Source organism: Gouania willdenowi, unplaced genomic scaffold (assembly GCF_900634775.1).
Source record: "Gouania willdenowi unplaced genomic scaffold, fGouWil2.1 scaffold_402_arrow_ctg1, whole genome shotgun sequence".
In the NCBI taxonomy this organism is placed as follows: Eukaryota; Metazoa; Chordata; class Actinopteri; order Blenniiformes; family Gobiesocidae; genus Gouania; species Gouania willdenowi.
The window spans coordinates 1-55,920 of record NW_021145164.1 but is presented as its reverse complement, the minus strand read 5'-3'; the positions used below and the strand labels follow the sequence as shown (position 1 = coordinate 55,920).

General features: G+C 36.3%; 1 long non-coding RNA gene and 1 other non-coding gene across 2 annotated transcripts; one reads left to right on the top strand and one right to left on the bottom strand.

The window, feature by feature from the left end:
* The first annotated feature begins 7,636 nt into the window (after window positions 1–7,636).
* Window positions 7,637–7,709, top strand: trnat-ugu (transfer RNA threonine (anticodon UGU)). The gene has a single exon. It is a non-coding gene; the product is annotated as a tRNA-Thr (tRNA).
* A 31,055-nt stretch (window positions 7,710–38,764) lies between these two features.
* Window positions 38,765–52,659, bottom strand: LOC114460133 (uncharacterized). Its single transcript, XR_003673547.1, has 4 exons — window positions 52,549–52,659; window positions 51,475–51,565; window positions 39,420–39,485; window positions 38,765–39,267 (listed from the first exon to the last, which is right to left on the bottom strand). It is a non-coding gene; the product is annotated as an uncharacterized LOC114460133 (long non-coding RNA).
* Window positions 52,660–55,920: the final 3,261 nt, after the last annotated feature.

The window sequence follows — 55,920 nt, the reverse complement described above, 5'->3', positions numbered from 1 at the left end:
TTTAATTGTACTCAGTAATTTATGTTTTTTGTCATTTTTATTTTCTCCTGCAGGCTGAATTAGATGCTCTAAAGGGCCGGATTTGGCCCCCAGGACTTGAGTTGGACACACATTCTATATGAAAGACAGTCTGAGATGTCCATCATGTGTTTGTATACTGTACATAATAATCATTAGTAGTTTTTATAGAATGTAGAGAATGTGACTAACATTCTAATAGATGTAATAATCAGATTCTAACTTGTAGATGAATATACATGCTGTGTTAATACAGACCATCTTCATCATGTACCTTTGAATCTGTTTCTTTTCTCTGTGTTTATAAAGGATTCATATTTGTAATGAGTTTTAAATGAGTATCTAATACATCACATAATAGTATTTTCTTGATTTTAGATGTGATGTGGTTTATATTAAGTATGTTTTTCTACAGTTGAAGTGAATGTGATGAAATGGTTCCTGACAGGGAAACCCTGCCTAAAGCCTGTGAATGGATCATGCAGTGTGCTGAATGAATATCAGGGGAAGGGGAGCCCAAAGTGTCCAAACACTCCCATTTTATCACCATATTTACATTTCTATCAACTCTGTGATTACAGCTCATAGATTTATTCTAACTCTGAAATGTTCTTTAATCTGTTCTTTAGCCTGTCCAGCCTTTCTTTAGAACTTACAATGTTCTATGTAACCATGATAAATCCTAAAGTTCTTCTTAAATCTTCCTTCTGACATAAAGTTTGAATCAATGTAAATGTAATGATATCAAATGTCCAGTGAAGCTTTGTTCCTTTAAATAAAGACGTGTTATTGTCTGTGCTGGATTTCTTTGAACAGAGAAACATGTCAGAGAGAGGGAGAGCTTTTCATTGGATAGCACATAATCCTCCATCAAACACACATGGTTCCCATGAGAAGAACATCCACTGGATGGATCTAAGAACAGGAAGTGAAGGTTCCTCTGGAAACTGAGTGTTTAGTGAAGCTGAAGGAGTTTAAAAATAGACTTTTAGAGTAACCGCTGCTTTCACATCCAGTCATGATGTCTTTCTAACAAATTCTGATAAAATGAGTCAAACAAGTGCAGACTTCTTTAGTTTTGAGATTGTTTCTACATTAATAAGGCTTTTTATTTAAATGTAGTGTTGTATCAACATCTGAGACAGTGAAAGAGTTCCTGTTTTGGTTCTAGAAGGATATGAATTATTCCCAATGAACAGCACTGATTAAAAGGGGGCGGAGTCTCCCTGTATGTGGACTCAGAGTGGAGGTGTGTCCAGGTTAATTACATGTCTAAGTGTGTAAATGAATATAATATAAAGTTGTATATACAGAACACCAGGGTGGTGCATTGACACACTGAAGAACACATTAGCTGACATGTTTCATAACTCTGATGATTCAATAAAATACAAAGTGTCTGGAGTGACTTCATTATTAATATTATGAATCCAAACAGACACATAAAGACTTGTGATGTTCTACATCAATGTACAGCTGTGGCCTGTTCTTAGTCATTCTAAAGCCAAGCAGAGTCACATTAGACACTGACACATCCATCATTAACATTTGGACACATTCAGCTGATTGGAAAGTAGATGGAGGATTATTTAGAAGTGATATCAGTGAACAGCTTCCAGTTACAAACCAGAGCTGGGCTTAGATCTATCAATGTGATCATCCAAACAATGTCTATGATGTCTTGACTTTTTTGTTGATATATTTTGTTAATACATATTTCATGAGTAATATAGTTGTCTTCGTCACATTTTATTTGGCATGAGTAAATAAACTAGTACAGTGACTATCAGAAGTATGTATTCATATAGTTGGAGCTTTAGTAGAGTCATCATTTATGTCCAAATGAGTATGTGTTTGAAGGTTGGATGTACAAAGAGGTGTACTGTACATACTCTGCACTCTGTAGTGTTATAAATGGGTTTGTTTGCAGGTGCAAATTAAAATAGCATGTGCGATTTCCCTGGTTTAATTCTATGGGACATGAACATGATAAATGTGTTTGTTTTTTTTTTTTTCTTTACTCTTACTTTTATATTTTTTTTTGTTTGGTGTATTTTTCTGTAATTATGTTTTTTTTCTGTGTATTTTTGTATCTTTCTGTTGTGTTTTTGAGCATTTTTTGTATGATTATTATTATTATTATTTTTTGCCTTTGTAGTGTGATTCTGGAGTCATTTTTGTATAAATATTTAGTTTTGTGTATTTTGAGTCATTTTCATATTTTTGTTGTCGTTTGGTGTATTTTTATGTAATGTATGTTTTTTTTAGTCATTTTGTATATTTTTGTGCATTTCTGTTATCATTTTGTGTAAATATTGTTTAGTTTTTTGTTTTACGTAGTTATGCGTATTTTTGTATTTCTAAATTTGACATAAAAAGCTACAAGCTCTTCAGGCAGATGTTGCCAAATGTGTGAAAATGACACAGATGTTTGCTGATGGCTATGGTGGAGCTTCATCTTCAGCAGCATCTGAAGCGGCCACAGCCCACAGGTGATGATGGTGGAGGTGGTCGTCAGGTGGATGAGGGGAAGGGGAAACAGGAGGAGGAGAGACCCGCGGCCTCCACAGGTGAGAGTGGAGGGAATCTGAACTACAGCTAAGAAGTGATGAACTGTCGTCTACCTGGGTCAGATATCAATCAAGATTGGGTGTCATTTATTTTTGTTGTGCTTGTTAACTTTAACACAATGAGTCGTTAGAAGTAGGCTAATTTATAATTTAGCTAGCTGTGCATGCTGGGCAAAAAAAAAAAAAAAAAGATTTATTGAATTTATATATAATTATTATTTTGCAAATTTGAGTTTAAAAAAAAAAAGATGTATTTTTTTTTTTTTCCCACCAGTTTTTTCGGACTTTTTTCGCATTTTGTCCATGTGGGTTACCATGGCGTGATGTGAGCCCGCCCCCTTTTTGTTTACATGTGTTTACTCTTTGAGTAGCTATATGTGTGCCACAGGCATGTTTATTGTTTTATTTACAGGGTTGCTGAGAAGAGTGAACTGTTGAGAAAGTTATTTTGTAGCCTGATGAGGTAAAATATAATGATCAAAAACTCATTATAATGTATCAGATAACATTAGATTAAACTTTACTGTTATTGCACAAAGTACAGTCCAGAGAAAACGTTTTGCATCTAACTTGAGAGAAAAACAAGTAAAGAATAAGAATTAGTGCATCTTAATAAGTCTTAATGTATAAGACACTAGGTGGAATAAATATAAGAATGAGGTATTGTTTTTACAAACAGCTGTTTTCTTCCAGCCTTAACCTCTCACTGTCTCTTATAGGATGATGTCACTCATTTTTGGGAGCCTGTCGTTGTTTCCTCTCAGTAAGTACTGTATAGAATACATGATTCAGCTATTTTTCTAGAGTGAACATATCAATACTGTGATCATCTGATCAAGTCCATCAAGTGTTTATTTCTCACCTTTCTCTGTTTGTCTCCTTACACTTTTTAAAGGTTGCCATGTCTGTGTTACTGCTGTGGAGGTCTAAGGTGACTGTTTATTGATGTGGTGAGTACATAGTCTGTGAAAATATCACTTAATCACAATCTGTTATTTATACATTTTATTATTCATCTCATCTCATGTTCCTCTGTGTCCTGTTTTCAGGATCCCATCATATGTTGTTCATTGTTTGTTCAGGAGGTTCCTCTAAGTAAATACTGTATAGAGTTGATGACGCAACTATTTTCCCACATTTTTCTAGATACCAGTACTGTGATCATATGTCCATCAAGTGTTATTCTTTCTCACATTTCTTTCTTTTTCTCCTTTCACTTTTTAAAGGTTGCCATGTATGAGGAAATATTCTGTGTTGATGTGGTGAATAAATAGTCTATGAAAATATCACTAAATCTGTCATTTATGAATTTTAATATTCATCAATGATCATGTCTCACTTCTATTCCTCTCTGTCCTAATTTCAGGATCCCATTATATGTTGTACATTGTTCAGGAGGTTAACTAGACCAAGCAGCTTTTAGGTTTCTGTTAAGTACTGTATAGAATAACAGGACTGGGAGGATGGTGTAGGTTTAAGTTTATTAGACATGTAGATTTACACCAACAAGACAGTTTATAAGCATTGTTACAAGAAAGTTTGTTTTCATTCATAGGCTTCATTGTCTTTCAATCAATACCTGGTGTGTCTCATCACCTAGTGTCCACCTGGGGGCGGAGCCTGCACTTCAGTCTGCCTTTGGGGGCTTTTTGACCATCATCTGTGTCTCTGAACCAGTGGGTGATGATGAACAGTATCATATCATTAGACACAGGTCCTTTGCACTATGGGAGGACAGTGTCTTTATCTGGACTCCTGCTGTTCTCCTTCCTCAGAGTCACAGCCTCCTCTGTCTGCAGGGCTCAGCTCAGGGGGCGGAGCCTCTGCTGCCTGAGCAGCTGAGATCAGTCTGTTACGTGTTCCATGTCCTCTCCTCTATGTAGCGCTGTTTATAAGAGTAGAACATTTATTTTCCTCTATAAACAAGATGGTTCATCGACTTAGTCGTCCTCCTAAGACACTCATCATGTCCCTCATCGTCTCTGTTTGCTCTGTCTGAAGCTCTGCAGCGCGTCACACACACTTTACCGCTTCCTCAGCAACCACACGTCATGAGTTGTCATCACATTTTGATTGGTTGATGTGTGTTTTTCACCAATAGGGAAGAGGTGTATTTCTTGCTTTCAAACACTTTTGCTTTGTGAGAGAAGGTAGAACGTCCCGTTTTTACTCTTCGTTTACACACTGAACGCAACAAAAATGACCAGGAAAAGTGCAGCGTTTTTAATCTATCATAACTATTGTTCTACTTGTTCTATCAAGATCATTTAAAAACTAGTTTATAGTTTTAACAGTGTAAATTAACACTGTGAGGATGCATCTGGTCACTCTGCTGTCTTAAATCAGTCATGTGATCAGGATGCGGCGACACGTCCATCGACTACAGAGGGTTAACTCACTTTTCTGCTCAGACACAGAATTGGAGGTCGGTGAAAGGAAGAAGACACACTGAACCACAAGCCCAGATCCATGTAAAGGTGGATAATAGATTTTCCTCACTGGTGAATGGGAATGAATAAGAGTTCTGTTCTAATGAGAACAACACAAGCTAACAGCATGGTGAAGACTGAGAGAGCTTCAGGAAAACAGAAGCTACATCAGAAAAAGAGGGATCCTCATACGCTGATCATTGGAGATGAATCTGTGAAAAATGTTCAGATGATTATCAACAAAAATGTAAAAGGTTCTTTGTTTACCTGATGACATGGTATCAGACCTGGAAGGAAGAGTTTCCACACGTGAAGAATGTTGTGATTGATTTTAGAATAAATGACATCAGGAAGGAGCAGTCTGAGGTGTTGAAGAAGAATTCTGTTTATTCTTGTTGGAAATTGTGAGTATTTTGCAGAAAAAAGTGTATATCAGTGGTTCCTTACCTCCAGTTCTCAAAGGAGACATGAACTTCTCTAGAATGTATTCTCTGAATAAGTTAGTGTCTGCTGCTTGTGCTGAACATTCACACATTCCTCTGTGATCAGCACCATGCTTCATTTCCTCTGATAGTTCTGGTCTGTTTGTGATATGTGAAAGCTCACTAGAACTCTGGTATGGAGCAAACAAGTGACTCTGGTCCTCTATAAAATGTGGGTCTAGGTTCACCTCAAGTGAAGCATGATGTGGTTTTTAATCATGTGAGAAAGTAAACAGGACCAAATATAGAACTTTATGTTAAAGAACAATACACACACCTCATAGAGTGTCTCTGCTGGCTGTGAATCCTTGAATTTGGTTGATCAGATGAAATAAGACCCAATAAGCTGTGTTTCTAATGGTTAGATGGTTAACAATAACATAATACATAATAACATTTTCATTTACAAACTGCTAAGATCTGGCCAGTATGGGGCTTGAACCCATGACCTTGGCGTTATTAGCACCTCGCTCTGACCAGCTGAGCTAACTGACCTATGAAGCTGTAAAAATATGGTTACAAGCAGTGCGTTACTTTTTACAGTAACTTGTACTGTAACGTAATATTTTTTTAAAGAAATAACGCCGTTTCCATTACATTATGCTGCGTTTGTCCGTTACTTTGCTAGCTGCGGTGTACTTCCTGTTTACATTGGCTCTACATATTTTTGCGGGACGCCGTGCCAACCACGGTAAAACAAGAAGAAGAAGAAGAAGAAGAAGAAGAAGAAGCATTGTCAGCATGTTTCTGTTTACATCACGTGCACCAATCATAGCGAGTCAGGAGCAGGACGAGCTTCTCAGAGTGGAAATACGCATATTATTTTACTCATTTGTCTCCAAACGATGCATCGGTGAAGCGCTAAGCTAACGCTACATTGGTGGATGTGATGGAAGCCTCTGCACTGAAACAACAGCGTATGGATTTTAATGAACTTTGATTGTTGAGAAAAATGCTGTGAATTTGTTTTTCCACATTTATAAACATTTTCAACAGCAGAATGTTCACCTGGAATACACACAGCTTACTTTACATTACTGTGCTAAGGCTGAAAAAAATACTGTTTTAATTTTGGAGCAGCTGTTTTGTGCTTTATATGCACATCAATTATGGTTGTTTTATGACAGTTTTTGTAAAGCAGAGTTGGTCAAAATGTATTCCTAATGTTAATTCAGATTGCTTTCATTTATTTATTTTAGAAGGCTTTTTGTGTTTATGTTGAACATTATTGCTAGTGTTTGTACTTAACCTGTAAGGGAACATTCTAAGGCTAAACACAACTGTTTTATGATGCTGAAGCCACTTTAATTTTTTATAATATTCAGGTTGTTTTATGTGTTATTTATTTCACAATTCCTTGTAATATTTACAGTTTCTGCTGGTCTCAGATAAATAAACTGGTATTGAAAGAATACTTAGTGTTTCAGTCAGATTGGTGCTTGTAAAGATAAATACTGAGCAGAGTTTAGTTCTGTTAATGTAAATGATTATAACCTGCAGGGTTGGATACAGTAACATTTCATTTATCAGAGGCTTTTATACAAAACAATGTTAATACAGGGGCACAGTTGATCAATAGTGGATTATTATATTATTACAGCACTAATATGAAGCTGTACGGACACAAATGACCCAAAATAAATAATACATTCTTTCATTCTAAGTAACTCAAAAGTTACTTTTTGCAGTAACACATTACTTATTTCAGTAACTCACACAACACTGGTTACGAGTTAAAGCGCTTACGGTTCAAAACACCTAGAAAGTGGTGAGTAGACAATTAAAGCATGATATAACATCTGTAGCACAACTGGCATGTGGTTAAGATACATGGGTGTTTGTTGAGAGCTGATTGAACAAAGGCTATTGATTGGTAGCCTTTCAAATTGGTAAAAAAATAAAAATAAAGATTTGATGACGGAGTTGGAATTCCCTCATAACTGAGGACCAAAATAAGACCACACACTATCATAACTGTTGACATTAAGATGGAACTGTAAGAGAAAAAAGTTACATCATGAGATGGATTTTTAGAGCCCCGCCCCCAAAACTTAAAAAAAAGTGATGCCCAGTTGTACATGTAAGTGGTGTAGTGTATATCTGCCATGTGAAAGATCGTCTATGTTATCACACACAGGGCCTCATAGCTCAGAGGTTAGAGCACTGGTCTTGTAAACCAGGGGTCGTGAGTTCAATTCTCACTGAGGTCTTTATTCCCTGCTACCTACAGGTCAAAGGGGGTGGGGCTAAGGGTTTTGTTCACACCCTTTAACCTCTCTAGGATTGGTTTGAATGGAAAGCGTTCCTGGTTTGTGAAGTCTACAGACGACCAGGGAAGTGAGCTGAAGACTCTCCAGTGTAACTCTCAGCTGTGACAGCTTCTTCATTTGTATTATTCCTTTATTTATTTCATTCAAGATTTATTTTTAGTTCAATTGCAATGTTTTGAATAGTTTATCAATGGATTCTTTTAACAATCAAAAATAAAAGGAAAATAGTACAGTATTTTCTAGTTTTTTCCCCCCCCCCAAAAATAAAGGAATATTTTTCAGTCATCATTTGTCTACAGTTCCATTTTGTAAAATAAATATATATTTTTGAAAATTAAAATAAATAAATAAATTGAGTTAGAACCATCATTACACCCTAAAAACTATGGCAAATATAATGCACATACTTAAACTAGGCTAAGAAAGCAGTAAGGCACAAAAAATGACAAAAACCAAAAATCACCCAAAATCAAAAGACTATAGCGAGGCATATTTTTTCAAAAAATTTAAAAAAATCAAAAATTAGTGAGGACCATCATTAGATATCAAAACACAACAACATAGGTTTTAAACAGTAAAGATAATAAAGTGCTTTTCTGTATCACAGATTACGTGGATCAGCTCCTAGACCTCCTATTTGAAAAGGTCTTGGAGGACTCCGCCCCAGCTGATGTCAATCCCCGTCCCTGTAGATCTGTCTGCTCAGTTTGACAGACCTGAGAAGCAGCAGGTGGTTGGCAGATATGTGTCCAGGTTCAGTCAAGGGCAGGTCTGAACCCCACATAATGTCCTTGGTTGTCTGGGAACTCAGTTCTTATTCTTAGGACAACACAAGCAGGGAGAGGAACCCAAAAAGCCCCAACACCAGCTCACAAAGCTTCTATATGCCAAGTACCTAGAACCACTGAAAACACAACATATAGTGTAAAAATGTGTTTTGGATGACTTGTGTGTGTCATCAACAATAAAAGTTTCATGTTTATACATTGATTTGTGTGATTTCAGTCTTTCATTTCAAACATATTATCTCCATAGCTGTAGAGGTCCATAGTGTGCTCTATATACTGTATATATAATGAATGCATTCTGCAGGTAGAACACATTCAGACACACTACTACCAGACCTGGATGATCCACCATACAAGCAGGTGTCTTTAGAAGCTGATGTATTCTTCTTGTAACATATATAAAATGAAAAGATAAGTGAGCCAGGCTAGCAGATAATAATCATTACTATTTCATTCACTAATGATTGACATTAGCTGTGGTATCTCCCTGGAGAAGATGTTTTCTGGCTCTGTTGCCATGGTTACACAGTTTCCACAAGTGCACCTATGCAAAGAAAGTGAATGAACATTTGAAAACACTGCCAGTGCAGTTTCATTTGGCTGTTTTTAACATCAATGTGTTTAACCATAAAGGCAGTAGACCACCAGAGAACGCTTTAACCTTTGTCTTGTGTTAGTGTCAGCACCGACTAGTTTTTAGTTTTTAAATACATAAAAGAGTCACATTCATGTGTTTATTGATCAAGGCTTTTTGACTTTGTCAGGAACCTCTATTTCAACAAATAAAATTAAAATAATAAAAATAATAATAAGATTATAATATTATAATGATAAGTGCACTGTCAGCTGACACACTGACAGACAGCTCCTCTCCTAACCAGCCCTGCTTCAACATCAACCACAACAACCACAGCCACTAATGTCCAGTGACCCCAGAGACATTTATATATATATATATATATATATATATATATATATATATATATATATATATACAGTACATACATTGTAAACAAATTTAGTTAATATACTGAAATTTTACTTGAGTATTATTTTTAGGGGATAATTTTACATTTCCACTAATGTCCTTATTACTCTATTACTTTTTTTTATTCAATCAACTTATTTTTTTCTTTGTCACTGGCCACGTTTACATTTGAGATTTAATTCCTCTTTAATTCAGAATAAAAGTTAAATCCTCTTTAATTTCACCTTGTAAACATTTAATTCCTAATGCAAATTTAATCCCAACTTAAATTTAAATCTGAATTAGGTGGCTGGTTTATTCCAGTTTCAATTCTGAATTAAATAATTCCTCTATCTTGTAAACACTTAATTCTGCTTTAATTTAATCCACTTAAACACTGTAATTAACTAGTATTTTCATTATGTACATTATTTCAGTATTATTTTGGGCTGAATTTGAGAAAATCTGAGTCTTTAATCGTTCTCCACGTAAAGTTTGTTTCTGTTTTTCTGTCCACATTCACACAAATAAGGGTCTACATGGTGGTAAAATACATCAAGGTCTTGACAAAACATTTGTCTCGTGCAAAAAAATGCAGCTTTTGCCATATTTGCAATTTTTTGACAAGATTCTTTCACTGTCACTGATGTTTCCATGCAGGAAAATAGCAACAAAATGTGAAATGAGATCAAATTGTTGGTTATCTTTTACTGAGGCCAAAATGTTTGATAATTCCAGGGGATCTATTGGGGGATTTACCATACTGTTACAGATTGGTACAAAGTGCACAGCCATGTCCAGCTCATCATGTCAATCAGGGAGATCTGCTGCACCTGTAGAGTTGAGCACGACTGTGAGTTGTTGACAATCAGCTGGACTGGACTATATAAGGAGGATTTTCACTCTTCATTCAGTTGCTGTGAGAAATGTGATTCAGAAGGTTCTGCACCATGTGCTGGCCTTCTTTAAAGCTTGAGTTTGACTGTGAATAATTGATCCAAGTACTTCTATGATTGTTTGTGGTGAACACTGCCCTCTTAGTTTTGTAGTTTCCACCTAATTATTCTAATGAAAATTTGTAAATCGTAAACTTTGCAAGTCGTAAAACTTACAATTCTTCTCAAAACTAAAGATTCAGCATTTTTCCACTTATTAAAAATGTTATAGGTTATTCAGATGAATTGGTTAGTGCTAAATCAATTTTAACCTCACAGGTGTTTGCTTTTTTATAGCATTTATAAAGTGTTTATTTTGAATGAATTAATCATGACTCCATTTAGTTGGCGAGCAATAAAAATTTGGTATAAGTTGGTCAACACTCTAAATTAAGACTGAAAACATTATGGCATCTATAATTAACTATGGGAATGTTTGGATTTTATTTACTACTCAAACCATGACTCAGCAACAACAGTATGCATCTAAACTAACGTGTACACTACAAATTAATATTATTTATTATACTGTTCATATTGTAGTGTTTTTAAGTGGCCTGAAAGGCACTTTTTAAATAAAAGCAATTATTAGTGATTACATTACTGGGGTCAGAGGGTGGAGCTTAAAACCACAAAACCAAGAGTGTCAAACTTATCAGAAATCATTCATTTAGGTTTAGGTTGTAAAAGGAGAGATACAGATAAATATTTTATATGTCTGGCCCTGATGTGAAATGAGGTTGACACCCCTGGTTTAATAAAAACGATTCTCACTATGCAACAAATTGAGAACGACGACCAGGGTTGGTCCACTACAGAGTTGATGGACATCCAGGGTTGGTCCACTACAGAGTTGGACACTGCTGCTGCTGCTGCACCAACGTCATCTACTATCTCATGCTGCGTTCAAAGACCCTCGGAACTCTGCATTTTGGATTTGAAACTCTGACTTCAGTGTAGCAGACGCAGCACGTCCAAAATATCTCTCAAACATGGCTTAAAGGAATAATATTAACAATAAAGGTAATACTGTTTATGTGTTTAAAACTGTATTTATTCAGAATAGTCATTTTTTATATTTGTCCAACAAAGCAAGGCAACAATATGGAGCAATTTATTCAAGTAAGGCACCAAAACATGGAAAAATGGCACAAATTAAAATAATAAAAATGAGTATTAAAATAAAAGGCTTTATAATAGCATTTTAAAATCATGAAAACAGCTCAATTATAATGGAAATGATATAACAGTGTTTTTCAACCTTGGGGTCGTGATTCCATGTAGGGTCGCCTGAAATGTCCAGTAGTTGATTAAAAAAACAAATAATACATTTTAAAATGATTGTTCTTTTTTAAATTAAAACACAACCCAGGCACGTCTCACCTGTGAGGGATGCGGGGGATGTGACACCCACACTTTTATGAAAACAAAAGTGAATCCCCTCACTTTTTACAGAGGGATTCATTGTTGAAAACAGATTGGTTCAGTTAGATTGATTGAATGGTGATCAAGTCAATCACTTGATGCTGTTCTGAGAAGATAAACAAAGAGTTCACAGTGATGAGTATGTGACAAAAAATTAGTAAGGTGGCAAGGAATGGTTCAAAAGTGGCAAAAACTTGGCAAGAAATTAATAAAAATTGACTAAAATGGGCCAAAAGCAGTCAAGAGTGGCAAAAAAAGAGAAATGACATTAAAGGAAACAGGTGTTATGTAATGGCAAAAGGAAGGTAAATCTGAAAAAACTAAAAAAGTATCAACATTTTGGGAAAATGGACAAAAATGGGACAAAGGAAGTTGCAAAATGTCCAAAGAAAAAGGTAAAAAGTGGTTAAAAAAGTTTCCCCTTTAAATATTATCTGGGGAATCATTATTAAAATGATAAAGAACCACATGTTGAGAATCACTGACTTAATAACAGCTTTATCATAGTTTTAGTAAAATAATTTAATAAACTAAAATGGGAGACGACGGTTGTCCTATCCTTAACCTACCCAAGTAATATGTAAACAAAGTAAATGTTGTAAATCATTTCCTGATGTTTATTTTTTTTTAATATAAGTCATTTTAAGAAGTGTTTGTATGGAAAAGGAAATTAAAAAAAGTACAAACAATGCACAAAAGAACAGCACAAATAGGCAGAATGACAGAAAAATGAGCAAAAGGAACAACAAAAATACACAAAATGAGAGAAAAATAGACTGAATGTCAAAATAAATCCCCTAAAGAACTTTAAAAACACACAAACAACAACAGAAACACACAAAGTCTGATAGTTGTGTCCTATTAAGTTACACAAAATGATACAGAGAGCTGCATGTACATGTATGACACTAAAATCTGATTTTTATTATGTTGCAAATGTCTGAGCATGAGCAACTCTAAGATATTTAAATGTAATAAAATAATACATTTCTATCATTTCACTGTTCAGCATTTCAACTGGGAATCCCAATTATGGTTAAAGAAAAATACTGACCACACCATTAAGGAATGTGATCTAATATAAGGAAAGAAATGTCTTCAAATGTTTCAAAGTTTGAATAAAAGCTGTCAGTAGTGCAATACTTTGATTCTCCTGCAGGTGTCGCTTCAGGCTTGTTGTTGACACACAGCTTCGTACTGTCTGTCCCTCATTTCTATCAAATATAAAGTTTGTCCACACATCTGCTCTTCTTTGTGGTCCGAGGTTTGACCTTTTGACCTTCCCAACTAGTCCGTAGTTTAATCTGATTGGATTTCATCCCAGATGTCACCATGTAACCATTCCATTCCAATCACCATTTGTTGTTGTCCATTCAATTCCAAAGTCAACAATATTTACAGGTTCTCACAGTTTTCCTGGTGCTTTTATCACATGATTTCAGTCATTTTTCATTTTAAACTGTTGAAAAAAATCAAAATTCTTACAAAATCTTTCAATTTTCCTCAAAATATGACATAATATTTCCCTTAATTAAATAGAAATTGATGACAAAATGTATGAAATGTAAAGTGTAGATCCTGTTAGGACTGATATTTATCACTTATTACTTGGATATAGTCACTTTCTTACATATTCTGTATTTCTTGTCTACGTAGAAGTGCAAACGGACACAATAATGTTAAAATGAATCGTTTTCCTGTGTAAAATCTATGACCCACTTAAGATATGTGGCCCGTTAACTAAAATGAGTTTGACACCCCTGCTTTAGAGCATCTAGTTCAGCCCACAGGAAAACATGAGTAAATACAGATTCAATCAAACAACACAATATTTGCAGGGTTTACAGTTTCACCATCATTATTTCACTTTTAATCACAATTTGTTGAAAGATTTCTCAATTTTTCCAAAATTTAACAATTATCCTCAAAATATTTCACCAAATATTAGGAATGTAAATAAAATTAGTCACAAAAACAGTAAATGTAAAGTGAAGATCCTACAGGGACTGATATCTGTTAATTATTACTTGAATATTGTCCGTGTCTTCCATACTTTACATATTATTTAATCATGGTGCTTTTTATCTACATTTCAATGGACGAGAACAAGTTATTTACAACAAAGTTTTTATTGTTATGTCAAATATGGTAATATCATGTATGACAGCACGTTTTAAACAGACTAACATGGTGCATAGAATCAGTCAGTAACACATTATAAAACAACATTCAGTCATTTAACAGAAACAATATACAAAGAACTGATTATTCTTTAAAAAATGATTGATTTTTAAATGAAAACACAAACGTTATCATTTATATCACATCTTACGCTGAACGTCATATAACAATAATGAATACTTACACTCTTATTCATCCTAACAGTCTATTAATCACCACGTTGATGTAATAAAAGATCAATAATACACAATATCCACAGTAAATATGTATTCAGACATGTGTATTGGTGTTATTGATCTCCATTCTGCTGATCAGTTCAGTCACTAACTGCTGTACAGTAGATGAACACAGCCGTCCCACCTTCATGGTTCACACTCTCTGTGTCCTCGTAGCTTTCCCCCACCTGAAGGAAACCAATCAGTAGCTTTATTAGAATCTAATTCAACAATAGGTTCCATTAATCAATCAATCTGGAAACCAAACTAAACACCAAAAAGGATCGAATCGTTAACGTTGATCAGGGTTGGGCTCAATTACACTTTTCACTTACAATTACGTTTTCAATTACCCATGTTCAATTACCATTACAGTGACCAGCATTTTTTCCAATTACAATTAAATCACAATTATTCTTTATTCTCAGAAAGTCAATTACAATGAATCACAATTACTGAGCCTGAAATAAAAAACCTAATAAAAGTTAACCTTCCTCTTGTGTTAGCTTTCTGTTAGCATCTCTAATGCTAACAGGTCCTAAATCAGCTGTAAAATACACTAAAAACTAATATCTATCATCTAATTTATTTCTTATCTATTGGTTTCTTTGTTAGGATTCATAATCAATGAAATTATAGGTTTTATTATTTATGGTGTGGGTGTCTAAGCCTTTTTTTGTCTCAGTTTACCCCTAGATTTCATTTTTTAAATGGTAACATATGTGTAGAACTGTACATAGAACTGTAACATGGTTCCTCAGTTTTGTGTTAAATTATAATTGACAATATTTCTAGAATTTTAAAAGTGAATAAAACAAATAAGGAACAAAATAATGTGGTTTGTTAGGCATAGATCTTCTAATAAGGACATTTCAAAGGTTTTAGACCATATTTGTAAAAACAGGAGGATTCCTTTAAAGCTGCTGAAGTTTCTTGCATTGCATTGTGGGATGTGGAGTCCCGTAACGATTGCATAGAAGTTTTTTTTTTTTTTTTACTTCATTCTTATTGTGATTTCTTGTTTGGCCCCAAAAACTCTACCAAAGTACCTTCCCAACACATTTCTGGTGTTTTCACTCAAACTCTTGGCCAAACTATGGAGGATGTTTCATTTGGGGCTTACAAAGAAAAATCCAAATCTGGCCAAAATGTAATGTGTTGCAGAGGGAAGTGATGTCACAGGGAACATCTGGAACAAACTAGAACAAAAATGGAGCCTAGCTAATCACTGTCCTCCTTGTCTGGCAAAGACACACACGAAATCCCAGGAAGAATGAAGTAAAAAGACTTTTTTACATTCATCTACAGGCCTCCACATTCCATTTTTGTTCTTCTCATAAATACACATAGACTGGCATGAATTGATCATCTCTCTTATGGAAGACACCAGTTAGTCTTTATAGGTCCAGATTTAACCTGGACCTGATCCTTCTTTATAGGTCCAGGCCTATTGATCTACTATTGTGTCACTGATGAATCCCTTCATCAGTTCAACATCAAGTCATTGATTCATGTCTCAGGTGCTCAACTGTGAAGACTGAAGGAAACAAAGAACCACAATGGAACCTTCTACTGTAGAGTCATTGCAGCCCAATATGTATCAGCTTTATTGGTTAAAGCTGCTGTAGACGATCATCCTTTATCAGATAAGGAGTTGGTCTAATAGATCAATAAATCAGTGATTATCATTTGTCAGAAAAAAGATGGAAAAGGTTGAATTTGCCAATGGAAAGTTTGTTTTGATGTCCACTGTAAAGACTCTCTTATTGACATTGTCAGAACAGATTTGTGGGATGTGGAGTCCTGTAGACCAGTGGTTTTTAACCTTTTCAGCCCATAACCCCCAAAATAAAGGTTCCATAGAGCAGGGACCCCCACTGTAGCTGAAGGTGGTTGAACACAGACATGAACATTGAAGAACAGTCATGTGGAGACAGGACCATCTATAAGGGGGAATAAAGGAGAGATTTTTGGGGTCCATCCATAAAGTCAGTAAAATGATGGTTTATTGTTCTATGAATCTGTGATAAACACATTTATTTATTCATCTTAATATCAATATCGGCTTTTTAGCAGAGACTAGCTTAGTCTCTGAAAACTAGCTTAGCCAATGCTAACTAGCTTAGTCTCTGCTAACTAGCGTATCTTCTGCTAATTAGCTTAGCCTCTGCTACCTAGCTTAGTCTCTGCTAACTAGTTTAGCCTCTGCTAACTAGCTTAGCCTGTGCTAACTAGCTTAGCCTCTGCTAATTAGCTTAGCCCCTGCTAACTAGCTTAGTCTATGCTAACTAGCTTAGCCAATGCTAACTAGCTTAGTCTCTGCTAACTAGCTTAGCTTCTGATAATTAGCGTAGCCTCTGCTACCTAGCTTAGTCTCTGCTAACTAGTTTAGCCTCTGCTAACTAGCTTAGCCTGTGCTAACTAGCTTTGCCTCTGCTAATTAGCTTAGCCCCTGCTAACTAGCTTAGCCTCTGCTAACTAGATTAGCCCCTGCAAACTAGCTTAGCCTCTGCTAACTAGCTTAGTCTCTGCTAAATAGCTTAGCCTCTACTAACTAGCTTTGTCTCTGCTAACTAGCTTTGTCACTGCTAACTAGTTTAGCATCTGTTAACTAGCTAAGTCTCTGCTAATTGGCTTAGTCTCTGCTAATTAGCTTGACCTCTGCTAACTAGCTTAGCCAATGCTAACTAGCTTAGTCTCTGCTAACTAGCTTAGCTTCTGCTAACTAGCTTAGCCTCTACTACCTAGCTTAGTCTCTGCTAACTAGTTTAGCCTCTGCTAACTAGCTTTGCCTGTGATAACTAGCTTAGCCTCTGCTAATTAACTTAGCCCCTGCTAACTAGCTTAGTCTCTGCTAACTAGCTTAAACCCTTGCAAACAAGCTTAGCCTCTGCTAACTAGCTTAGTCTCTGCTAAATAGCTTAGCATCTACTAACTAGCTTTGTCTCTGCTAACTAGCTTTGTCACTGCTAACTAGTTTAGCATCTGTTAACTACCTAAGTCTCTGCTAATTGGCTTAGTCTCTGCTAATTAGCTTGACCTCTGCTAACTAGCTTAGCCTCTACTAAGTAGCTTTGTCTCTGCTAACTAGCTTAGCCTCTGCTAACTAGCTTTGTCTCTGCTAAATAGCTTAGCCTCTGCTAACTAGCTTGGTCTCTGCTAACTAGCTTAGTCACTGCTAACTAGCTTAGCCTCTGTTAACTAGCTAAGACTCTGCTAATTGACTTAGTCTCTGCTAATTAGCTTAACCTCTGCTAACAAGCTTAGTCTTTGCTAAATAGCTTAGCCTCTGCTAACTAGCTTAGTGTCTGCTAACCAGCTTAGCCTCTGCTAAACAGCTTAGTCTCTGCTAAATAGTTTTGCCTCTGCTAACCAGCTTAGTCCTGCTAACTAGCTTAGTCTCTGCTAACTAGCTTAGCCTCTGCTAACTAGCTTAGCCTCTGCTAACTAGCTTAGTCTCTGCTAACTAGCTTAGCCTCTGCTAATTAACTTAGCCCCTGCTAACTAGCTTAGTCTCTGCTAACTAGCTTAGTCTCTGCAAACTATCTTAGCCTCTGCTAATTAGCTTAGTCTCTGCTAAATAGCTTAGCCTCTAATAACTAGCTTTGTCTCTGCTAACTAGCTTTGTCACTGCTAACTAGTTTAGCATCTGTTAACTAGCTAAGTCTCTGCTAATTGGCTTAGTCTCTGCTAATTAGCTTTACCTCTGCTAACTAGCTTAGCCTCTGCTAAGTAGCTTTGTCTCTGCTAACTAGCTTAGCCTCTGCTAACTAGCTTTGTTTCTGCTAAATAGCTTAGCCTCTGCTAACTAGCTTGGTCTCTGCTAACTAGCTTAGTCACTGCTAACTAGCTTAGCCTCTGCTAACAAGCTTAGTCTTTGCTAAATAGCTTAGCCTCTGCTAACTAGCTTAGTCTCTGCTAAATAGCTTAGCCTCTTCTAACTAGCTTAGTATCTACTAAATAGCTTTGCCTCTGCTAACTAGCTAAATCTCTGCTACCTAGCTTAGCCTCTGCTAACTAGCTTAGTCTCTGCTAAATAGCTTAGCCTCTGCTAACTAGCTTGGTCTCTGCTAACTAGCTTAGCCTGAACTAAATAGCTTAGCCTCTACTAACTAGCTTAAACTCTGCTAACTAGCTTAGCCTCTGATAACTAGCTTAGTCTCTACTAAATAGCTTTGCCTCTGCTAACTAATTAAATCTCTGCTAGCTAGCTTAGCCTCTGCTAACTAGCTTAGTCTCTGCTAAATAGCTTAGCCTCTGCTAACTAGCTTAGCCTCAACTAAATAGCTTAGCCTCTACTAACTAGCTTAAACTCTGCTAACTAGCTTAGCCTCTCATAACTAGCTTAGTTTATACTAAATAGATTAGTCACTGCTAACTAGTTTAGCATCTGTTAACTAGCTAAGTCTCTGCTAATTGGCTTAGTCTCTGCTAATTGGCTTTACCTCTGCTAACTAGCTTAGCCTCTGCTAAGTAGCTTTGTCTCTGCTAACTAGCTTAGCCTCTGCTAACTAGCTTTGTTTCTGCTAAATAGCTTAGCCTCTGCTAACTAGCTTGGTCTCTGCTAACTAGCTTAGTCTCTGCTTACTAGCTTTGCCTTTGCTAACTAGCTTAGTCTCTGCTAACTAGTTTAGCCTCTACTAACTAGCTTCGCCTCTGCTAACTAGCTTTGTCTCTGCTAACTAGCTTAGCCTCTGCTAATTAACTTAGCCCCTGCTAACTAGCTTAGTCTCTGCTAACTAGCTTAGTCTCTGCAAACTAGCTTAGCCTCTGCTAACTTGCTTCGTCTCTGCTAAAAAGCTTAGCCTCTACTAACTAGTTTTGTCTCTGCTAACTAGCTTTGTCACTGCTAACTAGTTTAGCATCTGTTAACTAGCTATGTCTCTGCTAATTGGCTTAGTCTCTGTTAATTAGCTTAACCTCTGTTAACTAGCTTAGCCTCTGCTAAGAAGCTTTGTCTCTGCTAACTAGCTTAGCCTCTACTAACTAGCTTTGTTTCTGCTAAATAGCTTAGCCTCTGCTAACTAGCTTGGTCTCTGCTAATTGACTAAATCTCTGCTACCTAGCTTAGCCTCTGCTAACTAGCTTAGTCTCTGATAAATAGCTTAGCCTCTGCTAACTAGCTTAGTCTCTGCTAGCTAAGATATTTAAATGTAATAAAATAATACATTTCTATCATTTCACTGTTCAGCATTTCAACTGGGAATCCCAATTATGGTTAAAGAAAAATACTGACCACAACATTAAGGAATTTGATCTAATATAAGGAAAGAAATGTCTTCAAATGTTTCAAAGTTTGAATCAAAGCTGTCAGTAGTGCAATACTTTGATTCTCCTGCAGGTGTCGCTTCAGGCTTGTTGTTGACACACAGCTTTGTACTGTCTGTCCCTCATTTATATCAAATATAAAGTTTGTCCACACATCTGCTCTTCTTTGTGTCCGAGGTTTGACCTTTTGACCTTCCCAACTAGTCCGTAGTTTAATCTGATTGGATTTCATCCCAGATGTCACCATGTAACCATTCCATTCCAATCACCATTTGTTGTTGCCCATTCTATTGGAAAGTCAACAATATTTGCAGGGTTTACAGTTTCCCCAATCATTATTTCATTTTTTCACAGTTTCACCATCATTATTTCACTTTTAATCACATTTTGTTGAAAGAATTGTCAATTTTTCCAAGATTTAGCAATTATCCTCAAAATATTTCACCAAATATTAGGAATGTAAATAAAAATTAGTCACAAAATCCAGTAAATGTAAAGTGAAGATCCTACAGGGACTGATATCTGTTAATTATTGTTGAATATTGTCCGTGCCTTCCATACTTTACATATTATTTAAACATAGAAGTGTAAACTTAGACACATTAATGATGAAATTACTGGTTTTTGCTCCAAAAAATGTGTGTCCCACTTGAGATTACACTGAGCCGTTTTCAGACCCTGAACTAAAATGAGTTTGACACAGTTTAAGGAATTTAGTGGAAAAGCAGAAGGTTTTGGAATTGGAAACATTTGAAAATGGTTTGTTTAAAAGAACCTGTACTTGGTGTAGTTTGAGTTCATGTGGGAAAATGCTGTATTTAGGAATAATCATGGTGCTTTTTATCTACATTTCAATGGACGAGAACAAGTTATTTACAACAAAGTTTTTATTATGTCAAATATGGTAATATCATGTATGACAGCATGTTTTAAACAGACTAACATGGTGCATAGAATCAGTCAGTAACACATTATAAAACAACATTCAGTCATTTAACAGAAACAATATACAAAGAACCGATTATTCTTTAAAAAAATGATTGATTATTAAATGAAAACACAAACCTTATCATTTATATCACATCTTACGCTGAACGTCATATAACAATAATGAATACTTACACTCTTATTCATCCAAACAGTCTATTAATCACCACGTTGATGTAATAAAAGATCAATAATACACAATATCTACAGTAAATATGTATTCAGACATGTGTATTGGTGTTATTGATCTCCATTCTGCTGATCAGTTCAGTCACTAACTGCTGTACAGTAGATGAACACAGCCGTCCCACCTCCAGGACGCCTTCATGGTTCACACTCTCTGTGTCCTCGTAGCTTTCCCCCACCTGAAGGAAACCAATCAGTAGCTTTATTAGAATCTAATTCAACAATAGGTTCCATTAATCAATCAATCTGGAAACCAAACTAAACACCAAAAAGGATCAAACCGTTAACGTTGATCAGGGTTGGGCTCAATTACATTTTTCACTTACAATTAACTTTTCAATTACCCATGTTCAATTACAATTCAATTACCATTACAGTGACCAGCATTTTTTCTAATTACAATTAAATCACAATTATTCTTTATTCTCAGAAAGTCAATTACAATTATGTTCTTAATTTCAATTACAATTAATCACAATGACTGAGCCTGAAATAAATAACCTAATAAAAGTTAACCTTCCTCTTGTGTTAGCTTTCTGTTAGCATCTCTAATGCTAACATGTCCTAAATCAGCTGTAAAATACACTAAAAACTAATATCTATCATCTAATTTATTTCTTATCTATTGGTTTCTTTGTTAGGATTCATAATCAATAAAAACATAGGTTTTAATATTTATGGTGTGGGTGTCTGAGCCTTTTTATGTCTCAGTTTACCCCTAGATTTCATTTTTTAAATGGTAACATATGTGTAGAACTGTACATAGAATTGTAACATGGTTCCTCAGTTTTGCGTTAAATTATAATTGACAATTTTTCTAGAATTTTAAAAGTGAATAAAACAAATAAAGAACAAAATAATGTGTTTTGTTAGGCATAGATCTTCTAATAAGGACATTTCAAAGGTTTTAGACCATATTTGTAAAAACAGGAGGATTCCTTTAAAGCTGCTGAAGTTTCTTGCATTGCATTGTGGGATGTGGAGTCCCGTAACGATTGCATAGAAGTTTTTTTGCTTTTTTACTTCATTCTTATTGTGATTTCTTGTGTTTCGACCCAAAAACTCTACCAAAGTACCTTCCCAACACATTTCTGGTGTTTTCACTCAAACTCTTGTCCAAACTATGGAAGATGTTTCATTTGGGGCTTACAAAGAAAAATCCAAATCTGGTCAAAATGTAATGTGTTGCAGAGGGAAGTGATGTCACAGGGAACATCTGGAACAAACTAGAACAAAAATGGAGCCTAGCTAATCACTGTCCTCCTTGTCTGGCAAAGAAACACAAGAAATCCCAGGAAGAATGAAGTAAAAAGACTTTTTTACGTTCATCTACAGGCCTCCACATTCCATTTTTGTTCTTCTCATAAATACACATAGACTGGCATGAATTGATCATCTCTCATATGGAAGAAACCAGTTAGTCTTTATAGGTCCAGATTTAACCTGGACCTGATCCTTCTTTATAGGTCCAGGCCTATTGGTCTACTATTGTGTCACTGATGAATCCCTTCATCAGTTCAACACACACTTCAACATCAACTCATTGATTCATGTCTCAGGTGTGTGATACCTTGTTGGTGATAAGAGAGAGGCCACAGTGGGTTGCCACGACAACTTCTGGAGCCGTACTCATTCCTGAAAATAAAGAGAAATAGAGATTAGTGACACAGTCTAAGCAACACACTGTAAATACAGTGAGAAAAGCTTGTATTTGATCTGTTAGGCTTCATAAGAGAGGAGTGACTGTAACTTTCAATGAGCTCCGTTAACAAGTTTAGACTGAGTCAGCACTTTTTGCCTGTTTGGCACCTGGTCACATTTTTGTAACTCTTTTCATTTTCATTACACGTGGGTTTCTCCCTGTCTGTGATTGGGAGAAAAGGGAGATTTGAGAGAATATGGCGTCTAACTGCATGTGCTAAAGTTACGTAAGTATTGGATATTTGCCTGTAGGTAATCAGATTACTATAGGATCATTATGAGGGGACTTATGTTTGTAAATGCTTGCACACACATTAAAGCACATTGCACAGAATGTAGTGGATATCTGGACAGTTGGTGATAAAGAGGAACTGTGGACTGACATCCCTAAACAGCTCTGAATGTACTGTAGACCAGTGGTTTTCAACCTCTGCAGCCCACGACCTCCAAAATAAAGGTTCCATAGAGCGGGGACCCCCACTGTAGTTGAAGGTGGTTGAACACAGACATGAACATTGAAGAACAGTCATGTGGAGACAGGTCCATCTATAAGGGGGAATAAAGGAGAGATTTTTGGGGTCCATCGATAAAGTCAGTAAAATGATGGTTTATTGTTCTATGAATCTGTGATTAACACATTTATTTATTCATCTGAATAATATTGATATCGTTAGCCTCTGCTAACTAGCTTAGTCTCTGTTAACTAGCTTAGCCTCTGCTAACTAGCTTAGCCTCTGCTAACTAGCTTAGTCTCTGTTAAATAGCTTAGCCTCTGCTAACTAGCTTAGTGTCTGTTAACTAGCTTAGCCTCTGCTAACCAGCTTAGTATGTGCTAACTAGCTTAGCCTCTGCTAACCAGCTTAGTTCTGCTAACTAGCTTAGCCTCTGCTAACTAGCTTAGTCTCTGCTAACTAGTTTAGCCTCTGCTAACTAGCTTAGTCTCTGCTAACTAGCTTAGCCTCTGCTAATTAGCTTAGCCTCTGCTTACTAACTTAATCTCTGCTAACTAACTTAGTCTCTGCTAACTAGCTTAGTCTCTGCAAAATAGCTTAGCCTCTGCTAACTAGCTTTGTCTCTGCTAACTAGCTTGGTCACTGCTAACTAGTTTAGCCTCTGTTAACTAGCTAATCTCTGCTAATTGGCTTAGTCTCTGCTAATTAGCTTAACCTCTGCTAACTAGCTTAGCCTCTGCTAACTAGCTTAGTCTCTGCTAAATAGCTTAGCCTCTGCTAACTAGCTTAGCCTCAACTAAATAGCTTAGCCTCTACTAACTAGCTTAAACTCTGCTAACTAGCTTAGCCTCTCATAACTAGCTTAGTTTATACTAAATAGATTAGTCACTGCTAACTAGTTTAGCATCTGTTAACTAGCTAAGTCTCTGCTAATTGGCTTAGTCTCTGCTAATTGGCTTTACCTCTGCTAACTAGCTTAGCCTCTGCTAAGTAGCTTTGTCTCTGCTAACTAGCTTAGCCTCTGCTAACTAGCTTTGTTTCTGCTAAATAGCTTAGCCTCTGCTAACTAGCTTGGTCTCTGCTAACTAGCTTAGTCTCTGCTTACTAGCTTTGCCTTTGCTAACTAGCTTAGTCTCTGCTAACTAGTTTAGCCTCTACTAACTAGCTTCGCCTCTGCTAGCTAGCTTAGTCTCTGCTAACTAGCTTAGCCTCTGCTAATTAACTTAGCCCCTGCTAACTAGCTTAGTCTCTGCTAACTAGCTTAGTCTCTGCAAACTAGCTTAGCCTCTGCTAACTTGCTTCGTCTCTGCTAAAAAGCTTAGCCTCTACTAACTAGTTTTGTCTCTGCTAACTAGCTTTGTCACTGCTAACTAGTTTAGCATCTGTTAACTAGCTAAGTCTCTGCTAATTGGCTTAGTCTCTGTTAATTAGCTTAACCTCTGTTAACTAGCTTAGACTCTGCTAAGAAGCTTTGTCTCTGCTAACTAGCTTAGCCTCTGCTAACTAGCTTTGTTTCTGCTAAATAGCTTAGCCTCTGCTAACTAGCTTGGTCTCTGCTAATTGACTAAATCTCTGCTACCTAGCTTAGCCTCTGCTAACTAGCTTAGTCTCTGATAAATAGCTTAGCCTCTGCTAACTAGCTTAGTCTCTGCTAGCTAAGATATTTAAATGTAATAAAATAATACATTTCTATCATTTCACTGTTCAGCATTTCAACTGGGAATCCCAATTATGGTTAAAGAAAAATACTGACCACACCATTAAGGAATTTGATCTAATATAAGCAAAGAAATGTCTTCAAATGTTTCAAAGTTTGAATAAAAGCTGTCAGTAGTGCAATACTTTGATTCTCCTGCAGGTGTCGCTTCACGCTTGTTGTTGACACACAGCTTTGTACTGTCTGTCCCTCATTTATATCAAATATAAAGTTTGTCCACACATCTGCTCTTCTTTGTGTTCCGAGGTTTGACCTTTTGACCTTCCCAACTAGTCCGTAGTTTAATCTGATTGGATTTCATCCCAGATGTCACCATGTAACCATTCCATTCCAATCACCATTTGTTGTTGTCCATTCAATTCCAAAGTCAACAATATTTACAGGTTCTCACAGTTTTCCTGGTGCTTTTATCACATGATTTCAGTCATTTTTCATTTTAAACAGTTGAAAAAACTCAAAATTCTTACAAAATCTTTCAATTTTCCTCAAAATATGACATAATATTTCCCTTAATTAAATAGAAATTGATGAGAAAATGTATGAAATATAAAGTGTAGATCCTGTTAGGACTGATATTTATCACTTATTACTTGGATATAGTCACTTTCTTACATATTCTGTATTTCTTGTCTACGTAGAAGTGCAAACGGACACAATAATGTTAAAATGAATCGTTTTCCTGTGTAAAATCTATGAGCCACTTAAGATATGTGGCCCTTTAACTAAAATGAGTTTGACACCCCTGCTTTAGAGCATCTAGTTCAGCCCACAGGAAAACATGAGTAAATACGGATTCAATCAAACAACACAATATTTACAGGTTCTCACAGTTTCACCATCATTATTTCACTTTTAATCACATTTTGTTGAAAGAATTGTCAATTTTTCCAAGATTTAGCAATTATCCTCAAAATATTTCACCAAATATTAGGAATGTAAATAAAAATTAGTCACAAAATCCAGTAAATGTAAAGTGAAGATCCTACAGGGACTGATATCTGTTAATTATTGTTGAATATTGTCCATGCCTTCCATACTTTACATATTATTTAAACATAGAAGTGTAAACTTAGACACATTCATGATGAAATTACTGGTTTTTGCTCCAAAAAATGTGTGTCCCACTTGAGATTACACTGAGCCGTTTTCAGACCCTGAACTAAAATGAGTTTGACACAGTTTAAGGAATTTAGTGGAAAAGCAGAAGGTTTTGGAATTGGAAACATTTTGAAAATGGTTTGTTTAAAAGAACCTGTACTTGGTGTAGTTTGAGTTCATGTGGGAAAATGCTGTATTTAGGAATAATCATGGTGCTTTTTATCTACATTTCAATGGACGAGAACTAGTTATTTACAACAAAGTTTTTATTGTTATGTCAAATATGGTAATATCATGTATGACAGCACGTTTTAAACAGACTAACATGGTGCATAGAATCAGTCAGTAACACATTATAAAACAACATTCAGTCATTTAACAGAAACAATATACAAAGAACTGATTATTCTTTAAAAAAATGATTGATTTTTAAATGAAAACACAAACGTTATCATTTATATCACATCTTACGCTGAACGTCATATAACAATAATGAATACTTACACTCTTATTCATCCTAACAGTCTATTAATCACCACGTTGATGTAATAAAAGATCAAAAATACACAATATCCACAGTAAATATGTATTCAGACATGTGTATTGGTGTTATTGATCTCCATTCTGCTGATCAGTTCAGTCACTAACTGCTGTACAGTAGATGAACACAGCTGTCCCACCTCCAGGACGCCTTCATGGTTCACACTCTGTGTCCTCGTAGCTTTCCCCCACCTGAAGGAAACCAATCAGTAGCTTTATTAGAATCTAATTCAACAATAGGTTCCATTAATCAATCAATCTGGAAACCAAACTAAACACCAAAAAGGATCAAACCGTTAACGTTGATCAGGGTTGGGCTCAATTACATTTTTCACTTACAATGAAGTTTTCAATTATCCATGTTCAATTACAATTCAATTACAATTACAGTGACCAGCATTTTTTCTAATTACAATTAAATCACAATTATTCTTTATTCTCAGAAAGTCAATTACAATTAATCACAATTACTGAGCCTGAAATAAATAACCTAATAAAAGTTAACCTTCCTCATCTGTTAGCTTTCTGTTAGCATCTCTTATGCTAGCAGGTCCTAAATCAGCTGTAAAATACACTAAAAACTAATATCTATCATCTAATTTATTTCTTATCTATTGGTTTCTTTGTTAGGATTCATAATCAATAAAAATATATAGGTTTTAATATTTATGGTGTGGGTGTCTGAGCCTTTTTTTATGTCTCAGTATACCCCTAGATTTCATTTTTTAAATGGTAACATATGTGTAGAACTGTACATAGAACTGTAACATGGTTCCTCAGTTTTGTGTTAAATTATAATTGACAATTTTTCTAGAATTTTAAAAGTGAAAAAAACAAATATGGTGCAAAATAATGTGTTTTGTTAGGCACTGATCGGCACTGATAAGGACATTTCAAAGGTTTTAGACCATATTTGTAAAAACAGGAGGATTCCTTTAAAGCTGCTGAAGTTTCTTGCATTGCATTGTGGGATGTGGAGTCCTGTAACGATTGCATAGTTTTTTTTTTTTTAAACTTAATTCTTATTGTGATTTCTTGTGTTTGGACCCAAAAACTCTACCAAAGTACCTTCCCAACACATTTCTGGTGTTTTCACTCAAACTCTTGGCCAAACTATGGAGGATGTTTCATTTGGGGCTTACAAAGAAAAATCCAAATCTGGTCAAAATGTAACATGTTGCAGAGGGAATTGATGTCACAGGGAACATCTGGAACAAACTAGAACAAAAATGGAGCCTAGCTAATCACTGTCCTCCTTGTCTGGCAAAGAAACACAAGAAATCCCAGGAAGAATGAAGTAAAAAGACTTTTTTACGTTCATCTACAGGCCTCCACATTTCATTTTTGTTCTTCTCATAAATACACATAGACTGGCATGAATTGATCATCTCTCATATGGAAGAAACCAGTTAGTCTTTATAGGTCCAGATTTAACCTGGACCTGATCCTTCTTTATAGGTCCAGGCTTATTGGTCTACTATTGTGTCACTGATGAATCCCTTCATCAGTTCAACACACACTTCAACATCAACTCATTGATTCATGTCTCAGGTGTGTGATACCTTGTTGGTGATAAGAGAGAGGCCACAGTGGGTTGCCACGACAACTTCTGGAGCCGTACTCATTCCTGAAAATAAAGAGAAATAGAGATTAGTGACACAGTCTAAGCAACACACTGTAAATACAGTGAGAAAAGCTTGTATTTGATCTGTTAGGCTTCATAAGAGAGGAGTGACTGTAACTTTCAATGAGCTCCGTTAACAAGTTTAGACTGAGTCAGCACTTTTTGCCTGTTTGGCACCTGGTCACATTTTTGTAACTCTTTTCATTTTCATTACACGTGGGTTTCTCCCTGTCTGTGATTGGGAGAAAAGGGAGATTTGAGAGAATATGGCGTCTAACTGCATGTGCTAAAGTTACGTAAGTATTGGATATTTGCCTGTAGGTAATCAGATTACTATAGGATCATTATGAGGGGACTTATGTTTGTAAATGCTTGCACACACATTAAAGCACATTGCACAGAATGTAGTGGATATCTGGACAGTTGGTGATAAAGAGGAACTGTGGACTGACATCCCTAAACAGCTCTGAATGTACTGTAGACCAGTGGTTTTCAACCTCTGCAGCCCACGACCTCCAAAATAAAGGTTCCATAGAGCGGGGACCCCCACTGTAGTTGAAGGTGGTTGAACACAGACATGAACATTGAAGAACAGTCATGTGGAGACAGGTCCATCTATAAGGGGGAATAAAGGAGAGATTTTTGGGGTCCATCGATAAAGTCAGTAAAATGATGGTTTATTGTTCTATGAATCTGTGATTAACACATTTATTTATTCATCTGAATAATATTGATATCGTTAGCCTCTGCTAACTAGCTTAGTCTCTGTTAACTAGCTTAGCCTCTGCTAACTAGCTTAGCCTCTGCTAACTAGCTTAGTCTCTGTTAAATAGCTTAGCCTCTGCTAACTAGCTTAGTGTCTGTTAACTAGCTTAGCCTCTGCTAACCAGCTTAGTATGTGCTAACTAGCTTAGCCTCTGCTAACCAGCTTAGTTCTGCTAACTAGCTTAGCCTCTGCTAACTAGCTTAGTCTCTGCTAACTAGTTTAGCCTCTGCTAACTAGCTTAGTCTCTGCTAACTAGCTTAGCCTCTGCTAATTAGCTTAGCCTCTGCTTACTAACTTAATCTCTGCTAACTAACTTAGTCTCTGCTAACTAGCTTAGTCTCTGCAAAATAGCTTAGCCTCTGCTAACTAGCTTTGTCTCTGCTAACTAGCTTGGTCACTGCTAACTAGTTTAGCCTCTGTTAACTAGCTAATCTCTGCTAATTGGCTTAGTCTCTGCTAATTAGCTTAACCTCTGCTAACTAGCTTAGCCTCTGCTAACTAGCTTTGTCTCTGTTAACTAGTTTTGCCTTTGCTAACTAGCTTAGTCTCTGGTAAATAGCTTAGCCTCTGCAAACTAGCTTGGTCTCTGCTAACTAGCTTAGTCACTGCTAACTAGCTTAGCCTCCGTTAACTAGCTAAGTCTCTGCTAATTGACTTAGTCTCTGCTAATGAGCTTAACCTCTGCTAACAAGCTAAGTCTTTGCTAAATAGCTTAGCCTCTGCTAACTAGCTTAGTCTCTGCTAAATAGCTTAGCCTCTTCTAACTAGCTTAGTATCTGCTAACTAGCTTAGCCACTGCTAACTAGCTTAGTCTCTGCTAAATTGCTTTGCCTCTGCTAACTAGCTTAATCTCTGCTAACTAGCTTAGCCTCTGCTAACTAGCTTAGTCTCTGCTAAATAGCTTAGCCTCTGCTTACTAGCTTAGTCTCTGCTAACTAGCTTAGCCTCTTCTAAATATCTTAGCCTCTTCTAAATAGCTTAGCCTCTACTAACTAGCTTAATCTCTGCTAACTAGTTTAGCCTCTGATAACTAGTTTAGTCTCAACTAAATAGCTTATCCTCTGCTAACTAGCTTAGCCTCTGCTAACTAGCTTATCCTCTTCTAAATAGCTTAGCCTCTGCTAACTAGCTTAATCTCTGCTAACTAGCTTAGCCTCTGATAACTAGTTTAGTCTCAACTAAATAGCTTAGCCTCTGCTAACTAGCTTAGTCCCTGCTAACTAGCTTAGCCTCTGCTAACTAGCTTAATCTCTGCTAACTAGCTTAATCTCTGCTAACAAGCTTTGCCTCTGCTAACTAGCTTAGTCTCTGCTAACAAGCTTAGACTTTGCTCAATAGCTTAGCCTCTGCTAACTAGCTATGCCTCTGCTAACTAGCTTAGTCTCTGCTAAATAGCTTAGCCTCTGCTTACTAGCTTAGTCTCTGCTAACTAGCTTAGCCTCTTCTAAATATCTTAGCCTCTTCTAAATAGCTTAGCCTCTACTAACTAGCTTAATCTCTGCTAACTAGTTTAGCCTCTGATAACTAGTTTAGTCTCAACTAAATAGCTTATCCTCTGCTAACTAGCTTAGTCCCTGCTAACTAGCTTATCCTCTTCTAAATAGCTTAGCCTCTGCTAACTAGCTTAATCTCTGCTAACTAGCTTAGCCTCTGATAACTAGTTTAGTCTCAACTAAATAGCTTAGCCTCTGCTAACTAGCTTAGTCCCTGCTAACTAGCTTAGCCTCTGCTAACTAGCTTAATCTCTGCTAACTAGCTTAATCTCTGCTAACAAGCTTTGCCTCTGCTAACTAGCTTAGTCTCTGCTAACAAGCTTAGACTTTGCTCAATAGCTTAGCCTCTGCTAACTAGCTTAATCTCTGCTAAATAGCTTAGCCTCTGCAAACTAGCTTAGACTTTGCTAAATAGCTTAACCTCTGCTAAATAGTTTAGCCTCTGCTAACTAGCTTAATCTCTGCTAACTAGCTTAGCCTCTTCTAAATAGCTTTGCCTCTGCTAAATAGCTTTGCCTCTGCTAACTAGCTTAATTTCTGCTAACTAGCTTATTCTCTGCTAACTAACTTAGTCTCTGCTAAATAGCTTAGCCTCTGCTTACTAGCTTAGTCTCTGCTAACTAGCTTAGCCACTGATAACTAGTTTAGTCTCAACTAAATAGCTTAGCCTCTGCTAACTAGCTTAGTCCCTGCTAACTAGCTCAGCCTCTGCTAACTAGCTTAATCTCTGCTAACTAGCTTAATCTCTGCTAACAAGCTTTGCCTCTGCTAACTAGCTTAGTCTCTGCTAACAAGCTTAGACTTTGCTCAATAGCTTAGCCTCTGCTAACTAGCTTAATCTCTGCTAAATAGCTTAGCCTCTGCAAACTAGCTTAGACTTTGCTAAATAGCTTAACCTCTGCTAAATAGCTTAGCCTCTGCTAACTAGCTTAATTTCTGCTAACTAGCTTAGCCTCTTCTAACTAGCTTAGTATCTGCTAACTAGCTTAGTCTCTGCTAAATAGCTTTGCCTCTGCTAAATAGCTTTGCCTCTGCTAACTAGCTTAATTTCTGCTAACTAGCTTAGCCTCTGCTAACTAACTTAGTCTCTGCTAAATAGCTTAGCCTCTGCTTACTAGCTTTGTCTCTGCTAACTAGCTTAGCCTCTTCTAAATAGCTTAGCCTCTTCTAAATAGCTTAGCCTCTACTAACTAGCTTAATCTCTGCTAACTAGCTTAGCCTCTGATAACTAGTTTAGTCCCTGCTAACTAGCTTAGCCTCTGCTAACTAGCTTAATCTCTGCTAACTAGCTTAGCTTCTGCTAACTAGCTTAATTTCGGCTAACTAGCTTTGCCTCTGCTAACTAGCTTAGTCTCTGCTAAATAGCTTAGCCTCTGCTTACTAGCTTAGTCTCTGCTAACTAGTTTAGCCTCTTCTAAATAGCTTAGCTTCTTCTAAATAGCTTAGCCTCTACTAACTAGCTTAATATCTGCTAACTAGCTTAGCTTCTGATAACTAGTTTAGTCTCAACTAAATAGCTTAGCCTCTGCTAACTAGCTTAGTCCCTGCTAACTAGCTTAGCCTCTGCTAACTAGCTTAATCTCTGCTAACTAGCTTAGCCTCTGCTAACTAGCTTAATCTCTGCTAACTAGCTTTGCCTCTGCTAAATAGCTTAGTCTCTGCTAAATAGCTTAGCCTCTGCTTACTAGCTTAGTCTCTGCTAACTAGCTTAGCCTCTTCTAAATATCTTAGCCTCTTCTAAATAGCTTAGCCTCTACTAACTAGCTTAATCTCTGCTAACTAGTTTAGCCTCTGCTAACTAGCTTAGTCTCAACTAAATAGCTTAGCCTCTGCTAACTAGCTTAGTCCCTGCTAACTAGCTTAGCCTCTGATAACTAGCTTAATCTCTGCTAACTAGCTTAGCCTCTGCTAACTAGCTTAATCTCTGCTAACTAGCTTTGCCTCTGCTAAATAGCTTAGTCTCTGCTAAATAGCTTAGCCTCTGCTTACTAGCTTAGTCTCTGCTAACTAGCTTAGCCTCTTCTAAATATCTTAGCCTCTTCTAAATAGCTTAGCCTCTACTAACTAGCTTAATCTCTGCTAACTAGTTTAGCCTCTGCTAACTAGCTTAGTCTCTGCTAAATAGCTTAGCCTCTGCTTACTAGCTTAGTCTCTGCTAACTAGCTTAGTCCCTGCTAACTAGCTTAGCCTCTGCTAACTAGCTTAGCCTCTGCTAACTAGCTTAATCTCTGCTAACTAGCTTTGCCCCTGCTAACCAGCTTAGTCTCTGCTATATAACTTAGTCTCATAGTTGTTGTTGAGCATTACAGCTTCACCAGCGTTGAACTCGGAGGAAAATACATGACGAAGGCAATGTTCTTCTTTAGCCTCTTTGGCATATTTATTTGTCACACACTTGCACTGAACATTCTCAACATCCAAGGCGGAAAAGAGAGGAAGAAAAAAAAAACTTTTGGGCGCTTCACAAACCCTGAACGTGATGACGCAGCATGCGTCCCTGACCAAAAAAAACTTGCGCCACATAGTGGTGAGAGTTAAACACTTCTTCTCTCTTGGTAACATATAGACAACATGAGTACACAAATGAATATCTCCTAACAGTTGTCTTTGTCACATTTTATTTGACATTAGTAATTAATTATGCACATTGATAAATATTATACATGATATGAGTGATAACACATGTTAAACAATAGATGTACCTTAATATTTTTACTTTGGTGTACCATGGGTACATATAGTTAGTGAACCACTGTCCTAAGGTACAGAGGTTTTATATTTAGAAATAATGTAAAATTAATGGTTCTCACAGAAACTAGATTATGTTCTGGGTTTTTATAATTTCAATTAAACATTTATTTTGTATTTTTCTATGAAATAAGTAAAGTGAGATTACACATATATATTTTACATGATTAACTATAAATAAATAGTTTTTATAAAACTTTTTCCTGTTTCACTTTGTACAGTTTAGAAGTTTACTAACATAATGTCACTAATTTAATGTTGTCTTTCTATTATTACACTTACAGCCAATACATGTTGTTCTCTAACTAACATGTGCTATTGTTCACAGATTGTGCTCAGGGATTCAAACCAGTGAAGATTCAGAGATACCAGTACACCTGTGTGGCAGGTACAGCCTTGTGCAGCCACGTGGCAGCTCTACCGTACCAGACGGCCCACTACTCCCAGCTGAGGATTACATCTGTTCTCCCAGTGTTCAGCTGTACAGAGACTGAACAGAAGTGGCACAAAGCAGTTACCATGGTAACCAACCTTTTAATGACACTTTATGTATAGAAACATCTTTGGTGACATCACACAAAACTGAGAACATCACAGTAGAGCAGAGTTCCAGTGCTGAGTGGCACCAACTAAGGAGGTGCTGCATTACCCCCACCATATTCAGAGAGGTCTGTCACACCAGGGGGGAAAGCTCTGCTGAAAACCTCACCAAAAGGCTTCTGAGACCATCCAGTCAGACTGCTGACGTGTGGTGGGGGCTTGACCTGGAGCCTATAGCAGTAGAGGAGTACTGTGGGGTAAGGGAGGTCAATCATGTATGTAATGTTTTACCAACATGAATAAATAAATGATTAGGATCAAAGTATTATGGTGTTCTGTACAGTTTAAGTCATTAGTTTTAAAAGGGAATTGACGGGAACTAAAAAATCAGTGACCAAACAAAAGCAGAACACGACTTAAATTAACACAACAAACATTTTAATAAGGTAGCATTCAAAGGCTTGAACTGTATGAAAACATATTTCATATAATTATAAACACTGATAAGATTTAGGAATAAAGGGGTTGTGAAAGTGGACAGATGAATGTTGACTACTGCTACAATTTAACTATTTTTAAAAGGGATTTAGATTTAAAGTACAAACAAAAACAGGTTTAATGCACACTTAGATCTGAGAAATTCTTTTTATATTCACCAAGGTTTTGGTCTGACAACCTTCATCAGGTCATTGCAAAGAACATACACACAGTGGAGGCCGACCAATAGAGGGCGCTAGTGCGCCGCCCCTCCTACGTTTTGGATTTTTCTTTTTTTTAAAATAAATCTTTTCAAAAAAATACACAATCAATTATTTTGAGCACCATGTGTTTTTATATTTGTATTGTCATGTCATATACAAGATATAAATGATAATTTTCAGGGGAAATGGTTTCCTCAGTGCAGCAGCTTCCTGCTAATGGCTGCCTGGAGACGATCAGAGCTGTATAGAGAGAGGTGTGTCCTAATAGTCCCTCCTATCTCCTTTCCTATCCACTTTTCCTTAACCCTCGTGGATGACATCACAGGGTTAACGAAAGGTGTTAGGAGAGGAGTTAGGAAAAGGCCATCACGTTTGTTTTGACAATCAGACACACTTCCACTAGGTGACGTAATAATCTGACGTTGGTGAAGGTTAGTGACGTCTGTCGTGGTGAAAAAACTACACATTTCCTAAAATGGACTAAAAGCTCATTTCTAACACTTTCCACTGATACAATGTCATAAATCACAGGTATGAATGTAAATCAAAGGAAAAGAGGTTACCATGGCTACGAGGAACTAAAGGTAAACTAAAGAACGTCACATTGAGAATGGTTGATCACACTCACCTTCTACTCACTAATATGAATTATGTTGAATAAAACATCATGTGGATAAAAATGTCTCTGATCATTTTTCTAGAACCACAGAGTGTCTGTTTTATATCAGTTATAATCTGATTATATGTCTACATATAATAATATATGGGTTTTAGATTATTTATTTAAAGTTGTTCATATTATTGCACTTACATGATCTCTGTTACTTTTCGGTCATCTTGAGTTTCCGTAAACGCCCTGGTGTGTGTTTCTTTTTTCCTGAGCTTAAAGAGAACTTGGACGCTCTTTATCATGGCCATGACTTAAACACTTCCAGGGGTGAAGGAACAGTGGATAGGAAAGGAGATAGGAGGAAACATTAGGACACAACCAGAGAGTAGCAACAACTCGTTCACTCCAATGGTTGTTTTATTTACAGCAATGGCGGCTCATTGAGCCTCACATTTAGTCCCTGAAGTGATCAGTTTATCATTGTAGCACATTGAAGCTACAGTAGATTAGACAGTCTGTGATGCACTTTAGAACTTTTGAGATTGAAATCACACAGAAGTTTAAAATAGACCAACAATGTTGAAATTAAATTATACTAAACTAAACGAGGAACTATACTTAATACTTTAAGTATTATAGGCTATTACTGTATTATACAAGTTATTATACTAATCATGTAATATTGTTAGAGTGTAAGTGACCTACTGTAGGAGCACAGGGAGCAGTGATGTCACTGGACTAGTTTCATATGATGGAACATCAACAGACCATGATGAGTCATGAAAACATGACAAGGTGTGTTTCAAATGTGTATTAGATATCATACTGAACATATTATATGAATTATATTAGTAATCACACCTATTTCATGTAATAATTTCACACTAATGCTGCTGTGATGCTGCACTGTGAGGACCAATGATGCTGCATGGTGAGGACCAATGATGCTACACGATGAAGACTAATGATGCTGCATGGTGAGGACCAGTGATGCTGCACGGTGAGGACCAGTGATGCTGCATGGTGAGGACCAATGATGCTGCACGGTGAGGACCAATGATGCTGCATGGTGAGAACCCATGATGCTGCACGGTGAGGACCAATGATGCTGCATGGTGAGGACCAATGATGCTGCATGGTGAGGACCAATGATGTTGCATGGTGAGGACCAATGATGCTGCAAGGTGAGGACCAATGATGTTGCATGGTGAGGACCAATGATGCTGCAGGTCAGGATGGCTGGATAAATGATGTTCTGTTAGGTTGCAGAGTAGTGATGCTGGCTGTGTGCATCAGTGCATAATAATAATGTATGTTTTTATATATGTATAAACATAATACATGTGTTTTCAATGTGTCCTGTCTGGATGTGGTGTTTTTTAATGACCCCTTTTTTAAAGAAAATTGAAGAAAATTCAAAGCAATACATACTGTATACAATACATATTAACATATTTTTAAACAGTGTTTTCATTAATACAAATTTATGTTAGGGAAAAAAAACTATTTATGGAACTACATAAACATATTGTATCTACACATACATATGATGGTGTACTGTATAAATATTGTCAATCAATGCAGTTATTGACGACAAACTACCAAAAATCCCAGTTATGTCAATGGATTTGAATTTCCCGCCACTAACTTATGGAAAAAATTGAGTTTACATGAATCATGTGATGGTCAAGCATTTAGGACTTTATCGTACCAAAGCAGTGACCCCCAACAGAATATGCATCCCCAGTTGTGGGAGCGCGAATGAAGGGCGGAGCTACAATTCTGTGTTTAGATACCAGTTTAGCTTATTATTAAAACTAAATGTGAATTGTTACGATCATGCTTTGATTGTCAAAGGATTATTATTCATGGTTTCTTTTTTAACGTACGATAATTAAATGTTATTTTCAGAACATCTAATTTCAACTTAATCTAAATCTAACAACAAAACCGTGTACGTAAACAGAGACAAAACTGATATAATCCAGACAGTAAGATTAACACTAAAAAGACAGTTTGAGCAAAATACACAAAATCTAAATTAACAAATAAAAATTATTATATTTTAAATATTAAACAATTCATATATACCTAATAAACCAAATAAAGCAGACACAATAGATCCCTAAATAATATGTATTTTGATAATAATAATATTTCTACCTAAATAAATGCAGTTTGCTATTCTGTACATTACGTGTTGCTTAAGTTAATAGTATTCATAGATCTGCTTGACAATGTCAAATATTCTCCATTTTCTATGAAAGTGTAATGTTGCTAGGCGACCAGCCTGCTAACTAAACATTAGCTAAATACTCTCTGGGTTCTAGACTCAAACACGCTGTAATTCAGTCTTTAGATCAATGTGTCCAACTTGTGATACAGTAAAATCAACACCACTGTGAACATTTGAACACACTGTCAGACTCAGATCCACCTTTTTCACTCAATGATGTTCTGATGAACTTACTGCAGCACTGCCAACAGTAGTTGTTGATGTAACTCACTTTCCTTTACACAGGAGATCTGATCTTTAGATATTGGTGTATTTTTTTATTCAGCCTCTGTTGATCATCATAACTTCATAGCATTTATTCAGACATTCTCAACACAGACACATGGTGATACAGGACTGTGGACCAGAACATGTTATCAGGAGATACAAATGATTTCAGCCTGTCTCACTGTGCCTGATAGAAAATGTATCCCCTCTATAATCCTCAGGTGATGGACTAACATCATCTGCTTTATACTGTACACATTTATCATCATTCATAATAAAACATGTGAATTAGGACTAGTTTCACTTTTGTGGAGAAGAAGAACATGAGACAGATGTGACCTCATGCTTTGTGTTCTCAGAGGGTTCCACTTTTAGTAGCGTCTGACGCTAACAGTTCTAGCAGAAAGACAATATATCATGTTGACTTCAAAATAGTGTTGGATGAATCTTATAAGATGGGTGATGAAGAAAAAACAGGCTGTGATCAGTGGGAGGGGCCTATAATGTCACTGGAAATTCCTTCACATTCTAAATGCTGTATCTTGGCTATTTTTCAGTTGATTCACATCAAATTTACATGTATTATTGACCCCAAGATGAGCAAAAAGTTACATTGTGACCCCGCCCAAAACCAAACAGGAAGTCGGCCATTTAGTCTGTCTGTCTGTTTGTGTGTTTGTGTCTGTCGGTGTGTCTGACTGTCTGTCGTTGTAGCTGTGTCAGTCTGTCTGTCTGTCTGTCTCTGTGTCTGTTAGTCTATGTGTCTGACTGTCTGTCTGTGTTGTCTGTGTGTCTGTCTGTCTCTGTCTGTCATTATATGTGTCTGTCTGTCTGTGTAGCTGTGTGTGTTTGTCTGTCTGTGTGACTGTCTCTGTCTGTCTGTCTATCTGTGTCTGTCTGTCTCACAGAGGACTCAGAGACACTGAGGAACCAATGAACCCAATCGCAAACCCAGGATACAGAGTGTCAGTGAAGGAGGTACAGACGGTGTGGATGAGTGTCAGAGAGACTCTAACACATGTCCATCATGATCTCAGATCACCAGTTAATCTCATCATCAACTAAACACTTCATACACGTCTCAACAGAAGCTCATTGAACCACAACACTAACACATAGTGTTTCCATGGAAACACACATTGAACTACACAATACTAACAACAAAGAGCATTACATTAAATACATCTGATCTTTAACTTTGAATGATTTATGTCAGGTTTGATTATAAAATAAGATCTTTGATGGTTCTAAATGATTGTATATGATGTAATAAAGACTAAATCAGTCATTTACAGTAATTAACAACATTTGTGCTTTGGACAGATGGACATGTGTTAGAGTTTAGATCATGTGACTTCACTTTCCACCAATGATTGTTATCAATAAAAAACTGTAAAGTATCCTGTACTTTTTATTGAGATGATCACAGTCTCCATGTGTTTAAACCATCAGTAATAATATGTTTCTATAAATATACGTGTTTATCTCCTCTGTTTACCACACAGTATATGATCCATTCATTGATCAGAGATTAATACAGTTTATTTTATATTGTTAACAAGCATTGGTCCTAAAGTGTGTTAGTGTTTGAAAAATGTGCTGTAAAAGTTTAGTGTTTATCAGGTGGTGAACTAATTATAATAATGTATAATTATTAATAATAATAACTAGTGACTGAGGAAATAGTTGGTGACTGTATTTAGTGTGAAAACTAAGAAAAGTGATTAACACTTTAGTCCACATGGACTGAGAGATGAATCAACACTGCTGTGTGTACGACCTCTGTCCACACGCTTCATAAATACTGATTCTTTTTGTACTGGTGCACATTCTACATTTCATTGGTCTGAACGTATTTAGAACCAGTTCTATGAACGGATCAATAAATGAGGCCCCTGGACCATCAGGAAGACAACCAGCAACCTTCTTTATGTGGACTCACTGTGGGTCAGTAGATGGACCACCTTTGAAGTAAATGGGTTTGTGCATGGACTGGTCACTTCTAAAGGACACACAGCTGGGTCCAGGTCCAGGTGTGAGCTGCTTCCTGGTCCTTGAACACACACACACACACACACACACACACACACACACACACACACACACACACACACACACACACACACACACACACACACACACACACACACACAGTGTAACACTGATGTACAGAGGTGTGAGTGCTGAGCTCTGACGTGGTCTCACCTCTGATCTTCAGTCTGGATCTCATGTTGTTCTTTCACCGTGTCCTGATCCATAGCGGAGACACACCTACATACACACACACACACACACACACACACACACCAACCACATCCTTTACTATCCACTAAACTTCACACAAGCTCATATTGGTACATTTACAACCATTCATTTTATTATTTTTATCTCACAATGTCCCTTGTTGTCATTGTTTATGATTCTGGTTATTATGATTATTGCCTCTGTTGCTTAGCAACACTTTAAATGTTGTCATTTGCTGTTATCTTTGTTAATATTATCAGAATATTTATTATTATTATTATTATTATTATTATTATTATTATTATTATTATTATTACACTAACACTACTATGATCAATAGTTCTCCGTGTACCCCCTTTTAACTTTGAGCACCTGCCCCTCCAAAGGTCTCTGCAAGGCCCTGCATAGTGTATAAAATGCTATACAGTTAAATTTACATCAAATAATGTTTTGTAAAGAATATTATTTTTATATAATGTATTTGAAGGGCTACAAAACAAAAAACTTGAATTTGATAACACATAATGTCAGTCAACACATGCTTAATGCTCATTTTTATTTATTAATTAATTAATTAATTTGTATTTTATTATCTTTTTTCTTTCTCGTTTTCCCTCTCTTCTCTCAATCTATTGTGTATGTGTATGTGTACGTATGTGTGTGTGTGTATATATATATATATGTCTGAATTTAAAGCCATTTAAACATAAATACATAAAGTTTATCTTCTCAAAGCATAAGTGTTAAAGGGATAAAATTGTAAACATGTGTGTATATACGTGTGTATGTGTGGACAGATGAATGTATAGTTGATCACATGAATTGTATAATTATATAGATATAAATCAATGAGTTATGTGTATATACTGTATATATGTATATTTATAGTGTAAATAGGTGTATATTATAAGAAGATGATATGTATAGTACTAGATATTACATGTGGTAGGATCATATAATTATATACTTCCTCCTACTCCTTTTAGAACATGTACAGGCTTCACTAGCAGGATTTTTATACCATTTGTTCTCTTTGATTTGTTTGATTTATTTATATTTTTTTTATTACAATTATTATTATCATCATTATTTGTTTCATTATGTTGCTGTTGTGTTCATGTTTGAAATCAAATATCATTCCTTTATCTAGGGGCGTCGGACTAGAGGGGTAAAGGGTACTGAGTACTGAGTATATATATATATGTACAAAGATGCATTTAAAATATTTTTAGATTATTTATATGTGAATGAAAGGGCCCTGTGTGAAAATGAACTGGTTGTTAATCACAGCTTTACACTAAACACAGTTATTCATGCTGCATCAGGGTCCTAGCTACCACCCTCTTTAAAACAGTGCTAATGGTACGACCCACATGTGCTGCTACAGTCTGAACTGTAGATGTGACGTGGAGCAGGAGATAGAAAGCAGCATGTCTTTCCTCAAGAAAGGAAAACCAGGACAAAAAGTCAAAGAAAGGGGGAGAAGGTGAAATGAGGGAAAACAACTGTTTACTCAGTTCTTCAGATATTTAAAACACTCACATCTTTTTTAGACAATATATTATTTAGTTTGAAATTTACTATGTGCACTCACATTTAAATGCTGGAACATTCATTTTGGACATCAAATATTAACTCATTGACTGCCAAAGACGTCTATAGACGTAAATTGTGTTTTTCGGCTGGGGTTGCTAGGAGACAGTGTGACAAAGCTCTCCTGTGAATATTGAGCTTGTACCATGATGTAGTGACCAAGTGGTGACATGTAGGTGACAGCAGTGCACCTTTGGATGAGAGATCACCCGTGATGAGCAGAGCTCAGAGGAAGAGGGAAAGAGTTTACGAGACAGAAAATGGCACTACGAGTTGATGCTGAAGTTTCCACCATCTCACAGCAGCGCACACTCGAGACTTGGAGGAAGCCAATATACAGTAATAAATCCATTAAATTCTGACCCAGATAGCAAAATAATAATAAGTTTGCCATCAAAAGTCTGGTCTCAGTGTTGTTTTTGTAGTTTTATAGAAGGAAACCAATGTTGAGGTGTCCCTAAAGTAAAAAAAATTACTTCAAAGTCACCAATAGATTTTTTCAGAAAAAACCGTGTTTCTCAGCTTTTTGTCACAAACTGGTGATTTTTGTGAAACTTTCCTCTGTTCAACTGCTGATTACAGAAGAACGAAACAAGCTAGAAACAAAATAATTGTTTTCTTATGGAAGTAGAGTCTAATCTTTCAGAATATTTCATATATCAGATTGTCATATTACAAAGTATTTTGTGGGTCTTGAAAGATCAGTGAAAATCATCTAAAACGCCTGAAAATATGAGGTTGGCTGCTCTGAAAATGGCTGCAGTGAATGAGTTAAATAGAAATAAAAAAAAATTAAAAATATTATGAATACTACATTTTGCTGCCACCAAGTCTTAAATAGGTATAGCCAGAGTGTCCCCATGATTCTAATAATTCTATATGTATCTTTTATTAACCTTTGACCTCGTTTGCTTTGTGTCTGTGTTAGTTATACCCCCCCCCCCCCAAAAAAAAGAAATAAAAATAACAAAAAAATACCAGCCGAGCCCTTAAATTTTAGCAAAAGTATGTCACAAACACAATATTCAATAAACCGTTAAAATATAGTAGAACAGAATTATAAAATACAAGCAATGGATATAAAGTCATTAGGTTATTGCAGTTTTTTTCAACCTTAGGGTCAGGACCCAATGTGTTTTTTGAATTATTGTATTTCAAATACACATCACACACAATAAATATCAAATAACTGTATCCTATACATAAACATTCTCAGGGGTCACTGGACATTTGTGATATTAAAATGGGGTCACGACCCAAAAAAGGTTGAGAACTTCTGGGTTAATGTGAAGAAAAAATAACGTTTATATAATAATACTTGTGTAGTTTCCAGGTGAAAAAAAGTGTACATATTAAAAGTGTACAGGAGGGGCCCAACAAGATGGTTATTACCCAGGGTCCAAAATGTGGAGCTACGCCCCTGCCTTTCCCCCACATATTAGTCTATTATTAACTTGTTGTTGGCTCCTCCCCTCACCCTCTAATAGCACAATACCATTATTATAATTATTATAATATCAAACACACTTACTATATTATAATGTCTATGACTTGTAAAGACAAAAAAATAAAAACATATATCCATATAGACACACATGTGCATCCGTACATACATATATACATACAGTACATGTACATATATATATATACATACTGTACATGCATGGACATAATATCTATATCTACATAAATGTATCTCTCTCTCACACAGACTCAAACCTTTTCTCTACAGAGTTTGTTCCTGGAGGTCTGCTGTCCTTCCTGTTTCAGATGTTGGTCAGTTCTTCATCAGTGTGTGTGTGTGTGTGTGTGTGTGTGTGTGTGTGTGTGTGTGTGTGTGTGTGTGTGTGTGTGTGTGTGTCTGCTCTGTGACTGTGTGTGTGTGTGTGTGTGAGGTGAGGACTCCTCCACACCCTCATTCCTTCCCAGTATAAACATATGAAACCAGTTTACCCTCATTCTGCTGTGATGCATCACCAGTTACTGTAATTAAATACACCAACAGCTAAACCTGTCTTTGTTCCAGAGCCTTTTCAGATTTGAATGTAGTCCTAGTAATAATAATCATATTAAAAACACACTTCAGATCAGGCTTTACACCACCAGGATGTTTGGGACAATCACTGTTACAGTTTTTATCAGTTGTTCAACATAAATACTGCTATTTGAGACACAATGACCACAACATGTAACTCATGCACCCCTCTACTATGCTCACTGACTGATCACATGACCAAACACCTGTCACAAAGGTTTATAATTATCAATCAGAGCTTCACCATCAAAGGAAGAGGAGGAGGAAGAGGAAAGCAAAGGACTGTAATCTCTGATGAGATCTGAACCACTTTGGTTGATCATGTGATCAATCATGGTGTTACAATGAGAGAAGTCGCCACATTGTTCACACACTCAACTTTGAATGAAAAAAATAGCATCATCTATGTTCGAAAATATGGAAATAATCGCTTTGTGAATGAGCGTCAAACAATTTAAGTTGTGCACAAATTAACATGACTTAGCCAAATAAAATTATTTTTATGATTCCACATTTCTTAATGCAGTCCAAGTATGATCTATACTATGAGCTAGTGTCTATATAGACAAGAGAAAGGTCATCCTACAGGGTCATATCTCATCACCATATATGGAATCACCTTGCTCTAGAAATAGATGAGAAAAAGACAACCTTTCAATCAGTGAAACAGGGAGCTTGTTGTTTGACCCCCAAGTTTAAATATATCTCAGTGGTACACTGACTCAAAAATGAAGGCCTCTAAGCTCTTTGCTGTGATGTATAAGAAACAGATCATCTTTGTTCAAAAGAGTAAAAACCTTTTAATATCAGGATGTTAAATACTTTGATACACTTCAAGAGCGTTAGCTGTTAGCAGCTAGCAGAGCATTAGCTGTTAGCAGCTAGCAGAGCATTAGCTGTTAGCAGCTAGCACTAAACAGAAACAAATAAAATAAATAACTAGCTTAACAAAAACACGCTGATCGCATGACAACAGTGGTCTATTAATTTATTTCATTGTAGTTGAACGTCATTTTAAGATAACTGTGTATTTAAATGCAAATGTAAATAGTGACGTCACAGTTTGTGTTTTATACAATTAGGATTACCTTGATGTTGGTGTGTTCATTACTGATATTTTATTATTTAATGTTAAATCTGGAAGTTTTGGATCTTTTCACAAAATGTGAATGTCAATTATAAAATATTTTAGTATTAATAATAATTCTTGATGAGCTAAATTATCACTAGAGACACTTTAAATGTTTCTATTTAGGATCAAAGTTACAGTTTGTACTAAAGTCTTCAAGCTGCAGCTGTTTAAGTTTAATTATTGTTGTTTTTATTTTGGTTAAGGTTATTAGTGCAATGCCCTTAATCTAATAATATTAATAATATGTATTTTGAACTTGTCACTAAGATCTTTATTTAAATTAACTTTTATTTACTTGTTTGTGTTCTTTTGTGTGTGTGTGTGTGTGTGTGTGCTGGGACTCTAACACACCCTCATTACTTCACTGGATAAAATATGTAGAACCAGTCCAACCTGAAGCTGCCACACACACACACACACACACACACACACACACACACACACACACACACACACACACACACACACACACACACACACACACACACACACACACACACACACACACACACACACAGGAATGCACTATAATAATGCGAACCAACACTTCAGATGAAGCTCCGCCTTCATTTTCAGTCACAGGATAACTTTGTATTCACTCATTTCATAATACAGAGGCAAACTCTATGCCTAATTTTTTAATGTTTTGTAAATAAATATTTCATGAGTAATATAGTTGTCTTTGTCATATTTTATTTGGCATTAGTAAATAATTATTCACATTTACAGATATTGTACATGATGAGTGATAACACATGTTTTAAAGGCTATTTTACACAATAGGTGTGTCTACAGATTAATACATGTCCGTAGATGTACCATGGGCACTAAAGGTTGGGGAGCCACTGCGTTACACTACACGTAGCTAGAGATTTATACGTTATTATGGGTAGAATTCAACGTATGTGTTTGTTACACTTTCTAAGGTTGGGGTCAATTACATTTTTCAATGATCCATGTTTAATTATGACTGAATTACAATTACAGTGACCACAATTTTTTCCAATTTCAATTATAATTATATTCTCAATTACTAAGTTCAAATTCAATTAATACCAATTACAATAATAAATACCCTTTATTTCCTTACTGTGTACATGACAATAAAAACTGTGAATCTAGAAATGGATGCTCTAAAAGACCAGATTTGGGCCCCGGGCCTTGAGTTTGACACCTGTGCTTTACAGTAACAGACCACCAGGACGTCATATAATTGGCCAAAGGAAACGTCACATTGTGTACCACCATAAGTCCTACTGCACCATCAAACCAAACTGGGTCCCTATAATACCAACACATAATCACATTTCTAGATGGACTTCATGATGCAGTGGTACAGGGTAGACCAGAACAGCCCAGGTTTGTTGTTGTCTGGGATCATGTTGGTTTCCATCAGGCTGCTCTGGTCCACAACTGGTTCACCATCCATCATCCATTAAAAGTTGTGTATTTGCCCCTTACTCAGCATTTCTGAATCCTACAGAGGACTAGGCTTGGAGATGGTGTGTATATGACCACCAACCACATGCCCGTATGTCTCTTCTGCAGTGTTACGACTGTTGTCGTCTATCAGTTTGTTTGTGTGCTACTTGTGTTTCTGTGTTGTGCGCTGGGGGGGTGTGTGTCTCTCTATCAACAGCCCAACCTACGTGGTCTGTGAATAACGGGTCCACTTCGGATTGGCTGAGCTTCGGTGGAGGGCGGCTACAAAAAGACCCAGATGACGTATGGTGTCCCAGAGGTGGTTCAGAGGGCGGGTCATCCTATACCCACGCTCCAACCAGCACGCAGCACGTCCTTCTGCCCTTTGACAGCTGACAGCTGACCGTTTGACAGCTTCACAGCGAGACCGACACGGTGATACGTTTTCTTCAGTTTGGCCCAGTTGGCTAGGAAACTTATGTTCTTTTATTTGTGGGTTCTGCGTAACCCAGTTTGGTACTTATTATTTTTCTTATGTGGCTCAAATAAATAGCCCAGTTTGAAAAAGATGTGTTGGCGTGCTGCTTGAGGCTGGTAAAGGATGACGTGTTCATGTGCCGTTCAGTGGCTCCTAGGCTGAGAGTAACAGCAGACACTGGAACAGGTCTGTGGGGACATTGATGTGAGGTCAAGGGGAGATCCTGTGGTCAGACCCCAACAGACGGATGTATCCATAAGCACACATTATTGTGTTTTTCTATGTTTACACAATATTGTTTTATTTCTGCTTTAGCTGAATTTACTGAACTGTAAAATACATTATTGTAATAATTTAGAATTGAGTATTTCATTTTTTAGTTGATGTGAAAACTGTGGAACTGAATAAAAACAGTGAAAACTAAAGACTGCAGTGTTTTCTATAAAGTAGACTAGTGTGTTGCTGCTCATTTGAAAGTGTATTTATATGATAGAAGTGTGTATTAATTTATTATTACAGTGATATTTAGACAAAGGATTGTTAGGTTATGATAGCAGAGTTTATTTTTGACATAGATGTGAATGTTTTATTTCACAGTGTTGTGTCTTATTTGCTGTGTTTAGAGTTTTGGTGTGCTAATAATTGTGTGTTATTATTTGTGTGCTAATAATTGTGTGCTAATAATTGTGTGCTAATAACTGTGTGCTAATAACTGTGTGCTAATAACCGTGTGCTAACAATTGTGTGCTAATAATCGTGTGCTAATAATCGTGTGCTAATAATTGTGTGCTAATAATTGTGTGCTAATAAATGTGTGCTAATAAATGTGTGCTAATAAATGTGTGCTAATAATCGTGTGCTAATAATCGTGTGCTAATAATCGTGTGCTAATAATTGTGTGCTAATAGTTGTGTGCTAATAATTGTGTGCTAATAATCATGTGCTAATAGTTGTGTGCTAATAATTGTCTGCTAATAATTGTGTGCTAATAATCATGTGCTAATAATTGTCTTCAGACGACGGAGGAGACGAGTCTGACTACAGGTGGGAGACAGAGTGAAAATTTCATTTGGTCACATCTGTGCGAGGGCTTAGGATGACCTTATTTTGAAAATCCAAAAGGATGAAACTTCCTCGTCCTCTCTAAGTCCTCCTCCTGTGAATCAGGGTCAGACACAGACACTACACATGCCACCATGTCCCCAAACACACAGCTGCTGCGTCACCAACACTCAGGAGAGACATGGTCCATGCTGCGTTCACAGATACTGGGACAAACACACACAGCTGCTGCGTCACCAACACTGGGGACAGGCGTCAGAGCCACGCAGAGCAGCAAAGCACAGTTGGGGCGCAACAAGCAGACGCAGGGCAGGGTAGAGCGCGCTAAGCTCACCGAGCATTGTGACGGAGCGTATGTGGGGCGTGCTTATTGGACCTGTGGTGGGGGGGGAGCGAGGAAGAACGAGCCGAGTGTGCCGAGCGGAGTAGAGCGTGCATGCACAGCACATACACGATTCCACACCAAAGAGGAGGACCTCATCAGAATCGGCATCGGGGGCCAGAACTGATGGACTATGATACCAGGCCTGGGTTAGGAGACCCCACTATCAGAGCTGGACCCTCTGAATTGAATACCATGGGGTGAAGCAATGCAGATGTTGGTTATGATACTGTTAAGTTAATTGAAGTACAGCTTTTCTGCAAAATAAATTAAAAAAACAGAATACATGCTGTTATTTAAAACAGCAAAGCATAACAATCCTCCGCTTAACAAAAAAAAAGCGCCCGACCAAATTCTGTGCTGGTGCGACCAACTGAGAAAGTTAGTCGCACCAGTACCACCACTGGAAAAGTTAGTGAAGAGCCTTGTCTATTCTTGTCTCACTATGAGGAGTTATCCTGGTTGGATGCGTTATTAATGGTAAAGGCTCTTGATCTACATTGAGTTAATAAATTACTTGATGTTATTGTTTTCTTTTAGGTTTAAAGAGTCAATGTTGAAATCATCATGATATGTTAATGTTACTGGATAAAGTTAGCAGATAAAGTCAGCCTTAACCACAGTTTCATTAATACCATTCATCCAACAATGTGGAATTAGTGAAAATATTTTTAAACGTGATTTATTTTGCTGTAGTAAATTAAATTAAATTAATGAATTAATTAATAATAATAATGATTAATTAATGCCTGAAAGTTTTATCTACCCACATAAGTTACATATCTTCATTTTTTTTTTTTTATCCAACAGTAGCTTTTCAGTTCTGTTATTTGTGAAAAAGTGCAAATGAAGTATTTGAATATAATTACCTCACAGATTTTGTTCAAGTTATAATCCTGATTTATTTAGTTCACTCCTGCTGACTTTGACGAACCATTTGATTATTGAATTAATCTTGGTATAAGTGCATAGTAAAAATCTAACACGTATTTGTATATATGTATGAACATAATAAATATGTTTTCAATGTGTCTGGATGTGTCCTTCTAAATAGAAGTTGATTGTATGCATAAAAGTTGTATGACTATTATTATGTCAATAAACATTGGGATGTGATTGATCTTAATGCAAGTTTAAGAACATTAAAGAAAATTTAAAGTAATACATCCTGTATAGTATACAATACATATCAACACATTTTTAACCAAATTATTAGTGGCCTGAACTGCATCAAAAAGCAGATAAACTAGTTGTTTACACTAATCTTTAAAAGGAATTTACATGAGGAAAAAAAAAATATTCATGGAAATACATAAACATATATTGTAAATACACATACATATGAGGGTGTACTGTATACATAATATAAATCAATGCTGTTATTGATGATTTACCAAAAATCCCTATTATGTCACCCACCAACTTTTCGCAACATTCAGCAAGAAACCACATTTAAAAAACATACTTTTGACTAGAATTACAGCAATATTTTTAAAATTTGTGATAGAGTTTCTTCTCTTAAAAGTACAATGTCAATGTTCAATCTAAATGTTAAATATAAATATCAATCTAAACTTTTAATCTTAAATCTAAATGTACATCTAAAGCTAAATGTTGAATCTAAACATTAAATGTTAAATCTAAATCTAAATTTCAAATGTTTAATCCTAATCTAAATGTTAAATGTGAAATCTAAATCCTAAATATAAATGTTAAACCTAAATGCCATGGGTGAAACTAAATATATAGCTAAAATGCAAATTCACCAAAAGAACCAAAATAAAAGGAAATTTAAATATAATATCTAGAATTAACATTTAGATTATAGATTTAATAGTTAACATTGAGATTTAGATTTATCATTGACATTATCTTTTTACGAGAAAGCGATTCTCACAAATTTCACAAATATTGCTGTAAATCTGGTTAAAATGTTTTTTGTTTTTTTTTTTGTTAAATGTTACAAAAAGTTGCTGATTCATTTAGCATGCACGACTTTACAATTGGCACCCATACATCAGTGATATATTTCTGTAAATGTTTCTTTATTGTTTGAATCAGGAAGCCCTGTGGAGAGAGGAGAGAGAGAAGAAGAAGAAGCTGACAGCCCTGCAGGACAACATTTCAGGCCTCTACGGCTCCTTAGACGTAGTTTGGACAGTAAGACATCATTATTTTATGACATATTAGATATTCTATAGAACATTATTCACTGTTCTTTGATGCATTGCTGGATGTTGTGTTGATCACGTGTACTGGGTTGTGTTTGCCTGGTGTTGTCTCAGAGACATTTGCAGCCTGTGGTTTGGTGCTTCCTGTTTCTGTTCTATCTAGGCTGTATTAAACTGTCAGTCTTACACAAGAAAGTGTGCCTCTGTTCATGTGTGCTGTGTATCTTTATCAGTTTCCAGGATCCTGTAACTGTAGTGCATGAAAATAAATTATCATTTACTTTTGTGTTTGTATTGTTAATGTGTTAAAGCTGTTTGATTTTGTGTCGTTTCTATTTTATGTAGCAAATCTCGTGTGTGTGTGTGTGTGTGTGTGTGTGTGTGTGTGTGTGTGTGTGTGTGTGTGTGTGTGTGTGTGTGTGTGTGTGTCCTTGTGTGCGCAGAGTAGATAGGTTGTTTTTTTTGTTTTTTTTTAAATATCTCGATACTTTCAAGCTATATTACGATATACAATATATATCTGGATATTTTGCCCTTGCCTTAAGATGTTTCTTTGATGCATAAAATTGAACCAGAATGGCAATACCTAATATAGATATATTAATGTTTTCTCTGTGATGTAATTGGGGTTTCCTCTAACTATTATTGCATAACATACCTGTTTTTCAGAGACAAACCTTTAAAATAAGGTCAGTCAGTTAAAGCTACATGTCTAATGTCACACAGGGACCTTTATTAATATAAGTGTAGAGAATAATATCATAATTCATTAAATAAATGATGTTTATTTGTGCACATTTTAAAAACAAATTCAGCTGACCAAAGTGCTGTACAGTTTTTTTTATTATAATTAATGATCAATTGTTAGGGCAAAATATCCAGATATGTATCGTATATATGATATAGCTTGAAAGTATCGAGATATTAAAAAAAAAAAAACCTATCACTGCATGTTTCACTGTCTACTCTGCGATGGCCTTCTGAGGACTTTCCCTTTAAGGTCCCTATGGTAACCATGGTAACGTAAGGTCAGAGGTGAGGCAGACTTGCCTACTTCCTGATTTGTACTGAGCACATAGACGTAGTTTAATGTTACGTTTCTGTTACCATCCCCTCTGTAACGACTAATAAGCAGTGTTTGAGGTTCCCCTGTATACAGTACACGTACAGTGTGATGGTAACCAGTTGTTTTGAGTTCTGTTTATAACATTATTGACCCACAGACACCTCTGGATCTATACAGCACACACAGTTTTTACTGAGCATCAAAGACTTTCTCATTATGGGGACCATGTCCTTAGTAATATGTTAGGTTACTGCTTTGGTAATCTCACCCCACTTTCATAAGGCACAGCACCACAGTAAGATAGATAGTAAGAGCAGAATAAAGCATACTGGTGGCTCTACGGAAGAAACTTTTAAGGTTATGTGAATTATATCAATATTACATTATAGTCCTATGCTATATCTCCTAAATAAATATATCAATATTTATTAAAAACTTGATATATCGCCCAGCCTTAGTTCTGTCTCATACATTTTCCAACAGTCTGCTACATTACAACAACCATTCTTTTCCTTTCTAACCTCCACAGTCTCACTGCAGAGAAGATTTGTTGAAAAGTCAAATCAAGACTCTGGAGTCACAGTTACATCATGTCTACATGCAGGTGAGCAGCAGCTGCTAAAGAAGCAAAAAATCCATTTGTGTGTAAGTGTAAGAGTAGATGTTACTCTTTACCTTTGTTTGACACTTTCTGTGATGTCTCTCTCCTTCCTCAGAAGTGTCTCACTGACAGCGTGTGGCGTGTCAGCCAGCTTACACTTAATGTCTGAAAAAAAAAAAACGTCTAATGATTAGTGCGCATGCAGAAGTGGTGGAGACCGCCCCTATTTAAATGATTCTGACGCACTGAAGACGTGCACTCCTGATTCCCTTGGGTTTTTACGCCTTATTAGCTCATGGAGTGACATTTCCATAGGTTTTAACACCTCTAAACCTTTAGTGAATCCACCCCTAAGTTTCTCAGCTGCAGAGATAATTTGGAACAACTTTTGGAATCATTGGCAGATAAATTAAAGGAACTGAAGAGTTGGTTTGACTCAAATAAACAAAACAAAACGTATAATATTTGGAAATCGGACAAAAAACTGACTAAAGAAATGAATAATAAAGACCATAAAAATAGAGAAAGTGAATGAAATAAAATTTCTGGGAGTCATAATAGACAATAAACTATTTTGGAAGTCACATATACAGTACATTGCAGCCAAAATAACGTCAGTTGCAATATTACAAAAAGTCTTTTTAAATCAGTCATCACTATACACCTGTTCTGTTCCTTTATTCTCCCATATATAACTTACTGTGTGAACATGTGGGGGAACACATATAAAACAAATACAGACTTAATATTCAAATGTCAGAAAAGAGCAATAAAAACAGTAAAAAAAAAAAGCACATGGAGAGAACCATCAAACCCACTTTTTATCAAACTGAAGGCACTGAAATTCTAGAATTTGATCGACCACAAAACAATTCACATTGTGCACAAAGCAAATCAGAATCAATTACAATTACAAAGCCAAATTTCTGAACTCAGTTACAATCAATTATCATTTCCGACAGCAACATAATTTTTTCAGTTATAATTCTGATTGTAATTGCATTGTAACTGTAATGAATAATGAATTGTAATTGTAATTGAGGTTCCAACCGTGGCAGCAGCAGATGTTTGACAGCAGTGGATCCACATGGTTGAGTCAGTGTGTGATCAGAGTGAAGCTGCTCATCAGACACTCACTGATTCCTCACCTCACATCAGCCTTTTCAGCTGCTGCTGTAGAGAAGAAGCTGCGTCTGTCACCAGCTCACAGTGTGAAAACAGCAGAGTGACATTAGAGCGTCCAACCTGCTCACTAACACTGCTCTAGTCTCATGTTGAAAAGGGGAAGATCACTTCTGCATTTCCTGGAACTCGTGAGCGTCTGCACGTCTTTATAAAAAGTGTCATTCACCCACAGAAATGATTTCAACATTGGAACTAGTTGAGAAGGAACCTGTTCATAGAAAAATTAAACATAATTATCAACAGAGGACCCAGCTGAGGCCAAAAAGCCTCATATAATTCTGGAGGTAAACCATCCAAGCCTGGAGATCTCCCTCTGTTCATTGATTTAATAGCGTTCTTCAGTTCATCTAAAGTAATAGGTGTTTCTAACTGACATCTGGCCTCCTGGTGCAGTTTAGGTAGTTTTAATGGCTTAAATAATCCTGAACAGATTTTTTCATTATGGGACACTTCTGATTTGTACAGGTTTTGGTAAAATTGTTGGAATGTACAGTTGATCTTCATGGAATCTAATGTTATATCCTCCTCTTTTGTCCCGATCACTGATATGTTTGCTAGATTATCATTTTCACGTAGTTTATGAGCCAGCAAACGGCTGGGTTGGGCACTGTTCATATAAAGATTTTGCCTTGTGCGGTGTATGACAAATTCTGCTTTTAATATTTCTTGTTCAAGTGCTGAAATTTCCAGTTCCAGAGATTCAATGCAATATTTTCTGCTTTTGTTGAGATTTGATGGTTTTATTTCTGATGCAACCTTTAACTGCCTTAAGATTTGTATTTCTTGTACTATTGTTCAACTTAATCTTATAAAAGGTCGTCTATAGTTGATCTCTCAGTGTATTTCCCCTTTGCTTGAGTTTTAACACACTCTGCACTTCCTTGTTTTTTGTGGTTTATCTGCAGCAGTTGCAAAACATGGCAACTAGGGTGAATGACACTTTTTATAAAGACGTGCAGACGCTCACGAGTTCCAGGAAATGCTGAAGTGATCTTCCCCTTTTCAACATGAGACTAGAGCAGTGTTAGTGAGTAGGTTGGACGCTCTAATGTCACTCTGCTGTTTTCACACTGTGAGCTGGTGACAGACGCAGCTTCTTCTCTACAGCAGCAGCTGAAAAGGCTGATGTGAGGTGAGGAATCAGTGAGTGTGTGATGAGCAGCTTCACTCTGATCACACACTGACTCAACCATGTGTTCCACTGCTGTCAAACATCAGCTGCTGCCACGGTTGGAACCTCAATTACAAGTACAATTCATTATTCATTGCAGTTACAATGCAATTACAATCAAAATTATAACTGAAAAAATTATGTTGCTGTCGTAATGATAATTGATTGTAACTGAGTTCAGAAATTTGGCTTTGTAATTGTAATTGATTCTGATTTGCTTTGTGCACGATGTGAATTGTTTTGTGGTCGATCAAATTCTAGAATTTCAGTGCCTTCAGTTTGATAAAAAGTGGGTTTGATGGCTGTCTCCATGTGCTTTTTTTTTACTGTTTTTATTGTTCTTTTCTGACATTTGAATATTAAGTCTGTATTTGTTTTATATGTGTTCCCCCACATGTTCACACAGTAAGTTATATATGAGAGAATAAAGGAACAGAACAGGTGTATAGTGATGACTGATTTAAAAAGACTTCTTGTAATATTGCAATTGACGTTATTTTGGCTGCAATGTACTGTATATGTGACTTCCAAGATAGTTTATTGTCTATTATGACTCCCAGAAATTTTATTTCATTCACTTTCTCTATTTTTATGGTCTTTATTATTCATTTCTTTAGTCAGTTTTATGTCCAATTTCCAAATATTATACGTTTTGTTTTGTTTATTTGAGTCAAACCAACTCTTCAGTTCCTTTAATTTATCTGCCAATGATTCTAAAAGTTGTTCCAAATTATCTCTGCTGCTGAGAAACTTAGGGGCAGATTCACTAAAGGTTTAGAGGTGTTAAAACCTATGGAAATGTCACTCCATGAGCTAATAAGGCGTAAAAACCCAAGGGAATCAGGAGTGCACGTCTTCAGTGCGTCAGAATCATTTAAATAGGGGCGGTCTCCACCACTTCTGCACGTGCACTAATCATTAGATGTTTTTTTTTTTTCAGACATTAAGTGTAAGCTGGCTGACACGCCACACGCTGTCAGTGAGACACTTCTGAGGAAGGAGAGAGACATCACAGAAAGTGTCAAACAAAGGTAAAGAGCAACATCTACTCTTACACTTACACACAAATGGATTCTTTGCTTCTTTAGCAGCTGCTGCTCACCTGCATGTAGACATGATGTAACTGTGACTCCAGAGTCTTGATTTGACTTTTCAGCAAATCTTCTCTGCAGTGAGACTGTGGAGGTTAGAAAGGAAAATAATGGTTGTTGTAATGTAGCAGACTGTTGGAAAATGTATGAGACAGAACTAAGGCTGGGCGATATATCAAGTTTTTAATAAATATTGATATATTTATTTAGGAGATATAGCATAGGACTATAATGTAATATTGATATAATTCACGTAACCTTAAAAGTTTCTTCCGTAGAGCCACCAGTATGCTTTATTCTGCTCTTACTATCTATCTTACTGTGGTGCTGTGCCTTATGAAAGTGGGGTGAGATTACCAAAGCAGTAACCTAACATATTACTAAGGACATGGTCCCCATAATGAGAAAGTCTTTGATGCTCAGTAAAACACTGTGTGTGCTGTATAGATCCAGAGGTGTCTGTGGGTCAATAATGTTATAAACAGAACTCAAAACAACTGGTTACCATCACACTGTACGTTTACTGTATACAGGGGAACCTCAAACACTGCTTATTAGTCGTTACAGAGGGGATGGTAACAGAAACGTAACATTAAACTACGTCTATGTGCTCAGTACAAATCAGGAAGTAGGCAAGTCTGACTCACCTCTGACCTTACGTTACCATGGTTACCATAGGGACCTTTAAGGGAAAGTCATCAGAAGGCCATCATTACAGCGCACGTGTGTGTGTGTGTAAATAAATAATTGATCGTTAATTATAATAATAAAAAATTGTACAGCACTTTGGTCAGCTGAATTTGTTTTTAAAATGTGCACAAATACACATAATTTATTATATAACTTATAATATTATTCTCTACACTTATATTAATAAGGTCCCTGTGTGACATTAGACATGTAGCTTTAACTCACTGACCTTATTTTAAGGGTTTGTCTCTGAAAAACAGGTATGTTATGCTATAATAGTTAGAGGAAACCCCAATTACATCACAGAGAAAACATTAATATATATATTAAGTATTGACATTCTGGTTCCAATTTATACATGAAAGCATCATCTTAAGGCAAGC